The 72,089-nt window shown below is 34.6% G+C and overlaps 3 protein-coding genes across 4 annotated transcripts; 1 reads left to right on the top strand and 2 right to left on the bottom strand.

Annotated features, from left to right (window-relative positions):
* Positions 1-6,473: 6,473 nt before the first annotated feature.
* Positions 6,474-20,517, bottom strand: LOC131595775 (uncharacterized). 2 transcript variants are annotated; one of them, XM_058868243.1, is made up of 2 exons: positions 18,467-20,517; positions 6,474-11,921 (listed from the first exon to the last, which is right to left on the bottom strand). In XM_058868243.1, the coding sequence occupies exon 2, from the start codon at positions 8,433-8,435 to the stop codon at positions 6,477-6,479; it is 1,959 nt and encodes a 652-aa protein (XP_058724226.1). In that variant the 5' UTR covers positions 8,436-11,921; positions 18,467-20,517; the 3' UTR covers positions 6,474-6,476. The 2 variants fall into 2 exon arrangements, with proteins under 2 accessions (XP_058724226.1, XP_058724227.1); XM_058868244.1 differs by having other exon boundaries at positions 6,474-11,875.
* An 18,964-nt stretch (positions 20,518-39,481) lies between these two features.
* Positions 39,482-40,333, top strand: LOC131598263 (uncharacterized). The gene is made up of 2 exons (XM_058870879.1): positions 39,482-39,783; positions 40,030-40,333. The coding sequence occupies exons 1-2, from the start codon at positions 39,482-39,484 to the stop codon at positions 40,331-40,333; spliced, it is 606 nt and encodes a 201-aa protein (XP_058726862.1).
* A 10,663-nt stretch (positions 40,334-50,996) lies between these two features.
* LOC131598262 (uncharacterized) lies at positions 50,997-52,364 on the bottom strand. The gene has a single exon (XM_058870878.1). It carries the CDS (start codon positions 52,362-52,364, stop codon positions 50,997-50,999), a length of 1,368 nt encoding a protein of 455 aa, XP_058726861.1.
* Positions 52,365-72,089: the final 19,725 nt, after the last annotated feature.

Raw genomic sequence — 72,089 nt, 5'->3', positions numbered from 1 at the left:
TCGACTGATGCCGGGGAACCAACAAACTGTTTTCCTAAGAGGAAAACTGCCATTCGTCGACTCTGAGGGGAACTAAACATCCCAGACAAACTGTTTTCTTAGGAGGAAAACTGCCATTTGTCAACTCTGAAGAGGATGAAACATCCCAGAAACAGACAAACTGTTTGAAGAAACTGCCATTTGTCGATTCCTTGAGTATTTAACAGACAAACTGTCTTTCCTTGGGGGAAGACTTCCATTTGCCAATTGCTAGGGGAACAAACTGTCTTCTACTGAGAGAGACTGCCATTTGCTGACCCTACCGTGAAAGAAAGTGAGCAAACTGTCTTCTGCTGAAAGAGACTGCCATTTGCTGACTTTGTTGAGGAATCTTTAAGCGAAACGAACTGTCTTCATGAAGAAGGCTGCCATTCGTTATTTTTTCTCGAAAAAGTAAGTGAACTGTCTTTTGCTGAAAGAGACTTCCATTCACTGACTTCGCTGGGGATCATTTGTCGATCTGCTGGGAGATTCTGAATTATTTTCTTTGACGAAAAGTGGCATCTCTTGACCTTGCTGGGGAAATACCAAATTGTTTTCCAGGAGGAAAAACTAACACTTGTCAATTATGTAGGGGAATCCACACTTTTTGGAGAAGAGAACCGCTCATCGACCCTGTAGGGAATTCCAAAATGCGAAACAGACTATCTTATCTGAAGAAGACTGTCGAGCGTCACTCTGCGGGAGAATCTCGGCTGGGGAAACTCCAAAAGTGAACAAACTATCTCTTTGAGGGAGACTGCCATTTGTTGACTTGCTTGGGGAGCTCCTTGTATATGAACTGTCGTCTTGAAAGAAAAAGTTTCTCCAGAACTTGCAGGGGAAACTTGAGTTCATGCCTCAATGACTCGGGCATTCACATGATCAAAGCCTGACTCGACTATGCAGTTGTAATGTATGCATGAATATTATGACAAATATAAAATGTAAAGTGAATGTGAATAGAATTGTCGCGGATGAAAAATCCTATGATACGACTTGAATCTTGTCGATCAGAAGATGTCCTCTTCTTGTAGTTCGAACTCTGTTGGGAATATCTGGTTATCATTTGTCCGCTGTCCGAAATGAGTAATATGAATTGAAGTGAAGATCCGTCATCGGGAGATGTTCGCAAAGCGACCTCATGGGGAAATCTTGGTTCCTGGAGTCTCAACCGTTCTCGGAGCAATTGTTTGCGTTCTTCCTATTGTTTGTAAACCTTAGAAAGAAATTTCACCTTTCTTTTTGCAAGTAAATTCATTTTATTTTATGAAAATATTTGTTTCAAGAAAAATGACTGTTTAAATTTAAAATGCATTTCAAGAAACTGAAAAAGACTAGATTGCAAAGGAAAGCACAAGGCTCAAATTATTATTTATGGAATGGTAATCAGCCAAATGCTTGATTCCATGGAGTATTTACAAAGTTGGAAATTGGTAATTTTCGGGAAAAGGGCTACGATGAAACGTGACGACCGTTATCTTTCCCTTCTACTCCGAGTTGCGCTGTATTCGTGCTTCATAGAAGATGACCTACTGCTGATGAATACTCTGCTATGGATTTTTGAATGATCAAGTTTGTCCTGAACACAGTTACTTGCCATATATCCCTAAATTTTGCGTAAACTACCCCTTTCGGGTTTTAAGTCTACCGGGATTGATTAAAATTTTTTATGTCTCTAACTTTTGCCTGAATCGCCCTTTCGGGTTTTCGATTCACCGAGACGCTCTTTTTTGCCTAAGCCGCTCTTTGCGAGTTTTCCACTTAGCGAGCCGTTCTTTTGTTTATTTAGGCGAAGTATTTCTTGACTGCGTTGACGTTCACAGGACGGGTGAATTCTTCTCCATCCATAGTCGTGAGTATTAAGGCTCCTCCTGAGAAAGCTCTCTTGACCACGTAGGGGCCGTCATAATTGGGAGTCCATTTCCCTCTTGAATCTGAGAAAAGATTGAATCTTTTTGAGTACAAGGTCGCCTTCTTTGATTGTGCGAGGTCGAACCTTTTTGTCGAAAGCTTTCTTCATTCTTTGTTGATATAGCTGACCGTGGCATAAAGCTGTCATGCGCTTTTCTTCGATTAAGTTCAATTTATCGAATCTGCTTTGACACCACTCGGCTTCTGTTAATTTTGCCTCCATCAAGACTCTTATTGATGGGATTTCAACCTCTATTGGTAGGACTGCCTCCATGCCATATACAAGGGAGAAAGGAGTTGCTCCAGTCGAAGTACGTACTGATGTATGGTAACCATGAAGAGCATACGGGAGCATTTCATGCCAATCTTTGTAAGTGATGACCATCTTCTGAACAATTTTCTTGATGTTCTTGTTAGCTGCTTCTACAGCTCCATTCATCTTTGGTCTGTAAGGAGATGAGTTGTGATGTTCAATCTTGAATTCTTCACAAAGCTCCTTCATCATTTTGTTATTCAAATTTGACCCATTGTCAGTGATTATCTTGCTAGGAATGCCGTAGCGACAGATGATGTGATTCTTGATAAACCTGACGACAACTTGTCTTGTAACGTTTGCATATGAAGCTACTTCAACCCACTTGGTGAAATAGTCTATAGCTACCAAGATGAAGCGATGTCCGTTGGACGCTTTTGGCTCGATCATTCCAATCATGTCGATTCCCCACATGGAGAAAGGCCAAGGGGAAGAGAGTATGTTGAGAAGAGATGGTGGCACATGAATTCTATCGGCGTAGATCTGACATTTGTGACACCTCTTTGCGTACTGGTAGCAATCTGACTCCATCGTCAGCCAATAATATCCTGCTCTCAGTACTTTCCTTGTCATGGTGTGTCCATTGGTGTGAGTACCAAAGGAACCTTCATGTATTTCTCTCATGAGTATTTCTGCTTCTTTTCTGTCAACGCATCTGAGCAGAACCATGTCGAAGTTTCTCTTGTACAAAACATCTTCATTCAGGAAGAATCTACAAGCTAACCTTCTCAAAGTCTTTCTATCTTTCTTTGACGCCCCAAGAGGGTACTCTTGCTTTTGAAGAAAGTTCTTGATGTCGTGATACCACCGTTTGTCGTCGATGATTGCTTCTACTGTGAAAACATGAGCGGGCCTATCCAGGCGCATAACATCGATCTGAGGAATGTCATTCCAATGATTTATCTTAATCATGGAAGAGAGTGTGGCTAATGCATCAGCCAAGTTGTTTTCTTCACGAGGAATGTGATGAAAATCTACCCTGTCGAAGAATGGTAACAATCTTCTCGCGTAGTCTTTGTAAGGAATTAGCCCTGGTTGGCGTGTTTCCCATTCTCCTTTGATTTGATTGATGACCAAAGCAAAATCTCCATATACATCCAAGTGTTTGATTCTTAGATCCACGGCTTCTTCGAGACCCATGATGCAAGCTTCATATTCGGCCTCATTGTTTGTGCATTTGAAAGTTAATCTGGCAGTAAATGGAATATGGGTACCTTGAGGTGTAACAATGATTGCCCCAATTCCTCGTCCATAAGCATTGACAGCTCCGTCAAAGATTAAGCCCCACTGGGATCCTATCTCAGGTCCTTCGTCTGGTAGTGGCTCGTCGTAATCTTTCATCTTGAGGTACATGACGTCCTCGTCCGGAAAGTCGAAACTGGTTGATTCATGACCATTGAGTGGGTGGTGAGCCAGGTGCTCAGCTAGAATGCTTCCATTCACGGCTTTCTGTGCGTGATACTCAATGTCATATTCTGATAACAACATTTGCCAACGGGCAATTCTCCCGGTTAAAGCAGGCTTCTCAAAGATGTACTTGATTGGATCCATATGAGAGATCAAACAAGTAGTATGTCGAATCATGTACTGGTCGAGACGCTTGGCAGCCCAGGCCAAAGCACAACACGTCTTCTCGAGCATGGAGTAGAGGGATTCACAGTCAGTGAATTTCTTGCTCAGGTAGTAAATGGCATGCTCTTTTCTCTTTGTCTCGTCTTGCTGTCCAAGGACACAACCCATGGAATCTTCTAAGACGGTTAAATACATTATCAAAGGTCTTCCTTCCACTGGAGGAGACAAGATGGGTGGTTCGAGCAGATATTCCTTAATGCTGTCGAACGCTTTCTGACAATCGTCTGTCCAGACGCAACTTTGATTTTTCCGTAGAAGTTTGAAAATAGGAGCGCAAGTTGCAGTCATGAGATATATGAATCTTGAGATGTAATTCAGACGTCCAATAAATCCTCTAACTTGTTTCTCGGTTCTGGGTGAAGGCATTTCTTGAATTGCCCTGACTTTGTCTGGATCTACTTCAATTCCTCGTTTGCTGACAATGAAACCAAGGAGTTTTCCTGAGTAGACACCAAAGGTACACTTGTTGGGATTCAGGCGAAGCTGAAACTTCCGTAAGCGTTGAAATAACTTTGTCAGATTCTGTATGTGATCTTCTTCATTTTCTGATTTGGCAATCATGTCGTCCACATAGACTTCCACTTCTTTATGCATCATGTCGTGGAAAAGCGTAGTCATGGCCCTTTGATAAGTTGCCCCTGCGTTTTTTAGTCCAAAAGGTATAACACGATAGCAGAACGTGCCCCAGGGGGTGATGAAAGCTATTTTTTCCATGTCTTCAGGTGCCATTTTGATTTGGTTGTATCCTGAAAATCCGTCCATGAACGAGAAAACTTTGGATTTTGCTGTACTGTCTACCAACATATCAATATGTGGTAAAGGAAAATCATCCTTAGGGCTAGCTTTGTTCAAATCTCTGTAGTCGACGCACATGCGGACTTTTCCGTCTTTCTTAGGAACGGGAACAATGTTAGCTAACCATTGAGGGTATTCTGAAGTGACGAGGAAACCTGCGTTGATCTGCTTTTGAACTTCCTCTTTGATTTTCATGGCCATCTCCGGATGAGTTCTTCTTAATTTTTGCTTGACCGGAGGGCATTCTGCTTTTAATGGCAAGTGATGCTCCACTATACTGGTATCCAACCCTGGCATATCTTGATAAGACCAAGCGAAGACATCTGAGAATTCTTTGAGCAGTTGTATCAAACTCTCTCTGATCTCTGAACTGAGCGAAGCTCCAATCTTAACCTCTTTTCTGTTTCCATCGGAACCAAGGTTAATGATCTCTAGAGGCTCATTGTATGGCTGAATGGCCTCTTCCTTTTGTTGAAGTAACCGTGAAATTTTCTTTGATATTTCTTCGTCTTCTTCTTCCTCTGCCTCGAATACAGGAAATTCAAAGCTTGGAGAAGTCATACGGTCGCACGTTTCAACGGGGTATTTTATGATTAATCTGCATATGTGTGATAAGTTTTATTTAGACAACGAGGGAAGACTCGGTGTATGCAGTTAATGGAATATTTTGATGTTTTTTAAGGGTATTTTTTTTTAGGATTACCAATTTCCGAAAAAAGAAAAGGAAAAACTAAACGAAGGAACAGAATGACATTTTTATTTATTAACAGTCATTTCTTGAAACAAAGACCCTATAAAACAAAACTCTATTGCTTTGGGCGAAGCAAAGAGGGACATTTTTCTAAGAAATAGTAAAATGCAAAGCCCTATGAAACATCTCTTCACCCTGGGCTATGGTGAGAGGACAAAATAACGGTGAAAGTCCATACTTAGGAGTGCGAACAACAGTTGAAACTTCAACAGCTGTCCAGTAGTGGCGAACCCCATTGTGCACTAAGTAATCTGGAACCTTAGGCTTAAGCTGGCCTGTGGTAGGTTTTGATTTACCAACCACTGTCTTTACAACACTCAGACGATCTTCTTCTACTTCAGCAGACTGATCGGTGTGAGCATACCCATTTCCAAGTGGAGTATGTCAGTTTTTCTTTTGAGGAAACTTCCAATCTTCTGAATGGAGAGACTCGTTGTCGGAGACACTTTCGAGATCATCCTCTTCTGTATTTTGGTCTTGCTCTTCTCCCAAGATGGCATTGACTAGATATGTGAACTCTAGATCCGTAGCCTCGGAAGGTGAATTGGGGATAGAATCCTCAATGATGACTTCACCAGATGCTGATGATGAATAGCAAGGGTTATACATCTCTTTTGGCCGAGAGAGGTACTCAAAATCACTGTTCCATCCAGTTGGAACAATATCTTCAAGAGAAATTCTTGAACTTTCAGGAGCGGAGTATTTCACCATGTAGTCGAATTTTCCGCTTGGTTCTCCTAATGTATCCCAAGTCTCTTCGGGGATAGGAGGAACTTCTTCTGATGAACCATGACTTCTGGTGGTGAAGCTGTTAGTAACTTCATCACTGCTTGGTTGAGTCTTACTTTCAGATCCTTTAGTCGGATAACAACAAGGTGAATCAGACTCTGATAGGGAGATATATCCTGCTTTGTTAAGATAGGATAACCATTCCTCTTCATCGGTATTTTCCGTACCGATGGTATTAACTGTTTGTTGAACAGGTTGAAGAAAACCTCCACTGCAGAAAGTTTCTTGAATAGGGAGAACTACCTCAATCCCTGGAATAGCTTTTTATGATGTCGGAAAGAATCCAATTCCTGTTCTGTTCTTGTTGTTGGTAGGAATATTAATGTGCCCCCAACCACTGGTTGTGCCATCCTTTATAACTTGGATTGCATCTTTGTATGAAGAGATAGACGCTGCTTTCTCCTTTCCTTTGTCCAAGGAAAGTGCTTGGAATTTAGTTCCAACAACTTCTTTTGGTTCTATGTCAGAGAATGATGACAGGTTGCTGACGATCAGAGCTCGTTCTCCACATACGGTCACCAATTTGTCATTTCTTATGAACTTCAGTTTCTGATGAAGTGTTGAAGTAATTGCCCCAGCCTCATGAATCCATGGGCGACCTAGCAAACAACTGTATTGTGCTGGAATGTCCATAACTTGGAAAGTGATTTTGAACGTCTGAGGTCCAATAGTTATGGGAAGATCCACTTCTCCGAAAACTGACTTTCTTGATCCATCAAATGCTTTGACGATGACATGACTTTTTCTCAATGGGTAATCTTCGAAAGATAATCTTGATAATGTTGATTTCGGCATGACGTTGAGAGAGGATCCATTGTCTATTAGGACTCCTGTGAGTACATCACCCATGCAGCCAACTGAGATGTGAAGTGGAAGATTGTGGTCCACTCCTTCTTCAGGAAGATCTTCGTCACAGAAACTTAGGTTAGTTCCGGCGGAGATGTTGGCAACGATATTGTTGAATTGGCTTATAGTAACACTTGGTTCTACGAAAGCTTGTTCCAAAACTTTCTGTAGAGCTTCCCTATGAGCTTCAGAACTCAATAGCAGGGAAAGAACAGAAATCCTAGACGGAGTATGTAGTAATTGATCTACAATGTTGTATTCACTCCTCTGGATTAACTTCAAGATCTCATCATTTTCTTTTGCTTGAACAGCATTGGTCGGATGATTGTCTTGCCTATGTGGTACTTCCTCCGAAGGTTTCTCCACATTTTCTGTTGTTCTGTTGAAGACTCGTCCACTTCTGGTGACTCGACTAACATCAGCAATGTTGACAACAGACAGTAATGGTGTTTCCTTACCATTTTCAATGAATGTAGCGTTGTACTTGTATGGTATAGCCTTGTCAGACTCATACGGTACAGGACCTGGTAAGTAGATGACTAGTGGAGCAATTGCTGTCTTCCTGCTATCATACTTAACTTGCATTGGTTCAACTTGATTAATTTGAGGAGATACGGTAAAGACTTCATCATCTTCTTTATTGGCAAGAACAGTAATGGTATTGTCATCCATCAGCTTTTGAATGTCGTTGCGAACTCGCAAACATCCTCGTGAATTTCTTCGACATATTTCACATCTACTGTAAGCGTGGAAATCCGTTCCAAAGTAGGCAAGTCCATTTAAAGTTTTATGGAACCTGACTACCGATCCTTCGAGATCTTCAACTTTGTAGATTTTGTATTCTCCTGGACATCCTTGAACCATGTTGATGTCATGTTCAGTTCTGACTCGGATATGTTGAATCCATCCTAAGTCCATTTGTTCTTGTAATGCAGCTTGAACTACGGCACATCCTTGATTATTCTTTGGACAAATTTCACATGTGAAGTAGTTGTGAGGTGGTACATGATCGTACCCAGCTTGTTTAGCGTGCATCTTGACAAGATTTTCCCCTATCTGACGAATGTCGTAGATTTGAATGACGTTAGGGTGTTGATCTATCAGATTTACTGAAGCTTCTTTATGCTGCGGCAAAGGATTTGCTTGGACGTTTGGATTAGTATCTTTGAAGGATAGCATTCCGCTCTTCACTAATCGTTGGACGTCAACCTTGAAAGAGAAACAGTTCTCAATATTGTGACCTGGTGCCCCCTGATGATAGGGACAAGATTGATCAGCCTTATACCATGGTGAGGAACTGTTTGTAGGATTTGGAGGACTTCTTGTCTGAATGAGTCCTTTTGCCAGTAATGTTGGAAACAATTCTGCATACGGCATTGATATGGGGTCAAAGGCAGGATACCTTGGAGCCCGATTGTTGTAATTTGGAGGTCGAACCTGCTGCTGAGGTTGCTGCGACCTTTGCTGAATTTGTTGTTACGGGACCTGAGGTTGATAAGCTGGCGCTGAGTTAACAACCGGAGTTATTGCTGCAACTTGAGGTCGGAATTTCTTCTTGATTTTGTGCAAGACATTGCTGACATCTTGATCCTTTTTATTCTGGAAAGAACTTCCATACTTCCTTGGACCAATAGAAGATTCTGGTTCTTTGTTCAAGCGTCCTTCTCGAACTACTTCTTCTAAACGTACACCCATGTTTACCATCTCGGTAAAGTCACTTGGTGCACTTGCAACCATTCGTCCGTAGTAAAATGGACTCAAAGTTTTGAGATAGATTTTTGTCATTTCTTTCTCTTCAAGTGGTGGACAAATTTGAGCAGCAACTTCACGCCATCTCTGAGCGTATTCCTTGAAGCTTTCTCTATCCTTTTGAGTCATGGCCCGGAGTTGATCTCTGTCGGGAGCCATATCCAGATTGTACTTATACTGTTTGACGAAGGCCTCTCCGAGGTCTCGAAAAGTACGAATCTCTGAACTGTCCAAGTTCATGTACCATTTGAGTGCAGCACCAGTCAGACTGTCTTGAAAATAATGAATGAGCAATTGTTGATTATCAGTCTGAGTTGACATTCTTCGAGCGTACATCACAAGATGACTTTGTGGGCATGAATTCCCTTTGTACTTCTCGAAATCTGGTACTTTGAATTTGTGAGGAATCTTAACATTTGGAACCAGACAGAGGTCTGCAGCATTCTTTCCAAATAGATCTTGTCCTCGGAGAGTCTTGAGTTCCTTCTGCATTTGCAGAAACTGTTCTTGTGTAATACGGCGAACTGACTTTTATCGATCGAAATGTCGCGGTAAGCAAGAGTCGCCACCGACTTTTATTTTATCCAAACAATATTCGGAAAGGCAAAAAGAAACAGAAAAAAACCTTTTAAGAAATCCAAGTTCGGGGGGTAATTTATGCAAAGGGAAGGTGTAAGGCACCCTTTGCATCCATGGTTTTCCATGGGCTCTTAATTGCTTTGCTTGCTCGTTTGTTTAGAAAATGTAGATGAAAAAGATAGGGACTTTAGCTCGTAAATGAGCGTAGCCCTTTTGAAAAATTATGAGAAAGAATATAATGAAAGTTTGAGCATTGCAAGGCAATTAGGGGCAATTACCTTAAACTTAGATGATAGGTCTCTTTTTAGCCTTTCAGAATGAAAGGGTCTATCCTTGCCATAAGAGGGCAGGAAGCCTTTCGTTTGGAGATTGGAGGGTCATCGCGTTATCATTCGCCCTAAGACTGACCCATGCCATAGAGAGGCAGGTAGTCTAAGGAGAAGGATTCAGAATAGCCTTTCATAGGCAACCAGAAGATACCTCAGCCTTTTCCGTAGGCAACTTTCGAGGGTCGAGGTCATGTTAGTGTATCGAAGGCAGCATCATTAGGGACCATGACCTTTAATCGAGGCAACATGGCTGAGGTATCCTCGTATTCGAGGGACTGGCTATTCTGCAAAAAATACAAGGCAACAAGGCAACAGGAACAGGCAACAGGCAACAAGGCAACAGAGAGGTTACCCCAAAAGTGTGCGTGTGTGCACCAATCACGTGATTAGTTCAGAAATTTAATCTTATAATTAGTGATGCTAATTCAGTTCAAGGCTTGCACTCCCTAAGATTACTAACCACGCAGTATAATATAAACAGTAATAACGGGAAAGGGAAATTGAAGCCAGCGGAGGAAAGGGGAACTGAAACCAGCGGGATGAGAATATTATAGGTCTAACACAAGTAATAATTTAGATCAAGGGTTTTAGGGTTACCGACTATACGAAGCTTTGGCATTTGGCAAACCCTGAAAGGCGGGAAAAATAAGAAACAATAGTAGGGTGAGTGCATTATCGGTTCAAATGCAAACATGACTAACCCTAATCAAAATAAACGGATAAAATAAAATAAAATAAATAGCTAGACACTTAGCTTTGAATTTGATCTGATATGGTTGGCAGTCGGAGAATCTTGATTAATCCATGCATGCGTGCGCAAGCTATGAATGTACAAAACAGTTCGATGCTCACGATGGTAGTACCTCGCAAAAACAAGACAATGGTAGAAAGAGTATATGTGACAATTAAATTCTAAAATAAAATTAAATATTTTTTGTATTTTTATATGAGGAACAAAATTTAATAAATCTAATCTAAACTAATAAAATACTTTTGTGTTTTTATATTATTAAACTAATTAAATAAAATACATCTTTTTTAGATTTTTATTTTTAAATAATGATTCTATAAACTAAATTAAGCATATAAATCAAATAATAAATCAAATAAACAAAACATTACTTAAAAAATAAAATAATGACATTAAAGTTAGTATAAAATAAAAAAATAACAGTAAAGATAGAAAGTTACGTATACGTAACGTAGCAGTTGCATTTTCAGTCTGTAACAAACCAAACTTTGTATTGAATTGTCAATTTTAACTTACACCAATATAAGCATGACACGTGGCAGCCTTGGTTTTAAAAATAAAATAAAAATAATAATTAATAGTGCATATGTCAAAGATGAGGACGTAATAAGAATGCAAAATCATCCTTTCCTCATCTCAATCTTTCTCTGCATTGTTCTCAAAATCAAACAACAAACCAAGTTTATCTTGAAATAACAATCATCAATTCTACCATGAAGAGTACAACAAAGAGAATCTAACCTTTCTAGTGCCGGCGATTGGATTTGGTGGCGGTTGTAGAGGTGTTCCGATCGGAGTTGGTGTTTTTGACGTTCGATGCGGTGGTTGCGCGCAGCGAAGCGGCGGACTCGCGGTGGGGCTTCGATCGGAGGGGTGAATGCACCGTCAGACTTGTAGGCGGCTCCGAGTTGTTGTTTAAGTGCTCTATGCCGGCGGCGGAAGATAGGAGACGGCGATGATGTTGATATTGTAACGTCGGAGATCCGTGAGGCGTTGGATTCAAATCGGAAGTGGTCGGTGTACGCCTCTGAGTTGTTTTGTTGAAGCTGAAGCGCTGTGATTGGAGAGATCCCGCGGCGGTTCGTCGTTCGCGGTGGGGGTGTGCGGTGGTCTTGATCGAAAGCTAATTTCCCTTTGCTTTTTCTTTTTAGACTTTCAGCGAGTGGAACACCAAAACTATATCAGACTCTAACTTCACTTCCTGTCTGTTGAAAACAAAAGAATAAACATGGTTATTGTTGTATTGAAGATTGAAAGGACAAATTGTAATTTGATAGTGTAAAGAAAAATTTTATGTGAATTTTCTCTCAGTCTTTTTCTCTATGATTTTGCTGCTGGATTTTTCTCCGATTCCTTATGAATCTTGTTTCTTTCCGCTTGTTCTGGCCTTCTTCGACATCTACCATTTTCTGAAAAATAGGATGGTGGTGGAGAAATAAGGGTTAGTTGTCGTACCTGAAAAAGAGAAAGTCAATTGTTGGTCTATATATAAGACACAATTAGGTTAAATAAAATAAGTAAAAAATTAATTGGGATCCAAATAATTAATCAGAAAATAATTACTTGCTCCCCAAGTTGTAAAAAGTGTCAAAAATAGAACAAATAAAATTAAAAGTTTCCTTTTTGAATTTTTTGAATATTTCATAATTTTTGGTGATTTTTTTAACTAAAAAATGCCTAAAAGTGAAAATTGACCATTTTTAAAAATGCCCATTTAATTTGTGCGAAAATTAAAATAAAAATGATAAAAAATGATTTTTTGTGATTTTAAATATGAATGAAAGTAATATTAAAACTATAGTTAGAAACAAAGTAAAAAAGAAAAAATGTTAGAAGCGGAACTCGAACCCGGGACCTCTCGCTCTTGTACCATTTGCCCTTAAATTCTTACCACATGTGTCATGTCACCTAATTGAAATAAAATGACATTCATAATTATGTGAGGGCAAATTTTGGGGTATGACAGCTGCCCCTGTTCAATCTTCTTATATCTGAAGATGTAGACTGGCATGTGTGCCTATCGGAATCTGAAGGTAGAAGAGAATTGAACACTAGAATACCGAGAAATTTGCCCTAGCTGATGAAGGGGCTTTTGTCGGAGATGGACTTGAAGATACCATCCAGTAGTTATTGGAGTGTTGATTGTTACAAAACCGTCTGAGGTTTCCGCTTTTAGACTTTGAACGTTTATTATTTAAGGAACCGTCTAAGGTATCGACTTAAATTTGAAGTAGATCATTAAGGAATCGTCTAAGGTATCGACTTAAATCTGAAAGTAGATCATTAAGGAACCGTCAAAGGTATCGACTTAAATCTGAAAGTAGATCATTAAGGAACCGTCAAAGGTATCGACTTAAATCTGAAAGTAGATCATTAAGGAACCGTCAAATGTATCGACTTAAATCTGAAAGTAGATCATTAAGGAACCGTCAAAGGTATCGACTTAAATTTGAAGTAGATCATTAAGGAATCGTCTAAGGTATCGACTTAAATCTGAAAGTAGATCATTAAGGAACCGTCAAAGGTATCGACTTAAATCTGAAGGTAGATCATTAAGGAACCGTCAAAGGTATCGACTTAAATTTGAAGTAGATCATTAAGGAACCGTCAAAGGTATCGACTTAAATTTGAAGTAGATCATTAAGGAACCGTCAAAGGTATCGACTTAGATCCGAAGGTTTTGAAGTTGTTTATTTGACCGCAGCTGTAACCTGAAAAAAGCAAAGTTAGTTTTTTATGCCATGTCATGATGTAGGTAATGTGTTTGTGTGCTGGAATTCTCAAAATAAATGAGAATCTTGCATGTTATGTACGCGTCTGTCGCGATGCCTTATGTATTATGTATGAACATGTATGCGATTGTATGAATATGTTTGTGATTTATGACGTATGACTATGATTTATGCTATTTGACACATCTTGATTGAGAAGGTGGATCTCTATGTCATTGTAATTTTGATGTTTGATCCTATCTTGAGGATGCTCAGCTGGGGATTTTATGATTTCTGCTTGGGGACGATCAGTAACTTGATGTACCCTGATTGGGGATTAGAGATATTAATACACCATGTTGGAGAAGAGAAAAGTGTTGGAGAACCGGTAATGTTGAAGATGTAAACTCTGTTGGGGAGTCATGTCTTTGTCGGGACGAGTAAGTTTGAAGATATTTTCTTGAGGATTGCTCTGATGGGATATGATATTGTGAAGTTGGAATTGTGGGAAGGCATGGATGCCCTGAACATTGCCCCCAGTATTATAGTAACTACCATTCCTGGATTTGATTAGGACACGCCACTGAGTATTTGATAAAGATGTCAAGCTGGACTTGCATAGATTTGCCCCCGCTAGTAGAGACTTTGAAAAGATTCGCCCCGCGAGGACTTTATGAGACGTGCACTATGGGCGAAATGCCCCTAGTAATCATAGGCCAAAGACAATATCCCATGTTGGTTGGGAAGTAGCTTCAGATCTACTTGGATGCATGCCCCTGATTGTTTTTGACATCCTTGAGAGATTCTCAGAACCTTGACTTGATTGCCCCAGATTGATCGGGAAATAGTTTGAAATCCACTTGGGATATATGCCTTTGACACTTTGGCATTTGAGAGATTCTTCGAATCTTGACTTGATTTCCCCAGATTGATTGGGCAAAGCGTGCCATGCCCCTTGTATATGTAGGAGACATTGCTTCTCGGAGTAATCTTGTCTGTCGGGATAACTTTCAGTCATTAGTTGTACCCTGTGCAAGTTCTTTCTGCTACTAACATTTGAAATTATATAGCAGAATATGTTTAATAATGAATTCATGAGATGCAATGCATACGTCTGTCTTGAGTTTTTGAAATAAATTAAAACTGGAGATGTAAAATCATGATATTTATAAAAACGCGATGTTTGTAAAAAACAGGATATCAACTTAACATTTGTAATAAACCTTAAGGAGTCGGGATACCTTTCGGTGACAGTACGCTTTCGAACTAACCATGCTTCAATTAGGACTTTCAAGGGTTGTAACGTGGCTTGGTTCACGGTTTAAGAAACAAAGGATAAAGGCTCAAAATTTGATTGTACCCACCCCTCTTCGTGATGATCTTCAATCCTAAGCTCAGTTGATTCAACTTATGCATTCAGGTTCCCAGAGACTTTTGGATTTGCACCTTTGATAATGATGATGGTTCACAAGCAGAGAGAACTTTTGAGATGGCAGTCACTTCTTCCTTTTGGTAGTCACAACTTTGAGTTGTTCAAGAATTTATTGACTTCTTTTTTTTTCCATCTTTTTGATATCCCTAACTTTTGCCTGAACTGTCTATTTTGAGCTTACAGTCAGCGAGATGCCTTGATTTTTTGCCTAAGTCATCTTTTGATTTTTTGCTTAGCAGGCTTTTCTTTGTATATATGTTTTTTCATTTTTCTCTTTTGAAAGATATTGACTGCCTTGCTTAGTGATTGATAAAACATCATTGGCTTTTGATTGACATCTCCAACATTCCTTTGATGTGTACGTGATTGAAACCTTTGTTGAAAGGTGTACTGAATGATTCTCTTAAAATGGAATGCACAGCCAAATTAACTGAGAACTACCCTGCCCCAGGTTATGATCAAGGGTTTTAATTAGTACAAGAAAGAAACTTCTACTTCTTAGGCTCAAAGGGGTTGACGAGGGATTATCATCCTTATATCTCCACTGTTTAGGAATTGAAACAATGCCTGTACATCGTCAGCATAGTCTGTTCAAAAGCATACTGTATGAGGTTGCGGTATCGTTTTCGTCATCCTCCCTCAAAAGGCATACAACTTTAGCAAGAGTCGAGTATCACAAAACATATGCAAAGTAAAGACGCAATTTAAAATGAGTGATAGCGAAATAAATTATTCAAGACAAACATATGCAATGCACTAATGATGATTATTAAAACATATAATGTCTATCATGAGTCGAATGTTTAAGCAAACAGAAATGAGACTTGCAAACGGAAGTAGATCTAATGATCCAAAAGTTTGTCCGTCTAGACGTCAATCAGTCTTGTCATGACTAGGCATAGGAGCGGTGGTCACCACATGAGTTTTTAGGAGGGTTGAATTTGGCCTCCCCTTCATTGATCAGATCTTGAATCTTATTCTTTAATGTCCAACAATTGTTTGTGTAATGTCCAAGACTGTTGGAATGGTACGCGCACCTCGCATTGGGTTTATAGTCAGGAGTGTATGTGTTAGAATTCGTTGGCTCGATTGCCCTGAGCGTTTGGATCATATGAATGAATTGATTGTTGTGACTCAGTTGTCGTGATTCCATTATCGTGACTCAGTTGTCATGATTCCATTATCGTGACTCAGTTGTCGTGACTTTGTTATCGTGACTCAGTTGTCGTGACTTTGTTGTCGTGACTCAGTTATCGTGATTCCATTATCGTGACTCAGTTGTCGTGATTCCATTATCGTGACTCAGTTGTCGTGACTTTGTTGTCGTGACTCAGTTGTCGTGACTCCATTATCGTGACTCAGTTGTCGTGATTCCATTATCGTGACTCAGTTGTCGTGACTTTGTTGTCGTGACTCAGTTGTCGTGACTTCATTGTCGTGGTCTTTTCTGATTTGAGTGTCATGATTAAATCTTTAATGGCACGCTTCAACGGTCTACCACCCTTTACACCATAACCAGGATTGTTCGAATAATAAGTGCATCTCGCATTGTAATTGTACCCCAAGAATAGGAGTGCCTTTAATTCTTCTTGCCCCTTGGCCAAGTTAAAGATCATCTCTCGGAATTGGTTGTTCCGAGCCTGAAGTTTTTTTTTTTTGACTGATTTCTCGAGATCCATTTGTGCTAAAATAAACAGCGAGGAGGTGAGAAACCTGTTGTGAGAAACCTGTTATGCGATGTTATGAATGCAAATGCAATGCTTTCAAGGTTCTTTAGGAAATTTAGTTCACGACATATAGAAATTAAATTGGCCGCGTCTTTGTCTGAAGAATTCTGATTTTCGTCTTTGATCCTCCTTCTTTGGGAATTATGCTCACCATATCGAGTGGGTCATCGCCTATGATTTGGGATACTTCTGAATTTGAAGATACATGGCCAGAGGAAAGTAAATCCTCTTGCCCCTTGCTAGGTACTGAGTCTTTGAATTGGAAGGTGTGTGACCAGAGGAAAATAAATCCTCTTGCCCCTTGATTAGGAAATCAGTCATTGATAGGAGTCCCTGAAATTGTGCGCCCTAAATCCCTAAGATCCTTGAAAGGGTTAGTTAAATCATGTTATGCTTATGATGTCATGATGTCATGCGAATGCAGTTCATTAGGCATAGTGTGAGATAGTAAGGACAACAAATCTTTTCAACAAAACCTGCGAGGGAACGAAGGTTAGTAGCAAACACAAGCAAGTCACACAAGTCACACAAGCCACCCAATTTTTGGCTTAAGGCTTGCATGGAGTCTGATCAGGTGTCCTTCCCAAGGGTATTTCTATGGATAAGGAGATTTCAGCAACGGGTTCTACCAAGTGACTCAGAATTGTCAGCCCCCTCTAAAGCACCCTCGAACATGGTAAATGCATACCACGCAATGATACTTTAGGAAGAAACCTATCTGAGCTGTAGTATCGGGTAGCGACCATAACTTGGCATGCACCAAGAATAGCCCTCCCACTACGTTCCTAAAATCCAGGATGGGTTAAGGGTAACTAAAGGTCCTTGAGCTCCGACGCACCCAAAGATACATGCATAAACCTCTCTCATGCAAAAGAGGTACACAATAACCAGTGGAGGCCTAACTCAAGTGTGAACTTCATTTTGACCAACCCCAAGCATGCACAAGGGGGGTCTCCATGACTATGCCACTCCTAATCTTAAGTGTTCTTGAATCCGGGAATAGGATTCGTCCTTCAATTTTCCCAAAACAGCCCTGAAAAATAAAGCAAGCAAAGCAAACAATAGAAAACAATTAAGTGATTCCTAAACTTTTAAGGTAACCCCTCTTTTATCGAATTATGTCCCCAGCAGAGTCGCCAGTTCTGTAATACGGTGAACTGACTTTTATCGATCGAAATGTCGCGGTAAGCAAGAGTCGCCACCGACTTTTATTTTATCCAAACAATATTCGGAAAGGCAAAAAGAAACAGAAAAAAACCTTTTAAGAAATCCAAGTTCGGGGGGTAATTTATGCAAAGGAAAGGTGTAAGGCACCCTTTGCATCCATGGTTTTCCATGGGCTCTTAATTGCTTTGCTTGCTCGTTTGTTTAGAAAATGTAGATGAAAAAGATAGGGACTTTAGCTCGTAAATGAGCGTAGCCCTTTTGAAAAATTATGAGAAAGAATATAATGAAAGTTTGAGCATTGCAAGGCAATTAGGGGCAATTACCTTAAACTCAGATGATAGGTCTCTTTTTAGCCTTTCAGAATGAAAGGGTCTATCCTTGTCATAAGAGGGCAGGAAGCCTTTCGTTTGGAGATTGGAGGGTCATCGCATTATCATTCGCCCTAAGACTGACCCATGCCATAGAGAGGCAGGTAGTCTAAGGAGAAGGATTCAGAATAGCCTTTCATAGGCAACCAGAAGATACCTCAGCCTTTTCCGTAGGCAACTTTCGAGGGTCGAGGTCATGTTAGTGTATCGAAGGCAGCATCATTAGGGACCATGACCTTTAATCGAGGCAACATGGCTGAGGTATCCTCGTATTCGAGGGACTGGCTATTCTGCAAAAAATACAAGGCAACAAGGCAACAGGAACAGGCAACAGGCAACAGAGAGGTTACCCCAAAAGTGTGCGTGTGTGCACCAATCACGTGATTAGTTCAGAAATTTAATCTTATAATTAGTGATGCTAATTCAGTTCAAGGCTTGCACTCCCTAAGATTACTAACCACGCAGTATAATATAAACAGTAATAACGGGAAAGGGAAATTGAAGCCAGCGGAGGAAAGGGGAATTGAAACCAGCGGGATGAGAATATTATAGATCTAACACAAGTAATAATTTAGATCAAGGGTTTTAGGGTTACCGACTATACGAAGCTTTGGCATTTGGCAAACCCTGAAAGGCGGGAAAAATAAGAAACAATAGTAGGGTGAGTGCATTATCGGTTCAAATGCAAACATGACTAACCCTAATCAAAATAAACGGATAAAATAAAATAAAATAAATAGCTAGACACTTAGCTTTGAATTTGATCTGATATGGTTGGCAGTCGGAGAATCTTGATTAATCCATGCATGCGTGCGCAAGCTATGAATGTACAAAACAGTTTGATGCTCACGATGGTAGTACCTCGCAAAAACAAGACAATGGTAGAAAGAGTATATGTGACAATTAAATTCTAAAATAAAATTAAATATTTTTTGTATTTTTATATGAGGAACAAAATTTAATAAATCTAATCTAAACTAATAAAATACTTTTGTGTTTTTATATTATTAAACTAATTAAATAAAATACATCTTTTTTAGATTTTTATTTTTAAATAATGATTCTATAAACTAAATTAAGCATATAAATCAAATAATAAATCAAATAAACAAAACATTACTTAAAAAATAAAATAATGACATTAAAGTTAGTATAAAATAAAAAAATAACAGTAAAGATAGAAAGTTACGTATACGTAACGTAGCAGTTGCATTTTCAGTCTGTAACAAACCAAACTTTGTATTGAATTGTCAATTTTAACTTACACCAATATAAGCATGACACGTGGCAGCCTTGGTTTTAAAAATAAAATAAAAATAATAATTAATAGTGCATATGTCAAAGATGAGGACGTAATAAGAATGCAAAATCATCCTTTCCTCATCTCAATCTTTCTCTGCATTGTTCTCAAAATCAAACAACAAACCAAGTTTATCTTGAAATAACAATCATCAATTCTACCATGAAGAGTACAACAAAGAGAATCTAACCTTTCTAGTGCCGGCGATTGGATTTGGTGGCGGTTGTAGAGGTGTTCCGATCGGAGTTGGTGTTTTTGACGTTCGATGCGGTGGTTGCGCGCAGCGAAGCGGCGGACTCGCGGTGGGGCTTCGATCGGAGGGGTGAATGCACCGTCAGACTTGTAGGCGGCTCCGAGTTGTTGTTTAAGTGCTCTATGCCGGCGGCGGAAGATAGGAGACGGCGATGATGTTGATATTGTAACGTCGGAGATCCGTGAGGCGTTGGATTCAAATCGGAAGTGGTCGGTGTACGCCTCTGAGTTGTTTTGTTGAAGCTGAAGCGCTGTGATTGGAGAGATCCCGCGGCGGTTCGTCGTTCGCGGTGGGGGTGTGCGGTGGTCTTGATCGAAAGCTAATTTCCCTTTGCTTTTTCTTTTTAGACTTTCAGCGAGTGGAACACCAAAACTATATCAGACTCTAACTTCACTTCCTGTCTGTTGAAAACAAAAGAATAAACATGGTTATTGTTGTATTGAAGATTGAAAGGACAAATTGTAATTTGATAGTGTAAAGAAAAATTTTATGTGAATTTTCTCTCAGTCTTTTTCTCTATGATTTTGCTGCTGGATTTTTCTCCGATTCCTTATGAATCTTGTTTCTTTCCGCTTGTTCTGGCCTTCTTCGACATCTACCATTTTCTGAAAAATAGGATGGTGGTGGAGAAATAAGGGTTAGTTGTCGTACCTGAAAAAGAGAAAGTCAATTGTTGGTCTATATATAAGACACAATTAGGTTAAATAAAATAAGTAAAAAATTAATTGGGATCCAAATAATTAATCAGAAAATAATTACTTGCTCCCCAAGTTGTAAAAAGTGTCAAAAATAGAACAAATAAAATTAAAAGTTTCCTTTTTGAATTTTTTGAATATTTCATAATTTTTGGTGATTTTTTTAACTAAAAAATGCCTAAAAGTGAAAATTGACCATTTTTAAAAATGCCCATTTAATTTGTGCGAAAATTAAAATAAAAATGATAAAAAATGATTTTTTGTGATTTTAAATATGAATGAAAGTAATATTAAAACTATAGTTAGAAACAAAGTAAAAAAGAAAAAATGTTAGAAGCGGAACTCGAACCCGGGACCTCTCGCTCTTGTACCATTTGCCCTTAAATTCTTACCACATGTGTCATGTCACTTAATTGAAATAAAATGACATTCATAATTATGTGAGGGCAAATTTTGGGGTATGACATCTTGGAACTCGTCCAATCTTTCATACACGCCAGAATCCTCACTTGGAGCGTGATGATATACTTGTCCGCCCTGCGGGGGAAAAGTATGCATAATCGGTCGTGGAGAAGCCATGACAGCAGATCTTGGTATCTCAGCGTTCTGTTGTGCGAAACTCATTGCCGTTGCTCTTGGAACTTCAATTTCCAGAGGTTTGTAACCCTCCGGTGGACGCATATCCATGGTGACTTTTGGAGCTTCAGAAGCTGGAGGTATGTACCCTTCTGGAATAAAGTTATACGGCATGCCCCAAGGTCGATCAGGCGGCATGGTATACTGAGGAATAGGAGTAGAAACAATCTCGGAAACCACAGTCCTTTGCGGTTCTTCTGGCGTTGGTCGATTCTGCGCAACTACCAGGGCTTCTACCATACTATTGAGTCTTTCAACAGTACCTTTGAGAGTATTAATCTCTTCTCTGAGTTCTTCATTCTCTTGCTCAAAGTCTTCCATTCTTTTCTTGCGACTTGAACGAGTGTTGTATGGATGAGACAGCTTGAAAGTCTTGGTTCACCTCCTTCTCCTCCTCTCTTTCTGGAGAAAGGAAAGTGACTATTAGATCCGCGACAATTCTCGTGTCAGTGCGTACAACTAAAGCGATGTATGATATGCAATTAAGTTATATTTTTCAAGGAAACACCATAATTACGTTATGAAACATCAAACTTTTATTAATTAAGCGAAAACGCCATTTTTACACACTTTGAAAAGGGAAATACAGAGAAACTGAGAGAAAGGACTCTAAAATTTTGACGAAGAGCCGACTTCACGTTCTAACATTTTCTTTTGTTTCTTGAGCTGAGCGTTCTCTGACGTGAGCTGATCGATGATCCAGGAAGCAGGAGGGATATGATGAGAAAGTGATGATTGTGTCACTTGTCGGTCAAGTACTTCAAGTAACTCATCCTTCCTTCTTAGGATGTTCTGAATCTCAACATTTTCCGTGTTGACGATTCGATACTTGTTCCTCCAAGCATTCCTTTCTTGGCATACCTTGTTTAATGCCGCTTGTAGTTTTTCAACATCGGTGGAGAAAAGGTAAATTGGTGCCCTTAGGGGAATAGGTTCTTGATGTTGATATGGCATCCTGAGCTTGAATGCTCTGACGCGTACCCATTGAAGGTAAGGATCCAGGGAGATGCAAAGATGTTTCCCTAACAATCTTCTCCCTTTGCTGTGAACAAGACGCCAGGCTTGGACAATTTCCTTCTTCAGCATGTTGCCATGATCGTCGATGTTCTTGAAGAACAGACCCTCCAATTGGATGTTACTTGGAATGTTTTTCATAGGATAGCCGTATTGACGACGGGCTAAAGCTGGATTGTAACTGATTCCTCCCTTAGTTCCAATAAGGGGTATGTTGGGAAAACTTCCGCAACTGAAGATGATCTTGGTTTCGTCGTTGTCAGGACTACACCACTCAATGTCCGTATGAGTGAGAGACATGATTTTCTGTGACCAGTAAAGGCCATCCCTCATATTCCAGAAAGTGCTAGACTTCGGCAGGTGCGAAACGAACCATTCGTATAACAACGGTACGCAGCATGTGATTAATCCTCCTCGCTGCAGGTTTCTTGAATGCACAGAGTGATAAGCATCCGCAAGCAAGGTTGGAACTGGATTTCCAATTAAGAAGATCTTAATTGCGTTGATGTCGACGGAATCGTTAATGTTAGGGAACAAAAACAATCCGTAGATAAGCAAAGCCAAGATTTCCTCAAAAGCGCTCATATCTTGGATGCTGACGAAGTACCGAGCTTGATCAAACAGGAATTTGGAGGGCAATCCTTGAATTCCTCCTCTACTCACCATATGAGTTCTGATGTCGACTACGTTCAAAGGAGTAGTTGCAGCAATGATAATGTCGTCAGGATTCTTTTCCAAACCGGAGTACGGATCTTGCGCGTACACGGGTATTCCAATCAGACGAGAGTACTCCTCCAACGTAGGCATGAGCTGATAATCTGGAAAGGTGAAGCAGTGATACGTTGGATCGTAAAACTGTATCAAGGTGGGAAGGATTCCATCCACAATGTTGGTATTGAGCAAAGGCAGAAGTTTTCCATACTTCTCCTTGAAAGCCTGGGGGTTGACCACCAGTTTTCCGAGCTTTCCCAGTTCCTTGACCTGGGGAATTTTGAAGGTGTATTTCCTAACTCTCTTTCTTCCGTAATCCATGGTATAGATCCTTAAGTCCTTTCTCCGTTTCTCTCTTTCTATGAAGTTCAAAACGTTCGTTATTTAGTTTCCTTGAAAAACGACTCGAAAAAGACTCTTTTTGTTTTTAGTTGTTATTAATGAATGATGCATGAATGCATGAATGCACACACAAGAGTTTTAAACAAACATGGCGTTGAAGGGTATAGTGGTCATGAAGTCAAAACGCAAACCTCGCCCCAATGGTAAACTAAGGTTAAGGATTTTTGTACCTGTAGAACGGGTTCTACGGGTCTCAGAGTTTTTGCTCAACCTTAAAGATACGTTGATTGGTATCTACAAGAGAGTTTTCTCTGAGTGTAGTATCTGCGTGACAATTACTTACGTAATCACCGCTCTACGTCCTAAAGAAGGCTTTAAGTGGGGTTAATGTGTTTCTAGGTCCTCCTGGTACAAATCAGTCTCGGAATGCAGTGGCGCAGTTAATCACAACCAGCCAGGCAAATCCCAAGAGTAGACTTGGAAACCAAGATTAGAGGGTCTTCACCGGGAAGACATCCTCCATCCTATCTTATGTTGCACTCAAATCCGGGTATAGGATTTCTCACCACAAAGGGGAATCAAGCCCTTTCCCGATACAGAATAAACAAAATAAACAAATATATATGCAACAATCACATGATATGACACAGAGGTTAGGCAGGACCTCTCTTGTTTGAGGGGGAATTTGGCGTCCCTAATTCCTCATTGGGGCTGGACCAGCAACAGGTCAACCATTGGTTTGGATGAAAAACCAAGGTTTTTAACACTTATATCCCCAGCAGAGTCGCCATTTTATCTGTGGTGTCGTTTTCTTTACCTCCCCGTTTCACTTGGGAGGACGACACGCTAGACCCTTCGCGCGAAATTTGGAAGGAGAATGCGCCCGTGGTGGGATGAATTTTGTTTCAGTTCTTCCTACGATATCACACGAACTTTCTTATTGTCCTACGAGTAGGAAAGGGAAAAAAAGATCTCAACTAAACCCTAAGAGTTTGCTAAGTGTGGGGATTTCACCTAGACTAGAAATTCTGGAGTCCGGGGGGTCGGTTATACATAGGGAAGTGTTTAAACACCCTAAATATCTGTAGTACTCTACATGAACCTTCTTTGTGTCATTGTGATTGTGTTTGCTGCTAATGATTGGGAAAGTTTCTCCTTTGTGTTAGGAGAAGGAATTGAATTGATTAAGGAAAGACAGACAGATAGACAAACTGACTATTTTTGGTATTTTATTAGCTCGCTGAGATTCCTTGTGAACCTCATGCCTACATATCCCTAGTGGAAGTCAGATCTTAATGTAGTTCGGGGAACTAACTAGGGAAATTAATTATTTTTGGTGCCTTGCTTGAAGCTTAAGGTTGAAGCTTTGAATTAAATCTCTGTTTACAGTAAAGAGACATGAAATCATCTTTACAGAGAGGTATTTGTACTATTCTACCACAAACATTTAAAAGAGTGACAGAATAACTGAATTCATTCCATTCAAGAGGGGGACCTTACTTGTGTGTGTGCAAGTATACCAGTCAGATGCCTCTTAAATGAAAGAAAGATGCTCATCCAAATTAGGGAAAGTTACCACATGTCTGGGTTTTACTGCCAGCTCATGCCTTTCAAAATCCTAAATGGGAGACTTGATTGAAATTGAAATTGAAATTGAAATATTAAAATGTTTGTTTGTTTGAATGTGGTAGAGTAGTAAAAATATCTCTCTATAGAGATAAGCTATGTCTATCTACTGTATAAAAGATTTGACTTTAGCTGGCTTGCATGAGGCCCAAGCTTGAGGCTTTTTGATTGATTAATTAATATTTATTAACTCTGGGAGATGACTCCACTGGGGATTAATTACAGGGTATTTTTGTGTTCTGTACAAAGCCCAGAATTGAGGCTGACTCTATTTGGAGAGTGTTTGTTTGATGGATTTTTATTTGGTGTTCTGTACAAAGCCCAGAATTGAGGCTGACTCTAGCTAGGGAAAACATTATTTTCTGCCTTGTACAAAGCCCAAGGTTGTGGCTGACCCTTAGATAAACTGAGTATGGATGACTCTATGGGGAAAAGATACTTGGTGTTAGGAATCTTTGACACATGAAAATATGGTTTAATCTGCCTTGTACAAAGCCCAAGGTTGTGGCTACTGAATGATGAAGAACTCACTGGGGAGACTCTATTATCTGCCTTGTACAATGCCCAAGGTTGAGGCTGACTCTTGACAGGGGAGTTTTATTGTTTGGTGCCTTGTATGAAGCCCAAGGTTGAGGCTAACTGTTTTTGTTGGTTTTGACTCTACTGGAGAGTTTATTTATTAAAAGACTGTTTTTCTTTGGAAGCTAACCCTTTCCAGGGATTTTGACTCAGCTGGTGAATTTGTCTTTTGAAAAGAATGATTTTTGGAAGCTAACCCTTTCCAGGTATTTTGGTTAAAATGACAGATTGATTTTGGAGGCTAACCCTTTCCAGGGGTTTTGTCCTTTTAAACAGGTTTTTATTAATTGACTTTGGAGGCTAACCCTTTCCAGGGGTTTTGACTCTTTTGGGGAAATTATATCCTAAGAGAATGAATCTTTGGTTTTTTGAAGGACTGATTTTATCATGTTTTTTGGAGGCTGACCCTTTCCAGGGGTTTTTATTGAAATGAAAGATTGATTTTGGAGGCTAACCCTTTCCAGGGATTTTTATTGAAATGAATGGCAGAAAGATTATCTAGTGGAGACTTCTTGTTTAAAGCCCAAGATGAAGGCTGACACTTGCTGAGGATAAGCAAATATGGATCCTAGACTCTGCTAAGGAAGATTGATGAAGATAAGGGTGACAGAGACTGTCCATGTCTCTCATTCCAAAAGGTGTACTCAATGTAAAATTGAGACAATCTTAGCTTGTTTAAAGTTTGGTTTAAATTGGAAGAAACTCACCAGAGTAGGCTAAAAGGTGACTCAAGACCTGTTCCTATGTTTATAAGAAACCTGATGGGTCCTTGTATACAAGCTTAAGAGGAAGTTGGAAATGCTTTTAAGAAGTCTGTGGGTCCTTGTACAAAGCCCAAGAGGAGGCTAATCGAGGGTCCTTGTTATAGCACAAGAGAAAGCTATGTAGTTTTGAACTTATTTTGGCTCTAAGCAAATGGGTAAGAGGTTTCACCGGGAATAATTCCTCTTTGGGTGGATGTGTCCTATTTTTTGGATTCTAAGGTTTTTGCCAAGATGTTTCACCGGGAATAATTCATCTTGGGGGTTTGGACTACAGATCTCTAATTAGGAAAGAGCCTTCACCGGGAAGACATTCTCAATCCTAGGCCATATTCCTATAATATATATATATAGTTTAAATGTCCTAGGGTTTATACTCAAACGTAGTTCTAAACAAATATATGTACAGTTTATATTTGACAGTAATTTAAATAAAGACTGTAAATTTAAAGCTTGTAAAGCCTAACCTGGATGGAGTGGAGGCCTTTGAAGAAGTATGTACCAAGCCTCAACGGCAATTTTTTGTTGTTTTATTGATGACAATTAAATATTTATGATAAACAGTTAAGGGTTTTTGAAAACAGAAGAAGTGAAGATGGACAAAGGTCACATAGGTATCTGAAGAGTTTCACCGGGAATAATGCCCTTCAAATACCAGAAGAATGTTTTGAAAACAGAAAGAAGATTTTGAAAATACAGTTTTGAAAACAAGCTAAGAAGAGAAGGTGTTGGGACTTACACTCTATTAGAGGCCCAGTACTTTACAGTACTGGCTATAAAAGCAATTTGAAAATGATTTGAAATGATATAAGTTTTTGTTGTTTGAAAACCTTAATCATCCGTTTAATCGGAGACTGATAACAGTTTTGAAAATTGACAAAAGTCAACTTAATTAAGGTAAAGATAAAGATCTATGCCTAATTAAGACCTAAACAATTAGGGTTTTATCATAAAATTATTCACAAAATAATTAGGTTAAAACAAAATGAATATATATATTTAAAGTATTTAAGAAAACACTTAAAACATACTATTTTACACCTAATAAAAATATATGAAATAAATAATATTTTTATGATTTTTTTTATTATTCACAAAATAGATATATCAAATGACAAGTGTGTGAAAAATGAAGTGAAAATAAACTAATTTGATAGATGAATTATTTGTGTGAAGTTATGAGAAAAAGTGAAGGAAATTAATGGTAAAAAAATGATTTTGTCTCCTCCAAGGTTTGAACACACGCCCTTTAGGTCACACACCCAAAACCAACACCACTGAGCCAGCGCGCGTATGGTGATAGTAAACTGACTCCTTTGCAATTCATATGTTATTCAAGTGTATAGAAGCAAAAAAGAAAATAAAATCAAAAGGTCTGGGGCGAGGGGGATTCGAACCCCAGACCTTGGGCACGCGCAACCCACAAACACTCTTTACCACTGGGCTATAACGATTTAGTCGTTAATGAAACAGGTATCATTCAAAATAAAATAAACTCAACCCTGAATTTGAAATTTGCGCGCCACCACCATTGTCATCTTCAACCTCTAGCTTTGAATTTTTGAAAATCTGAACTCTCTCAACTCTCAACCATTTGCAAAGATGTAAACATGAAACTTGTTCTAAATTCACTCACGATTCTGAATATGTAACTAACATAAATTTATATTAACTACATCTAACTAATTTACTAAAAAACGTGAAGAACCCTAAAATTTGAAAATCAAATTAAATGACTATACTGAAAGATAAATGAATGATGATAGAGGGTTTTCAATCCTCTGATGATGCTGAGCAAGATAGAATCGAGCTTTATCACAAATAGTACTTGAATTAAAGAGATGGAGTTCAAGAACTTACCTCTGAAAATGGAGGTCGTGAGGATGATAGAGAGCACCTGGGCTTGTATGAATGATTCCAAAAGCTTCCTTGGGACTCAGTGATGCTAACTGAATGCTTGTTATAACTTCAATTCTCCTGAATTGCTCTATGGACCTCCCTCGATTTGAGCTTCAAGTAGACATGGAGAGTGTTGAATCTTGAGTTACAGATGAGCTGCAGCCATCTGGATAGCTTCACCACACCCTAAGGAACGTGTTTGAACACTTTGGTTTGCTTGACACCTTCTGAATTACTCCATAGACCTCCAACTGCAACAGCTCCAAGTAGGAAGTGAAGATGATGATTCTCCATGTTCAGAAGTGATCCAGGTGTTTGGATCACCTCAAATGATCCCCTTTGAGATGTTAGAATGCTTACTTTCCAAAGATAAGCTCTGGTTTGAATAAATCGATTCTTCTTGCCAAAGAACTTTGAAAAACCATAAGCATGAGAAGAGAAAGAGAAAGCAAGGATTATAGTTGCTTTGGTGTGTTTCTGAATGAGGAAGAGCTCTCTATTTATAGGCAAACCATTCATTATAGATTGAGAGAGTGAGCTTGCTTAGTGGAGTGAATTTGGTTTCTTAGCCATGAAGAAATTTCAAAGAATATCCAAGTGTGATCATTGCATTTTCGAGCCAGCTCCCCATCCATTGATTCTATCTGATCTTAGGGAACATTTCAGATGCAAAGTGAGCTCTAATTGGTTGGTGAGAAGATTCCTTGGGTGATTCATCAATTTGCCATAAATTCACAAATGTAATCATTACATAATCACATGTTCTTGTTTTAGGAATCTTCCTCAATTATCATGGCATGGTGAAAATGAATGCATGGCATGTTTTCAGATGTGTTATGGGTCGTGTAGCATCCATATTTGAGGTCATGTGCTCAAAATTGCAAAGTTCAAAAATGTACATGACCTATAATTTCACTTCATGAGGCCAACTTTGAACAAGCATAACTCTTAGCTCAAAATGCATTTGGAGAAGGTTGAACACAATTTGGAAAGCCCTAAACATCTACTTCAAATCATTAGTTTGGAGTTTCTTCAGAATCCTTTGGCAAATTTGTGAAAAATGAGGCCAAAGTTGGAAGAAAACTATGTTAAAACACTTAGAAAATTTTCTAAGTGTTTATGACCTAAAACTCCAAAATTTCCAAAACTCTTAAATGATTGATCTTTTGAAAAAAGTTCCATTGTAAGATGTTGTTTTATTTTGCAAGATCTACAACTTTCATTTTGGAAGTTTTTTGAGTTGTGTAGGTGAAATTTTGAGTTCTCACCATGCCTTCAAAAAACCCTAATTCCCGACTTTTCGCTCCTTGATGAATTTCTTTGAATTTCTTTGGTCAAATGACTTTAATATCCATATATTGATGATATTGATCTTTGAAAGTCATGGTTTGACCAAAAATCTTAAAAGTCAAAGGTGATCCCATACAGTTGACTTTTTCCAAGTAAAGTGAAAATTTGGACTTTTGTGTAGAAACAAGATCTCCTCCTCAAATGAGTGATGTAAATGGATTATATGGAGGTAATAGAGGTTCTTGAATCATGTCTTGAGTTTTGGATCCATGCCCTGATTAAAAGTCAACTATCCTGGGGAATTAGGTCAAAAACCCTAATTGTCGAGCAGATGACAATGATGGCTGTAGACTTTGAATTGAGGTGTGATGTCCAGTGGATATTGTAACATGAGCTATTTTAAGATGATTGATGTCTTTGAATGATCTCCTGGGGATTTTTAGGGTTTCCCAAAGGTGATCCCTGATTTTAGTCCTTGATAGGCTCAAAACCCTAGTCTGGTGACCTGAGTAAACCTGTACTCAGATGACTGGGTGTCTAATCAATCATAGGTGGAAAAAAATGATGACCTTGAGTCTTATGATTGTATTAGAGACTAATCCTTCTATTGATTGATCCTTTGCCTGAGTTTTCTTGTCTTTGAACATCCTCGATTAAATGTCAGATGAAGAAATGACTGCTCTGGGTATTTGTTTTGACCTGATGACTGTCCTGAAGATATGTCATCTCAGGGGGGTCAAAAATTAGGGTATGACAATTCTAGCTCTCTATTAACAGTGATCATCACATTCTCATGTAGAGGATATCTTTGAGAAATTTGATGTTGTCTAGTAGATCTTCTCAACTCAGGTTCAACCGGTGGCTCTAAGGAAACCTATTCCACTTTCTCATCATGATAAGGTTATTTTCCATTGGTTACATTATCATTATCTACTTGTATATCCCTCCAAGAGAAAAACTTCCACTAGGAGGTTTAGGAACAACATTAGTGTAACTTGGACCATCAAATTTTGGCTTCTCTATTTCATCAAAATATTCATTTGTTTGGTCTTTAAGAAATATCACATCAGAAATTTTAATAATTTTCTTGTCAACTGGATCCCACAATCTATAACCAAACTCTTCATGGCCATAACCTACAAACACACATTGTTTATATCTTTTATCAAGATTGGATCTTTCATGTCTTGGAATCTGAACAAAATCCCTGTAGTCAAACACTCTCAAGTAGTCATAAGAGACATCTTTCACTGTCCATACTTCATTTGGCACATCACCATCAAGTGGAATAGAAGTAGAAAGATGCATAAAATCCACTGCAGTTGTGAATGCTTCACCCTAAAAGGCTTTTGGTAACTTTGCATGAGAGAGTATACACTTGATTCTTTCATGAATCGTACAATCCATTCAATATGCAATTCCATTATGTTGAGGCGTCTTTGGAACAATCTTCTCAAGCTTAATTCCATGCTCTTTGTAATACTCTTCAAATTTACCTCTATATTCACCACCATTATTAGCTCTAACACATTTTATCTTCCTTACTTTTTCTTTTTCAGCACTTGCATGAAAGTGCTCGAAAACACCGAGTAACTAGTCTTTATATTTGTAAAAAAAACTCACACTGTTATGGAGTGATCATCAATAAAAGTAACAAAATGCGATGCACCACCTAAATATTTAACCATTCATCATACAAACATCAATGTGAACTAAATCTAGAATATTTGGCCTCCTATGAGGACCATTACTATTAAAGGAAACTCTATGTTGCTTGCCAGAAAAACAATTAGTGCATGTTTTTTAGAGGAGTACCTTTCACTTGAAGACAAATTTTCTTTATAAGAATATTGAGACCTTTCTCACTCAAGTGATAAAGGCATGTATACCATAAATCAGTACATGTATATTCAATTGCATTCACTTCCTATCTGCATAGCTTAACAGGCACCCTGTAAAGAGTTGTGGGACTTTGCTCCTTGATCATCTCTAGTGATCCTTTTGTGATCTTACACATGCCACCACTACCATAGTAAGTGTGATAACCTTCAATATCTAAGACTTTGACCAAAATCAAATTGAGACATATATCAGAAACATGTCTCACATTTTTTAATTTAAGCTTGCATCAAACACCAATTTAAACCTAAACATCTCCCATACCAACAATTTATTAAAATCTTTCATTTCCCATATCGTTCCAAAATCACCAACAGTATAAGATGAGAAGAACTCACTTCCAAGAGTAACATGACACGAGGCACCTGAATCAATAATCCAAGTTGAATCTTGACTTGCAAGGTTTATGGAATTATCATCATAAACAATATAAACATCACTATCACGTGCAACTACTGCCTTGTCTTTATCATTTTCTTCTCTTACCTTCATCTTTTCCCTTGAATATTCTCTTTTGAGAAACTTGCAATTCATTTTTATGTGTCCCACCCGACCACAATTGTAGCATATACTTTCTTTTATAGTTCCTGACTTTCCAAGACTCTCAGATTTTTCATGCTTATGAAAATTTCTGGTTTTGCTTCTTCCTCTTGACTCAGTAACTAGAGTTTCAGGAGTAACAATCACACCACACTCTTTTCTTATAACTTCTTCGATAAGAATGCTATCTTTAACTGTTGACATTACTAGTTTCCCATTCAGAGTTGAATTATTGAGTGTCCGAACAAGAACTTCGTAGTTATTAGGCAAAGAACTAAGTAGTAATAAGGCTTGCAACTCATCATCTAACTTAATATCAGTAGCTGTCAACTGATTCACAATATTTTGAAAGACACTCATATGTTCTACCATTGAGTCACCATCATTGTATTTCATATTAACCAGCTTCTTGATTAAACATGCTTTGTTATACACGTTATTGCGCTTATGCAACTCTTTTAATTTATTCCATATTTTCTGCGCATCAGTTTCAACTTCAATATATGGATATACACTCAAGTCCAACCATTGTCTAATTATAGCAACTATCTTTTGATTCATCTTATTCTATTCGACACCAGACTTATCGATTGGTTCACTTTTTTCTCCCTCAATAGAATTATACAAATCTTTGATGTATAACATATCTTTCATGAGAGTCTTCCAGAGTGTATAATTAGTAGAGTTGAGCCTAATCATATTGGGCTCTTTATTTTTCTCCATTTAAAATGCACAAAATAAGTGAGAGAGATACGAGTTTAGTGATGGCTTTTGTAAAGATCCTCGAATTGATACGAGTTTTACGCTCGAATTTGGCAACAAAAAAAAAAAAGAGATTTGATTTGCGAGAGCAATAAATAAATTCTAGTAAATTGAGTAAAATTTAATGAACGTGATAGTAAAAGAGTTGTAATGTAAACTCAAGAGGACTAGGATGAAAGTATAATGATCTCTTCCAACTTAACTATAGTCATGGGTTCCAATCTAACTTTGGACATACAGCTGTTTTAAATCTTTTTAGAAACTGTTTATTTTTTATTGTGATATTTTTCATCCTAAAGGTTTTATCTCAGCAGTTGCGCATAGAGAATAACCGATTTTAAAAAAAAAGTTGTAACTTGAAAGACTAAATATAAATAATTTGAAATTGTAAATAACTTGAAAATATAAGGTGTAGATAAAATAAAAGATTTAGTAAACAATATTTTGAAAGATAAATAGGTTGATTCATTATTATCGGTCATATCTTGTGTGTTTTTTTTTTTTTTTTTTAAGATTTTAGGTCCTGAAATTATTGTGCGTAATAATATCATTTTCAATTAAAATAGAGATGATTAGTGTTCCTTAAAATAATACTCCCTCCATTCATAGATATAAGCAAATTTTAACTTCTTAAATTTATTGAATAAATGATGTATTTTTTTTTTTTGACAAAATAAATAAATAATGTATTTAGACTATATATAAGTTAAATACATTAATTATTTAACGAAAAAAATACATAATTAAAAAAAAACTTACATTATGTGCCGGAAAAAAAACTTACATTAATTCGTATTTTAAAGAAAGTGGAAGTCCTAATAAATATATGAGCTCTAGTTTTTTGTTATAAAATATATCACTTAAAAACACTTTAAATTTATATTAAACTTTTTTTTTAATCTTATTTTCTTGTCTTAAAGAGATGTAGTTAACATTTGGATCAGTACTAAACTCTCACTAGAATTGATAGGATGATAGGTTAAATTTAATAAATAGTTCAATTTTAACATTTGGTTCATTTTTCTTAATAGTTTGATTTTTTTAACAAATAGTTCAATTTAATAAGAATGTCTTCTAACAATTTAGTATGCTTCAACATTTTAAATCGTTATATTAAATTAATAATTTTAATTCTATTTAATTTTGATTAAATTAAAACAGTTAAATTTAATTTAGTAATATTTTAGTATTATTTGATTCGGTTTAATTTTTTAACTAGAACGGTATAATAAAGTTACGCGGTATTTCCCGTATCATATTGGTCTAAATCTAATACATAATTTCATCAAATCTAGAAGACAATGGTCGTATGAAAGTTGTTTATAAGTAAATGTTGACTATAATTATTAGGGGATTTATTATTGCTCTATGCTCTACAAGCTCTCATTGCTTGACTTGACCAAAAAAAAGCAAATTTTCTAAGGAGGACCATCCCTACCCAATAGAACAACAAATTACAAACTCCTTTCATTTCCAATCTAACCGACATGGACTAGACCTATAATACACCTACAGATAGCAATTTTCACTTAGTGGGTATAACATCTCTTTTGAATAAGTGTTTCTCTAATGCTTTGTTTGGATGAGAGAAGAAAATTGAAGGAAAGAAAGTAAGAGGAAAGAAGTTTGAAGGAATGAAAGTGAATAGAAAATAAGAGAAAAATAAGATGATTGTTTAATTGTTTGGTAAGAGTGAAAGTGAATAGAAAGAAAGAAAGAGATGTAAATTGAAAATGACAAAAATATCCTTATATAGAGATGATATTATTTATTAACTATTTTAATTAAATTGCTTAAAAAGAAAAAAAAAATTTAAAGATACCATATTTTACACTTATCAAATTAGTATATTATTTAAAACAAAAAATTGAAATAAACAACTAATATCTTCTAAAATTAAAATAATATTTAAATTAAAATAAATATAAATGTTACCTACAAAACAAGGATAGACACGACATTTTATCTAATAATTTGCAGGCTTCCTTACTTTCTCTCCAAAGTTGAGAGGAAAGCTTTTTAACCATGGGATCCACTTAAACCACACTTTCTTTCCTTTCATGTGTGACAACCAAATGAAGGAAGCTCCACAATTCAAGAAACTTTTTCTTGTGTGAGCTTCCCTCCCTCCACTTTCTCTTGAAACAAACTATGTGTAAGGGCTAGTTGCCCTTTGATAAAAATGAAACTAGGTTTTAATTACTCTCCAATTTCATTTTCAATTCATTTACTTGTAATCTCATATTCGTACAAAACATGTGACGTATGAAGATTAGGGATGGGACTGACTACCTTTCACTTTCATATCTTTGTAATTTTGAGTCTACATCTCTCTTGATTATTCTTTCTCTCTCATTTAATTATTTTTACAATTATTTATTTAATTTCTAATGTACACTAAAGGCACCAAAAGGTACTAATAGTAAAGATAGCTGATCCAGAACCATCAAGGTTATAAGAAATACTTGCATGAAAACAAACTTAAATTTATATTTTTTTTGCAAATAACTTAAATTTATATTCTTAAAAACATTCAATAGAAGAAGAGAAATTTTCAAATTTATTTAAAATTTAATTTCCTTTTTAATTTGATTCATGAGGGTGATTATGATATAGAGTAGAAGAGAGAGAAATTTATTTATTTATTAATTAATAAAAAATTATTATTAGTTGTTTATAAAGCCACATGATATATTCGTTTTCATGCAAGTATTTTTTTAAGATTATAAGTGACAACTATGCGGTAAAGTCGTAAAGATGAATATATTTTTACAAAGATAAAAAATACAAACTATAGGCTAAAAAGTTAAAAGAAGAAAATTTGTTTATTTTTAATGTATCATAAATAATGTTGAACTCAGATAATTTTGATTAGGCCATAGAAAAGGATGACCAATAACTTAGTCGACCTAAGAAGCATCACATTTGAGCATTAAACTTCTGGACGGGCATGACCTAATGGATCATGGGCCCCCCGTTCCAACTCACCATGCCAATAAGGTACCCGTCTGATCCATTTATGTATTCATTCAAAGATAATTTAATGGTTATATGTCAAACCACGTGTCCCTAAAACGGTCGATATTTGCAAATTATTCAAAGAAGAAACTATTTGTTGTCAGAACTAATCATTAACAGTCAATAGAATATACATGCTTAGTAAGGTTAGGAAGCCAGATAGTCATACAAACATGTATAATATTAAAAGACCTACAAATTGATTTTAGGAATACCGGGACCTATTGAGAAGATCCTAGTGGCGGTAATCCTGATAGTTGAGAGGCAAATAATGAAGACCTGATGGTTTGTGTGGTTCTTCCTCAACCAATACTCCTAATGCCTTGAATACTTTTTAGACGGGGAGAAGAGATTATTTGCTTGTATACAGTATATTAGAGACCATATCCCATTTATAGAGTGATGACCAATTAGGATTATCATTATTCTGAAATAAGTCATCCTGAAATCCACTTATATTTGAGCCTATATCCAATTATTTAATTAAATAATTTCTAAATAAAATCTAATCATCCTTTAAACTTTATTTGATCACTTAATTATTTAAAGCACTTAATTGATAAAATAGCTAATATAAGCTAAACGTGTCATATAAGGCAATCAAATCAATCAAATCTCAGCATTGATGATAAAAGCTCAAAATCCTGAAAAACTTTGACAAACTAGTCGATTTGAGCCATTAACCAATCAATTGTCACACTCAGTCTAGAAATATTTTGATTTGATTTTCAATCAGCATAATCTACATTCACTGCTAAAAAATTCATTTTTAGTGACCAAAAAATTTTGGTCACTATAATGAACGAAAAAATTTGGTCACTATAATGACCGAATTAGCCACTCAAATATTGATATTCATGAGTCAACTTTAAGAGGTCACTAAATTGATCACTAAAATAAATTAGTCACCGATTTAACGACTAAAATTTTGTGGCCGCATATTTGGTCACGGAAAAACGTTTTTATAAAAAAATGAGAGACCAAAATTTTGATTACTAATATTTTTTTGTTTATTTTATATTTTATAATCCTCTTTATTATGTTACTATTTCTCTTTCAATGTTTTTTATGATTTTAATTCTCTTTTAATTTTTAAGTAAAAGTTTCACCTTTTTATTGTTTTAACAAATAAAATATATATTTATATAAAGAAATGTCATTTTATATTTATATTTTACATAAAAGTTAATTTTATTTTCATTATACAATTTTATGTGTGTATAATAAAATTGCATAGTAAAATCAAATTTATATAGTGATTTTTTAAATTTTATTTAGAAATTTTTATTTCTTTGTTATATGTATATATAACAAAATATATAATATAACAAAAGATATTAAGTGTTTTAGTGGTAAGGATTTATTAAAGTCTGTGGAGGTCATGAGTTGGATTTCTAAGTTTGACAATTTTTTATTTTATTTTACGAAAAAAAATACAAAAATCGGTCATTAAATTCAGTCACAAAATTTGTCGTAAAAGCTTAGCGGCTAGCACTTTTTCAACCGAAAAGTGATGGTCGCTATATCGGTCGCAAAATGTTTTATTGACCGATTTTTAAGTTTGTTTTGCCTCTAATTCGGTCATTAAAAGTAAATTTTCTAGTAGCGATTGATTGCTTTCAAGAAATATACGATCAAATCTTTAGAAGGCACAATATAAATAGGTATTCACCCTTCACTTCTTTGCATTGTATATTTCCTTCAAAATCTTGTAAGTGTTAGATTATTCTCTCAAAATCATCAAGGCTCCCCAAAAGTGTAACTTTTCAACCATCCCCTTCTCTGATTTCTTCACCACGAAGCAACAAGAGGTGAGATTTTTCCAAGAGTTTGTCGACCGAAGTCTTCCAAGGATTCACACCCTAGACCCAAAATCCTTTAGAGATTGCGGTTTTGTAAAAACCTTTGGAGAACTTTACCTAAACATCTTCCTCTACCGCCCTTCAAGAAAAACTTATACATCATTAGTCAAGACGTTCTTCTCAAACTTAAACCTTACTTATGGTATAGTTCATTATGAAGTAAAAAGGAATAGGATATCTCTAGTCGTAGAAGACTTTGGAGAGATTTTGAATCTCCCTTGTGAAGATAACATCCTCGAGTCTAGAGATAAAATATACAATTTCAATCTTAAGGTTGTTGCATCCTGCATTAGGGTTTTCTCGTAGAATATACGATTAATCACACACACAAAAATAATTTTAAACTAATTTTTTTTAAGAAATTATTTTCAAAAATGTCTTGAAGTCATGCCAAATGAGTTGGGAAATGTGAAAATAGCTTTAGGAAAAGTTGTGTATGTGCCAATCAATTGGCACCTTATCTCAATCTATTGGGAGAGTTAAAAAATGTGCCCTATGCAATTAGGAAAACATCTTAATGATGGTTAATGACTAGATATATTTCCTTACCACATTTAACTCAGTAATTAATTAGTTTTAGAGCAACCAACCGATTGACAAGTAATAAAATACTCTAAAAATTATTTCTTTTTTGTGTCAGCCTCTAGCTTGTAAATAGAGGTCCCTTGCCACATATTTATCATCCAGAAACGTGATAATTTCATAGCTCACTCATCTCTTTCATTAAAATATTTCTTTTACTTTCTCTCACTAAAGTTTAGCCGCAGCGCTTTCAAGAATGCCATGTTACAAGTTAAACAATTGTATTTTTGGAAGGATAGATTTTCAAGTTTACCAAGGGAGTTTATTTTTTTTTACCTTGGTTGAACAATTCATACATTTATGGATTGGTTTATTTTGGGTTTAAAGTTAAGCCCATAAAAAGCTTGGTTTATGGGGGTTTTGTTATTAAGTCATCTGGTTCGGTTTGAAGGCTCAGCCCACGTAAAAGTATTCATTAGGTAAAGCTCAACCCAATATTAAGAGCTTGGTAAGGTTCGAGATAAGCCTATGTTAACATATCATATGTTCTTGGTTAGACCGGTATAAAACCAAGGTTCAGTTTGCAAGCAAAGTCCATTGTTAAAAGCTCCCCAAGTTCAAGATTAGCCCGTGTAAAATCTTGGTTTAAGCTTGAAGACTAACCGCTCCAAGTTTCTGTTTGGAAGGAAGACTAACGTTTCAATCCATTTTTTGGAAGGAAGACTAAGTCTTCTATTCGTCGTTTAGAAGGAAGACTTACTGCTTCTCATGGTGTTCATCATTTGGTTAGAAGTTAGCCATAAACATCATTTTCCTTTTAAAAGGGGTTTGAGAGTTTTACCTATTAAAATCTCTTAAGTTTATTAGATACTCTCAAGATCAAATCTTGGGGACATGACTAAGTCATTTTTTACTGGACCTGTGTAATTCTTGATGTTTCTTTCTTTTCCCTTAACTATATAATTTCCGTAATTTATTTTCCGTGCATAAATTTTGATCCAAAAAAAAGTTTTTAACCTACATTTTTCTGAAAAACACAATTCACCCCTTTCTTGTGTGTGAACTCACATGTCCAACATCATTTTCTACTGACTTGTCAGCATCGTGCACATCTTTCTTCCATCAATCTACCTGATACAGAAGGTTCAAGTGACTAATCTCTCATCCTAGTTTCTTCTCCTACTTCAGATTCGCCCACCATGATAGATGTTGCACTTCGTATAGGTACACGTTCCTCTTAGAATCCTTATCCCTTTTATAAATTTCTTAGTTATCACCGCTTGTCACCTTCAAATAATGAACTTGTCTCTCCTATTTCTTAAATCCCTATTCTTAAGTCTTTGCATGAAGCTTTTTCTCATTCAGGGTGGCAACAAACTATAATTTATGATATGGAAGCTTTAGAATTTAACCATACATGGACACTTGTACCACCTTCTCTAGGAAAACTATTGTTGGATGTCGTTTAGTTTACACGATTAAAGTTGGTTCAGGAAGAAGCATTAATTGTTTGAAAGCTCGCTTGGTGGATAAAGTTTATACTTGAATTTTTGGTCTTGATTATAGTGACACCTTATCACCTTTGGCCAAAATGGATTTTGTTCATCCTTTTCTCTATATAGATGCCATACTTCATTGGCCGTTGTATCATTTAGACATAAAGAATTCATTTCTTCATGGAAATTCGGAGGAAGAAGTTTATTTAGAGCAACCATATGGTTTTGTTGCTAAGGGGGAGTCGTGGATATGTATAAAATCTTCACAAAGCCTTGTATGGTCTCAAATAATCTCCTCGAGCATGGTTCAGGAGATTTAGTAGTGTGGTTCAACAATATGAAATGATTCAAAATGAACCTGAACACTCTGTATTTTATAAATACTCCTATAACAAATGCATTTATATGGTTGTGTATGTCGATGATATAGTCATTACAAGTGAAGATTATGATGTAATTGCGGGACTTAAGCAACATCTACTCTATCACTTTCAAGTCAAAGATAAAAAGAATTATGGTATTTTATTGGAATTGAGGTGGCTCATTATAAGGCAAGAGTTGTTATTTCCCAAACACAAATATGTTTTGGATATCTTAGAAGAAACTGGTATACTAGATTGTAAGCCAATTGACACCCATATGGATTCAAATATCAAATTCCTAAGAGATCGTGGATGGTCTTTTTCAGATCCTGGAACATATAAGAGGTTAGTTGGTAAGCTAAGTTATTTGACCATGATAAGGCCAAATATCGCATATGTTGTTAGTATAGTGAGCCAATTTTTGAACTTTCCTTGTGATAGTCATTGATATGTTGTGGTTGAAATCTTGAGGTACATTAAAGGAGCTCCTGGAAAATGTATCATTTACAAAGGCAAAGGTAATTCATATATCGTTGCATATACAAACACTTATTGTGATGGATATCTCTCTAATAGGTGATTCATATATAGGTACTGTATTCTTATTGGTGGAAATTTAACTTCAAAGAAAAGTAAGAAGCAAAATGCCATAGTTAAATATAATGTTGAAGTTGAATATCAAGCTATGACACATGCTACCCAAGAGCTCATATGGCTCAATCATCTTCTCCAAGAGTTGAACTTTTGTAAAATAGGCATTATGAGTGTCATTTATGATAATCAAGCAACATTACATATTGCCTCTAAATCAATCTTTTATGAACGAACTAAGCATATTGAGGTTGTTTGTCATTTTATTTGTGAGAAGCTTGTGTCAGGTGAGATTATTACTTAATTTTTTGGTTCTAATGATCAATTAGTTGAATTGTTCATAAAACCCCTTTGGGGACCAAGGTTAGCTTACATATATGACAAGCTCGATGCCTACAATCTTTATGCTCTAGCTTGAAGGGGAGCGTTAGAATATGATATAATTTGATTGAGATATGATATAATTATTGTATAATTATTAGATTGATATTTATTTATTAGAATATATATGATATCACTGTGTATTGATTTATCCCACTTAAGTAAGAGATTCTCATTGTATTATTTTTAACATAAATAAGACTAACCTGAGAGCTAATTTCACTATGTAATTAAATATCAATGTATTATTCTCAAGTGTTTCAAAGTGACGAGAATCAAACCTAGCGATGCTAATATTGGTAAAAATCATCTTGCAATTTTTTTATCAAATATATGGTGTGCATATATGAAACTGGAAAAAAACAACATAAAATTCAAAGCGATAAGTAAATTAATAACTTAAGACAAATATGTATTTTTGAATGATTATGTTACATATATGTTTAGAACGTTATAAAAAATTATTTGAAAAAAAGTATTCAAAATTTAATTTCGAAGTAAATTAATAACTTAAGACAAATATGTATTTTTGAATGATTATGTTACATATATGTTTAGAACGTTATAAAAAATTATTTGAAAAAAAGTATTCAAAATTTAATTTCGAAATCGATATTTTTATTATTTTTATCATTATCTTTTAGAATTTAAAAAATTCATATTTAATTTTTCTCAATTTAAAAAATCTAAAATTTGATAAATTAATATTTTACAATATTTTAAACATGTATGCAAAAAGTTATTTAAAAATTTAAAAGTTAAAGAGTTATTAAACAATTTTTAAAAATTTTAAAAATAATAGAAATTAAAACTGTATGCATAAAAATTTTGTAGGGATCAAAATATATTATTTTTTTAATAGAGATTAAAAATAAAATTTAAAATATTTATACAGACCACAAACATATTTAACACTAAAATTAATAATAAAAATCTACAGTGTAATATGTGTCAAAATAGATTAATATTAATGTTGTATTAAATTTTAAAATAATTATTAAATAATTTTTAATTTATAAATACCACAATTAAAAATGAATGAGTACTAACTAGTAGATGTGATAAATATTCTAAGGGAAAAGCTAACATGTGCCTCAAGGGCACAAGTTAATGATATATTTATAGAAATTTTTTCTTAGAACTTATGCATTCAATGTATCGAAACTTTAAATATGACTTTATTGCATTTAATTATATTTAAATTTTTCTAATTATAATATGCTTAACATGTGCCCTTAGGACACACTAGTAACAAACCCGTGCGTTCGCACGGGTTCTGGTATGGGACGCGCATTTGTTTCAGATATATTTTTTTAATAAAAAAATGTCTGGTTACCTGTAAAAAAAATAATAATTGAATGTATAATTAATAAAAAAAAATATTTTGATCAGTAACTACATGTCCCGTTAATAATCAATATTTTGATCAATAATTTCATATTCCCGTGTACAAATATTAGTTTGATCAATAACTTCATGTCCCCGTGTACCTTAAAATATATTTTGATCAGTAACTTCATGTCCCGTCAATAATCAATATTTTGATCAGTAACTTCATGTCCCGTTAATAATTAATATTTTGATCAATAACTTCATGTTCATATGTACAAAAGGTTTAGACTCAGTGTTTTAAAAACCAGACCGGACTGGCCAGTCGGACCGGTCGAATCGGGAACCGGCCAGGTAACCAGTCTGGTTCAATAGTTGGATCGGGAATGTCTTTGAACCGGTGTGAACCGGTCCAAACCGGTGTAAATCGCTAAAACCGGGAAAACCGGCGGTTTTTGTGAACCGGCGGTTTAAATGCATTTCTTTATTTTTTTATTTTTTTATTTTAAAAAATTAAAACAATGTCTTTTACTATTTTAATGAAAAATTAAAATAAAAAATAAAAAAATAAAATAAAAAAATTGTTTCAGATGCGGTTGATTTTGTTACCGATAATTTTGATATTGAAGGAGATCCCAACATTGAAACAATTTTTTTTATTGAAATTAAATTTAATAGACAATGGAATTATTTTGTTATAAATTATTCAATTAGATTATATTGCGATTAACCTTTCGTTTGCAATTATATTTTATAATTATGTTCTATTTGATTGTGTGTGATACCTATGTGTAAAATTTGAATTTAAACTATAAACTTGTGAATTTATTTACAGTATGATATTTTCAAAAAATTTAAGTGCTAGTTATATTTTGTAGAGACTAAATCATCCGGTTCGATAGATTTTATACCTATATAATTTTGTTAAAACGATCGGTCTATTCAACCGAGTTATCTGATTTAACCCGGTTTAGTCATGCGGTTCGACCAATGACTCGGTGGTTCGACCAATAAACCAGTGACCCAGTACCCTCACCGATTTGATGTCCGGTCCGGTTTTTAAAACACTGGGTTTAGTAAAACATAATCTTATTTTTGCATCATATTTTATACACTAAAACTAACTTAAAAAATATTATTAATTACATTTTAGAAGCATAAATTTTCTTGTATATTATTTTCTTTTTAAAATTCAAAACTGTAAAAAACTTTTTAGAACCATAAATTGGACTACAAGGAGAGAAACAACATTGAGTACAAGTTGGAGACCTTTTCTGCAGTTTATAGGAAATTGTCTGGCAAAGATGTTCTGTTTGAATATCCAATTATCAAATAATAATAATCAATTTTGTTTAATATTTATTTTTAATTAATAATAAAATTAATAAGAATTCTAATTGAGATATTATTAATCTTAAAAAAAACTTTATTAAATTTAATTCTATACAATTAATATAAAGATAATATTATTTTTTTAAACACTATTTTTCAGTTCTTTTATAAACTCTAATACAATAATAACAATTAGTAAAAACTGTTATTATCAAAACAAAATTTAGTAGTCCCCATACTCTCATCCATCAAATAAAAAGATAAATAGACATATCAATAGTTTCATATTTTTAATACTATTCATACTTTAATCTTATTTAATATCAATTTATTGAAAAGAACATAGTATTAATGATGCTTATACGTAATTGGATGCTATCAGATATTTTTCTTGACAGTTGAATATAATAATTAAAACAATGAACAATTTCAAATGAAAACCCAAAAATACATGATAAAATAATCCCATCTACATCATTTATTTAAAAAAAACAAAACAAAAATGTATATTATGTATAAACAATTGCAAGAGAGGTTTTGCTCAATGACGTAGCCTTATATTCCTATATTTCTATACATTAAAATTGTATCCACCACACTGCAGAAGAGGCAATCTGTGATATCTGTTTCTATCTCTTTTGGTAGTTTATTTTCCGTATACAGTAGGCAAAGAGGGATGCATAGATAATTGGGTAAGCAATGAGTGCCACAGCCACAATACTTAATATGTCATTTCTGAATCCATAGTAATTCTTTAGAAAAGAACCAACTTATTTTTTGTCCCCAAATATAAGAATTTCCTTGTCCATTTCTCCATACTGTGAAGTTAACAGGCCATTCAAGGACCAAGCTGTAGGGCAGATCTAGTAGCACCAAACCCACCATTTAGGAATTTTATGCACATTACGAAATTCAAACCTAGGTTAGTCAAACTTGATTTTTAACAATATTAACAAAATCTTCACCATATTAGAACTGAACACAAATATTATTTAGGATGCAGCTATGATTCTGTTCTATCCAAACAAAATCAAGCCACAACTTCAGGTCTTAAATATTAAGCTATAAAGACTAAATTATGAAAAGAAATTATGGACATCAAGGAGAGGCTTACAGGTCCTGGCATGAGGAATTCATAAAAGAGATTGAATACGGTGTAGACTGCAGTTGACAGTACTGAAGTTAAATCCAGATTTAAGCTTAATTACATTACCAGCATTCCAAGATACACAAAGTATAGAAATATGCAAAATGTGGTGTAGAAATACCAAAACAACTTCTAAACTGACCAATGGATTAAAAAAAGAAATTGATTATAACATTACTGGTTTTACTATAAAATAAATTCCACTTTAATTTGCTTTTAGCAGCATCATACCTGTGCAAATGAATAAGCCATGGAAGAATACATTCCTGCAAAATAAGCGGACCTGATTCATAGTCATCACTTCTTTTCCTTTCCATTCAAAGAGCACAAATCAACTCTCTCAAACCAAAACAAAAATGACATATTTTACCTCCTTAAACATTACAAAGACAAAAACCTGAAAACAAAAGTGCAAAAAAGATTATGTCATTATCATTTTACTAAAACTGTTGTAAAGAAAAGAGAGTAGATATGCACATACAAAGTTGTAGAATTTGCTTAGTTCATCTAAAGCTGGTTAACATGAACACCAAGTAAAACATACACCATTACCCCCCGTCCCCCAAAGTATAGTGAAACTGAATCCTGCAAATTAATAATGTTGTTAAATTGCGGATATAGTTGTGCTAAGTGTTGTAGAATTTAGTACAAATGTTGTCAAATAGCGGCGCACTCGTGTAGCGGAATTTGAAAAGACGACTAAGTTAATTGATATCTCTGTAGCACCAACACCATTAAAAAGAGTGTGTTTGTGACGGTATCTGTGTGTATGAAACACAAATCGACACTTGTGATTACCTTTAGTTTATTAATTTATCATATTATTAAATGTGTGGACGTGTCGGTGTCGTATTTCTGGTGTTTGTGCTAATAGATAGATATATCTCAAAAACCAAAGTAAAAACATGTTTCTTTCTTCTTCATTAAGCTATAAAAAATCAAGAGAAGGCAATGATCATGCAACCAAAGATATACTATCTATAAAATTTCACTTTTTCCATTCAATGCACAACAACAGCTACTTCTAAACTTCACAAAAGAGCTAAAAGAACAAAATTGGATGTGTTTGTTTGCTGCAAATAAAGAGAAACAATGTTTGGTTTATTACATAGTAACTTGAATGGTCTAGATGAATTAAGCCAAACTACTACATGTTTCTAATAGAAATTTCACTACCTCAGTGTGCCCTTGTGTTGCAGCTGTATGTAAGGGTGTTGTGTTGGATGGATCACAGTCATTGCCAGTTCAAAATGAGCCTCCATTAAGATCTTCACTATATCTACAGCGAAGTAAACAAAATTTGTTGTAAGCAAACACTTTGTGAGTCTTGATTATTTGTAGTAGAATATTATGCCATCGATATAAATGTATTGTATAGATAGAGAACGACACCTTCAACAGACCTCAAAACCAAAAAGAAAAAAAATCTATTCATCAGTTCAAGGACTAATCCAATTTATAAAACATTAATCATAACTCATTGTCATCAAATTTTCATTGAAGCAACTATGGGGCTCAGTTCCTAATAACATTCTGTCTAAAACATCCATTCCTAGACAAGCAACTTTATTAATACTATGATGATAGACTATGTTCAATTCAACACTCAGAAATCATGGTAATTGAATTACCTTCAGGGATCTTTTGAAATGGGATTGGCGCTGTTTCACCATATCAATTCTTTGTTGTCATCATAGTTGTTGTTCTACCAACTTCTTCATTCTATTCATTTTTGCTACATGTATAATTCAACTATTAATGCGACAAAATGTTAGCATAACTAATCACATAACTTCTGTAAGAAAGTAAAGGAAAGAATGCAATTACACATTTGATTCACTAACAATCTCGTTCATTCCAAAAATCAGTCTAAACATTCAAAGCATCTGCAACATCCATCCATACAAACAGTTTGGATAGGTTCGGGAATATTGATTCCTTTTAGTTCATAGATACCCGCACACAGATAAAGCATTTTTTCACACATATTTTCTTTAAAAAATAGTAATCTGATCCAAAACAATTATGACCAATTTCTTTGACTGAAATTCAGAAGAAAAAACTTGCAAAGGAAGCGTTTAAAAATTTTCCTGACTAAAATTGCAGCTGTAGGTCGTTTCTCAGGAACAAAGTCAAGGATAGAAACCAAAAAGTCACTCATGTCATCTTTCTCACTAAAATCATACTTCTCCGTGAGCACTTTAGTTAAAGGCCAGAATCGCAACTGACTAATATGTCTCAAATCACCATATCTATTGAAGAAATCCCGGGAATAGCGTCCCCTAGTGCGATCTGAAAATTGTTATCCACAGACTCAAGTTAACTGTGAACTAATGTTAGTTTCATAACATGTAAAGTAATACATTAATAGTTAAGCTGAAACTGAAAAATGGGAAGGATATATGTGAACCAACAACCTTGTACTCTGACCATATTGTCTGCTTTGCATTATCGCCATAGGTAAATCCATACATAATTTTTGGGAAGGTAATCAACCAAAATTCAGCAATACTTGAATCTTTCAATGCATGATATATCAACATGGAACATTATGCATCAAGTTACTGAGATGGCTGATTTTATCATCTATGACAGTAGAGGTAAGATAAAAGCTGTTATAGGTAAGTAACTCAGCATGACCATGAAGTTGTCCGTACTGCAATCAGATTGTAAGCAATTATTTGTAAAGCCCCATTATTCTCATAACGTTACTACAAGTGATTCCATACCTGCGATGCATTTGGATGAAAATATGCTTGAGTTGGCATTTGGGATACATGTGGATTATACACGATAGGCTGTTGTCCAGTAAAACTGGGTCCATCCTGAGGGTCATATGCAAAAAGAGAGTGTGTGTGAGCAGTACCAAGGCAGAAAGGGAATTATTTGGATCATAATAATAGGCCAAATTGTGCTATAATAATACCTGGACCAACTGCAACAACAACAACAACAGCACGACCAAACATTAGTACAAAAATAAACAAATTTCAAAACAATAACCTGCTTACGTCCTTGCTTGATGTTTCTAAAATACCGGTAAATTGCATTGTGTTTGATTGCATTACACGATTAAAGACCTCGGGACCCTAAATAAATAGAGAGATTGCATAAGCACTAAGTAGAAAGAAAAAGTATACGTTGAGGTTACAAAAGATAAATCACAATACCTTTTGTTTGCTATTTGTGTGTTCCTCTGTAATGAAGAAGGACTTCTTACATCCGAAAATAAAAAATCTCCAAGATCCTCTACCTGATTCACATTTTTTCACTGCAGTAAATCAACAACAACATCACTGTTACGGTTCAGTACCAAGGGATTACGATTCACACAAGATCAGAATGAAACATTAGTAAAGCCCAATACAGAATTTCCTCAGGTCTGTTAACAGTAACAGAAAACCCTAAATTTGTCCATATAAAAAGATTCAATGCACAGTTCCCAAATAGGAGACTACTGTTCACCATCCGTAAAACCCAGCCGCAGAATACATAGCAAAAACCCTAAAATCTCATCATCAGCATCCTCATCTATACAAATTTTTCAAAAACAATGAGAAGAAAGAAAAAGAACGCAGTTCATATTCAGTAAATCTGATACAACACTAACGTTCATGAAACCCTATTTCATCATCATCTTCTTCATTTTTTACACAAATCCTTCAGAAAATATTGAGAGAAGAAGAGAGATTATAGAACTCAAAATACGAAAAACAAACAAAGATCTCACCGATTTGCTGTGACTTTCAGCGTCACCAACATCATCATCATTTTTCACGATCGTAATCCTCAGCAACAACCATTAACTGTTCAGAATCAACATCACAATATAATCAGCAAACGTGTAGAAGGAGAAGAAATAAGAAGATTTAGGGTTACGGATTTGAGAAAAATATGAGAAATCAGAGAAAGAGATATTCAAAAGCAAGAGAGAGAAAAAGAGAGAGAAAATGAAATGGATTATGTGAAAGAGAGAGAGAAAGATAATAAAATTTAGTATATTAGAAAGCAAAGCAAGTAAGCTGTCCACGTGGAAGAACATGGAAGCAGGGGGGCAAATCGGTATTTTCCAGAGCAGTTAACTTTCTTATATTGTAGATGTTAGCATGACCCATATTCTAAAATCAATGAGAGACAAATGAGCAATGTCTGGGTCCCATCTCCGAACTAACTTCTTGAGTTTCTTTTGGTATATATAGGGGCCACGTCTAGGTGCTCAATGCCATTCGTGTGTCCTTGACATCATGAAATTGAGTGAATAACCATGTGTAAAATTTTGGCATGATGCTATATATAAATAAGAATCATTTTGTCAATAAATAATGATGTCGAGTTATAATGCCAATGTGTCCAATTTTATACAAATTTATTTATAGTTTATTAAAACATGGATTAGAATCATTAATTATTTAATAAAATTTTATTTATAATAATGATAAGAGGGTATAACTTTGTCTTATTTTTTTCTCACTAAAAGTCAGAATTATTATTACTAAGGTATCATCTCCAATATGGATTGGACTTGGGTAATGAACCTAACTAAATAATGGGCCAGTCCATTAATTTCTCTACTGGTGTTGACAAATATTATATGTCTAAATGAATTTCTTTTGTTGCTAACGAGATTATAAATTCTAGCACACTTATTCCTCTATTTTTCTTTGTTGTCAATCTTCTCATTCATCTTCACCACCTACTTATTAGAATCTAAGTCAAAGATGATCTCATTGAAGCATTACTCATCGGCAAGTTCACAATTCGTCTTAACACAATGGTTTCAGCTAGGAGCAGGTTGTCATCAGCCTCTGTGATTTCTATGCATGCCATTAAAATGTACATTCTTTATTGTGAAAATGATGCCAAATCCCCAAAATCCTAGTTTATCTAAACTCGCGTCCATGTTACATTTGATCCAACCATTTGATGGAGGTTGCCATATCTTTTTTCCACTCTCTTCGAGGTTATGATTTTTGTGCTTCTTTGTTTCCATTTTGTGTTGATTTTCGATCTCTGCCTTTTCATAACTAGGGATACTTTTGCTCCGATGAATAGGTTTGTAGTCGATAATGCTTTGCATGTTGCTTTGGTTGAGGTTAGGGTTGTTGATCTAGTTCTCGGGGTTGTGTTCCATGTCATCCTTGTGGGGTTTTTTCCCCTTGTTCAGAGTATTGATGTTCTTTTGATTGGTTTTGGAGGTGTGTTGTCCTTTATCTTCATCAATGGTGGTGTTTTGAGAATCATGGGAGTGATAATTCTTTATGTTACTTTGATTATTAATTTTAGTTTTGCCTTTGTTTTTACTTATTTTATTTTTTTCTTCAGGTTAGTTTGGATCCCTTCTTTGAGTTTCATTTTTCGTTTATGCTTACTCTCATATAATCATTGGACTTTTCTAATCAATTAGAACATATAACAAATCGAATAGAATTGCATAAACTTAAGGCCCAAGCTAGTTTGAATTCACCTTGATTCTGTGCAACAACTAGATATCCCAACTTTCCATTTTGACGACTTACAATTGTATATTTGCATAATCTAATTGATTAGCAACTTGGTCTTATCGATTAGCCAACAATAAAATGGGCTAAATGTAAATTCCTTTTTGAGCCAACCTCTTGCCTATAAATAGAGGTCTCATTTCTCGTTTCAAAGCATCCAGAATCATATTTTAACACTTTCATATCTCTCTAAAGTTTTACTTAACTTTATCTCACTAAATATTTTAGTCAAATGCCTTTGTGAGAAAATTTCTTTTGGGAGTGAGAATATATCTGTAATTCTAGAAAGGGTAAAATTATAAAATTCGCCAAGAGAATCTTTTGTATACACCTTGGTTGAATATTGTCTATTAAGAAATTTATATGGGTTATAAGCTCATCCTATAGAAGCTTATATTTCGGGATTGTTCTAGGCTTGGTTGAAGATTAACCAGTATTAAAATATTCATAGATTCTTGGTTAGTTTTATTAAACCTAAGATATGTTGAAGCTCAACTCGGTATTAAATGCTTCACAGGTTTGAGATCATCCCAACTAAAATATCACAGGTTTCTAGTTAGCCCGACTAAAACCAATGTATTGAGTTCATATTTTTTTTTGAACTTGAAGAATATCCGCTCCAAGGTCCATGTTCGTGGAAAAAAAGACCAATCGCTTTAATCCACCATTGGGAAGGAAGATTGTCTGCTTCATTCTCAATAATATATTGATGAAAAGATGCAAATGCCCACATCCATCATCTTGTATTATTTGGTTGAAGATCAACCAATATTTCCTTGTATAAGAGGATTCGTGAGTCTTTCCAACTAAATGCTCTCAACTATTATTGAAAACTCTCAAGATCAATTATTGAGGATATGAGTAGGTCTTTTTTATTTGACCGGGTCTCTGTAATTCTTGAAAATTGGGAATACTCTAGAAAAGATATATGGAGTTTCTCCAAGTATCAAACAAGAGAACATGAACACACTGGGAGAAGTAGATACATATATTAGTAAGAATGTTTTTCTAATTTTAGAAATATAGGAAGTTTTATTAGAAATTGCTTTACTAGAAAATATTTAAAAAATTAACAATTGAAAACTCAATCCAACTCTTAAATGAGTATATGAGAGTCTTCGTGAATTTCACAAAAAATCAAGAAAGAAGGAAATCACAAAGAAGATGAGAGGGCTAATTCAACTAATTTTTTTTTGGAGTCAAAGTATTATATTCTCATTATCCAAAAACAGTTCATACAAACCGATCGCGAGGATCCAGGTAATACAAAGTGTACTCAACTAAGCATATTGTGAAATATGTAAACTTAGTTTTCTATGTAAGCTACTACGCATCTTTACATTGTGTATAATCTCTTCATAGCTTCTACTAATTTGGTCTTTGTGATTAAAAATCTTGTCATTTCTATTTCGCCAAATGGAATAAACCGTCTCAGCGAAAGCAACTTTGAGTAATTGATTTTTTATTCCTTTCTTTCTGGATGTTGCCACTTCATCATTCCATTTCATGGGCCTTCTATCTATTCCCATCCACAGCAATACCTTCCTCCACACTAGCTTGGTTTCCTTGCACATAAAGAAAAGATGTTCCAAGCTTTCCTCAGCATCACAGAAGCAACAGTTTCGTTCAATAGTCATGCCAAATTTGTGCAGTCTGTCTCGTGTTGGGAGTCTCCCCCTTAGAGCCATCCATAAGGTGAAGATAGCTCGAGGTCGTGCATAATTCGTAAATAGTATTTTCCTCCAACAAACCTGAATCCTATCCCCACGCAGTTCCTTGTACATTGTCCCGGTGACATACTTTCCACTATGTATCGCCGTAGCCCAATGTTCCGTTTGGCTCATTGTGTCTCTTAAGTCCATGATTTTCTTCACCACCCATGAACATGTAGCTGCAACCTGCCAGGTATTCAAGTCTTGCCCTTTAATGTAGTACGTATCCAGCCACTTTATCCATAGTTTATCCGCTTTTGCTTGTATGTTCCACAAAAGTTTCCCCATTGTTGCCTTGTTCCACGTCGCAAGTGCTGTGATATTAAGTCCGCCAGCATTCTTTGGTTCACAAACTTGTTCCCACGCTATTGGAGCTTTTTTACTTATCACTTCTGTTCCACTCCATAGGAAGCTACGGCATATCGCTTCAATCTGTTTCATTACTCCTTGAGGTAGTGGAAATACTTGCATCCAATAGGCCGTTACAGCAAATAGCACGCTTTGTATAAGCTGCCACCTCCCTGCATAGCTCAATAGACGCGACGTCCAATGTTTGATCTTTGCCACTATTTTATCTACCAACGGCCGACACTGTGGAATGGTAAGTTTCTTACTTGAGAGTGGGACTCCCAAATATTTGAATGGAAGCTCCCCTTCTGAGAATCCAGTGCTGGCCAGAATAGCTTTCCTTTCTCGATGCTCTACTCCACCAAAATAAACTCTGCATTTCCCAGGATGAGCTTTCAAACCTGTTGCACAAGAAAATTTCTGAAATTTGTTCATTAGTGTTTCCACTGATTGCAAGTCACCTCTTGCAAAAAGCATCAAGTCATCAGCAAAGCTGATATGTGTAATGTCCAGCTTATCGCATCGTGGATGGAACTTAAAACCTGGGCTGGTTTTCAATCTCCCTAAACAACGGTGCAGGTACTCCATGATCAGCACAAAAATCAACGGGGAGATTGGGTCTCCTTAGCGAAGTCCTCGTTTTGCCTTAAGTAAACCGGTGACTTGGCCATTAATAGCATACCTGTACGACACAGAACAAATAAAAATCATGATCCAGTTAATAAATTTTCCAGGAAAATTCATTTCTCGCATAATGGATTCCACCGCAGACTAAAGATGAAGGAATCCAAACTAAAGAATCATAATCCTAATCTTGCTCCTATGATACAACTCTGATTCAATCCTTCGAAAGAACATACTCAATAGTTAAATGATCTTCGGAAAATTCAACATCATATGAAAGATCCTCTTGTTCAAAGATTGACAAAGAAGACAAAGAAGATTCTTCAACATTTGAACAAAGAATAGAAGGAGAGACATCAAACTCTGGGAGAAACATGAAATAATTGTATTATAACGAAATAGATAGAATATGCTCAAAGGAATCCAACGAGGGATATACATTTTTAAGATTAGAAATTGAAGGTCTCAAAGAATAGAATTTTCACTATGTAAATACACTCAGTGTAAGAAAACTGAACACTTGAAATCACCTTAGATCTTCTGTGACTAAAGCACTTGTGCCCAAGAAAATGATATGGGCACCAAAGGTGAAACCTTAAGTGTCTTACAGGTATGGTTTGCAGTTTGAAGCTTTAATGATTATTTAAGAAATATTTATAAAGCATTAGTATACTCTAGAAGTATATAAATATAAATGGACGTCTCTAATCCCGAAGACGAACAATGATGGAAAATGTCAACCGTTGTAATCAAAGCAAAATATTTGAGAATATCTCAAATTGATAATCTGAAATGATCAGTTGAATGATTAAGTTTTTAATGGACTTATCCATTTTGTGGATTTACTAACTCTCACATTCAACGATACATAAAGAAGGATATACTGTAAGGTATTATTCCCTTTTGGGAAATAATTGTCAAAGTTTCTTAACAAGGAGATAAAAATTATTTTGAGGTTGAAAATAATCAGGGAATCTAATTAAACCCTTAAAATAATTATTTTAGTTTTTACTCATCAAACTCAATTTTTTGTAACCCATATAGATGAGTTGTTTTAGTGTTTTTTAGCAAAAGGGTACTGAAAAGTAATAGTTATGGGTGCTGAAAAGTAAAAAAGATAACATAAACCCTAAACAATGCATAAAGAAAGCTAAGCCATAAAATCCTAATTTACTAGCACATTATGCTAACAGGTTAGAAAAGCTTGAAACACGTTTTTCTATATCTAGCTTGCCTTGCGTTTCAAGTAAATTAAATCTTAGCATTTATGAAGATTTCACTAAATCATGAAGAAATCACAAATATAAAAGATTAGAGCCACTAGCTAATCGATTAGGACAACCAAAAAATAAATTTTTTTATTTGATTTTCAATCACCATAATCTCACTTAATACTTGCTTGAAATACACGCTCTAATCCTCATAAGGCACATTTTAAATCTCATATTTTCTCTATTTATTTTCTTTTCTTGTTTGTGAAATTACTCTTTCAAAATCATCATGAATCCAAGAAGATTAAGCTTCACCTTCATCCATCTCACTAATGATATTACCACCAAATAACAAGAAATAAGATACTTTCAACACTTTGCCAACCAAAACCTTATGAGATCCCATACCCTAGCCCTAGCAGATTTCAAAGGATGCAAATTCTTTGAAACCTATGAAGAACTTAACCTTTCTTCTTTTCTCTGTATGACTTCAAAAAGAATTTATACATCCCTTGTAAATATGTTCTTCTCAAACCTTCATCTTATCGATGATATACTTCAAAGTGAAGTAAGAAGGCATATGATACATCTCTTGGTAGAAGGATTTGGAAAGATGATAAGTCTTCCTTATGATGGCAGAATCATTGATCTTGGACACAAAGCAAACAAATAAAACTACATCACTGTTGTATCACCCATCATGAAAGAACCCTCATCGCACATGCCTTATCCATTCACTTTTGGATACATCCATCCTGAAAGCTCAATGATTCACTATGTTATGAATCATATCCTGTTTCACCGAAAAGGTAACTTTGGTCTCCAAACCCAAGTAGTTGTGTAAACTGTATGACTAATAGAAAACAAGGTCAAGATAAACTGGGAACAACAAGTAATTAACTACATGTAGAAAGCAAAGAAAAAGGATCACACCTACCATATGGAAACCTAGTCACAAAGATTCTTGAAGAAACATGGTTCAATTTTGAATATGAAGAGTTCATGAAAGAAACAACCATGATAGGAATCTTTGTCCTATCATCAATGCAGTACGAGCTAAAAGATGGGAAAATCACTGAAATGATACTATCTAATGAGAAGAAAAGAGCCAATTATCAAGAGGTACCTATAGAGATATATAGCTCAGAAAACTCCTGTTATATTAACAACCAAAAACTTCCTAAAAATCATAAGTTGAAAAATAGTTGTTATCAATGACAAGATCGACTTCATAGTCTTCCACTTCATCTTTAACCAATCCAAACTACCTCATGAACCTATTCTTTTATGATGATCTTGATGAAAGTAGTCTCATTTAAGTGGTTTTGTTGTATCTTGTAATTTCTTTTAGTATCTTCATATGTTTCGATTAAGTAAATATGCCTTATGTATTTTGAACCTTTTAGTAATAACATGAGTGTGATGTTTCCTTTTCTTAAATCTCTTCATTACCCTTGTTTTGCATATGTATTTTTCGAAATGCATCTTTACCCGTTTTTTTTTATTTTGACAAAAGGGGAGAGCTATACTCTCTAAGAGATAATATATCTTCTATCCAACTCAGGGGGAGTTTAATCACTCCAAATATATCTATATTATTTCTTTTTCCATCTTCCATGACAGATGCGTTGTCATCATCAAAAGAGATATAATTCTTAAACAAAAATCTCCTATCCCTTCCCTTTCAAACAAAATCTTAGTAAATTTTTGTAAATATTAATAATGAATTCTTAAAATGGTAAAAAAAGTCAGAAAACTAAAAATCAAATTTTATTAAATTTTTTAAGACTAAACATATATTAAATCTTTAATAGTTTAATATTATAAACAACTAAAATATTTAAAGCATTTTTTAATAATGCCTAAACTTCTTAATTTAACATTGCACATATTGGGATAGCTGTCAATCTAACAGTAAATCTTTAGCACTTTTAGTAAAGAAATAAACTTTATAATAATAGTTGTTCAAAAAAAAAAACTATAATAATAAAATATAGAGAATAAATATAATATTTAATTACAATTCATTAAATATTATAAAGTTCACCATTGCATCGGGTCCATATTAGACACCCCTTGCAAATGGAATTGTAAGAACATTTTCTTTTAATTGGATAAAATTTAAAATTATATATATATATATATATATATATATATATATATATATATATATATATATATATATATATATATATATATATATATATGAGGAGGGTTATATTTACTCCAGGAGTAAGTTATTATAACTTACTCCAAATCTAGACCATTGATTCTTCTCAATCTAATGGTTAAAAATAATAAGTAATATAATAAGTAATAGTTTTCTCTCTCCACATTTAATTACTTATTATTTTTAACCACTAGATTGAAAAGAATCAATGGTCTAGATTTGGAGTAAGTTATAATAACTTACTCCTGGAGTAAATATAACCCTCCTCTATATATATATATATATATATATATATATATATATATATATATATATATATATATGAGGAGAGATATATTTACTCAAAGAGTAAGTGTTCAACACTTACTCCAATTCTTCACCATTGAGTATCATAAAACTGTTAGATTAATGAAAATCAATGGTTAAGATTTGGAGTAAGTGTTCAACACTTACACTTCTCAAAGCTATTTTCAGTTACCAGCAGGTGATCGACATATAAGAAGATGGTTATTATGTCTTGTGCTACAACCTGAACATAGACACCATACTCAAATTTTCATTTGATAAATCCTAATTCGATTAAGTATGAGTCAATCTTCTTGTTCCATGCCCTAGGTGACTACTTGAGGCCATAGAGCGCTTTGTGCAACTTATAAACTCTACTCGCTTCCTTCTGAATCACAAACCCTAGAGGTTGTGTGACATAGATCTCTTTGTCTACAGAACCATTCTGAAATGCTGATTTCACATCTAAATGAAATATCGACCAGTCTCGACTACATGCCAATGCTACCACTAGTCAAACGTTCTTCAATCTTGCTATTGGAGAAAATATTTCAGAGTAGTCGAGTCATGCTCTTTGAAGAAACCATCGAGCTACTAATATTGCTTTATGTCTTTCTATCGACCCATTAGCATTGTGTTTCAACTTGAACACCCACTTTACTTCGATAGTCTTTATGTATGTTGGCAATTCGACTAACTCCCATGTGTTGTTTCTTCCGATTGCTTGTAACTCTTCGACCATAGCTAACTTCCACTATTGAATCTTTAAAGCCTTGCTATAGTTGATTGGTTCAGCACCTGCAAGTAAAGCAAAATGAGCTAATTTTCTATCTGGTGTGACTTCATCATAACCAACCACCTCAAAATCTTAAAGTCTAGTGGGACAAAATCTAGTTCGTTGAGGTCTTTGACTTTTTTTAGCCAAAAATTCTCCGACTTCGATTGTATCAGGAATGTTAGTAACTACTTCAACTTTGACTTCACCTGGGTTCTCAGTAATTCCTTCCACTTCACTAGTTTCTTCGTCGAACTCGGAGCTCATTAATGGCTTGTTAATTGAATTACTCGAATTCCAACCCCAGGCATAATTTTCATCAATCACAATATCTCGACTTAACACATTCTTCGCGTTAACTGGATTAAACAATGTGTATGCAATAGTCTTATGATATCCTAACTGAATCATAGGTTCACTCTTGTCATAAAGCTTCCTTCTTTTTGCATCAGGAACATGCTTATAACACATTGAGCCAAACACCTTCGGGTGACTCACTGACGGTTGTTTTCCACTCCACACTTCTTTAGGAACCTTATTCTTCAACTTCTTGGTAGGGCACCTGTTCAGAATATAAACTGCAGTCGAAATAGCTTCACCTCATAAGGACTTTAGCAGATTCTTCTACTTCAGCGTGCATCTCTCCATATCCAATATGGTTATATTCATTTGTTATATGTTGCACCCCAATTTTTGACCTCTGAGATCCCATCATTTTCTAAGTATCATGATCATTATCATTATCATTTATCATCATGCATATTTTTATTTACTAACAAAAAATAAAAAGAAAAAAAGTTTGTTGCTTGTGTGTTAAAAAGACAGGAGAATGATCAAGAGAAAGCTGAAGAATTCAGGGTTTTGAGGCCCACAAGAGGTTCAACATTCTCTCAAGATTCAAAGGTTCCTTCAATCAATATTCAAGTCCAAGGATGGCTCAGTTTAAGGCAGACAACTCTCAAGATCGCCAGAAGCGCCAAATTAGGGTTTTTGTTTTTTTCAGGAGAACGAGTTTTTGAGACCTCAAATGGATTTCATGGATCTCCATATGTCTCAAAATACCACCAGACAAATTTTCAAACTTCGATTCGCTCAGACGCACAGTCAACAGCTCAAACAGTCAACAGACGACCAGTTTGACCAAAAAGTCAACAGACAGTCAAAAATGCAATTTTTTGTCAACATCCATATTTTGTCAAAAGATTCATCATGTGATCAATGGTTGATCATAATTCATCAAGAAAAGTTCAGAAATCGACAAAACTCAAAATTGCAAAATTAGAGTTTTTTACCTAAAAGTCAACTAAACTTTGACCGACCATAACTCTCTCATAATTTATCAGAAAAATTCCAACCAAAGCTCATCCTCAAGGAAATTCAATTCTCTACAACTTTGATGTTGGGACCAAGGTCAAGAAATGCTTCCGCCTAAGAGATATAAGCCAAAACATTACGGGTCATTTTGAAAGTCAACAAAAAGCAGTTTTTTGTCAAAGCCCATATCATCAAAATAACTTCTCCAAATGCAAAAACGCTTCCAAAGTGGCTTGTAGAGGACATCTTGGGCTTTCCAAAAAGTTAAAGAACACTTTCATAGGATCAAAATTGAGGGAGATATGCCTTGATGAAGTTGACCTTTTTTGGAAAAATGCATGAAACAAGTAATGACCAAAATTTGATTCTTTTTCAAAAAGGCCAATTCTTTTGTGATTCAATCTTGATTCCCATATGTCTAAGGGGAATCCACGACCCATCCATGATCCATAACATTTTTATTTCATTTTAATTAAATTTTATTCATTTAAAGTTTAATTAAAGTGAGATAATTCAAGGATAATTCAATGATAATTCAAGGATAATGCAAGGAAGCTTCATGTGATACAAGCAATGATATATTCAAAGCATCAAAGATAAGATTGCAAGATTGGAAAGAATAATAATTGAGTGATTAAACCATGGTTAAGTTTTTTATCTTAGCATAAAAGAATATTCCATTCTTTTTCCACAAAATCAATCATTATTTTTTCCACTTGCTTGGCCTCCTAGATCAAACTCTTTGTCTATAAATAAAGCTTCATTTTCTTCATTCAAGAGGGGGAAAAAAAGGGAGAAAAAAGAGGAGGAGGAACAAGAGAAGAATAACAACACACTCCAAAAGCATAGCATAAGTTTTATATTTTCCAAAAGTTTCAAGAAACTTGTAAAAATCAAGGCTCATTCAAATAGCCACTTTCAATCAATTTCAATCACTCTATTCCACTCTTGGGACATCATAGAGTAAGTACAATGTAATTTTTAATATGTAGTAGTGTTAGGAGTTCATGAATTAAAAACTCCATATTTATGCATATTTTCAATTTCTCAAAAAAAAAAATGTTTTAATTTTAGTTTTAAGTTGATAAAATGTTTATTTATTTTTTAACATAAAAGTATTTTATTTCTTTTCATAATTAATTTATATTGCTTAATTAATTAGTAATTATGTAAATATTGCTTTTTAATTATTTTTAACCAATCAAAAAACTCCAAAAATATTTTCCTTTTAGATTTAGTTTTATATTTTTTTTATAATCTAATTTTTGACATATAAAATAATATTTTTCTTGTTAAGTTTAATTATTTGTATAATTATTTGTTTAATTAGCTTGTTAATTAACTTAAAATCAATTCCAAAAAAAATCACAAAAAGAATGAATTAAGTTTAATTTGTTTTATATTTATTTTTGTATATTATTTGATATTGTTTCTTATCTTTTTCCTTTGTCCCGAATCAGAATAAAAGATCAAATATGGCAGAGATTGTATGCAGTTGTTTTAAGACTTTTGGAAATTTATCGTGTAGTCGCTATGATTCTATCAAGCTTCTGATAAATTTTCATTAATTTTAAATCCGAGATCATCATTCACTCACCATCGATCTTCACTAACATCGTGAATATACTTGACTAGCTTCAAGATGATTCACGTGCTAACATACTAACAATTGACTTTAATTTCCGCATTTTATTATATTGTTCTTTATATTTCTTGGTTTATGCTTTATTTTATTTTTTATTATTTATGTTTCTGTTATTTTTTCTTTGTCCATTTGGACATATTATTTATATTTTTGTTATTTTTTCTTTGTCCACTTGGACATATTATTTATATTTCTGTTATTTTTTTTCTTTGTCCATTTGGACATATTATTTATATTTCTGCCATTTTTTCTTTGTCCATTTGGACATATTATTTATGTTTCTGTCATTTTTTCTTTGTCCATTTGGACATATTATTTATATTTCTGTTATTTTTTCTTTGTCCATTTGAACATATTATTTATGTTTCTGTTATTTTTTTCTTTGTCCATTTGGACATATTATTTATGTTTCTGTTATTTTTTCTTTGTCCATTTGGACATATTATTTATATTTCTGCTATTTTTTCTTTGTCCATTTGGACTTATTATTTATATTTCTGCTATTATTTCTTTGTCCATTTGGACATATTATTTATATTTCTGCTATTTTTTCTTTGTCCATTTGGACATATTATTTATATTTCTGCTATTTTTCCTTTGTCCATTTGGACATATTATTTATATTTCTGCTATTTTTTCTTTGTCCATTTGGACATATTATTTATATTTCTGCTATTTTTTTCTTTGTCCATTTGGACATATTATTTATATTTCTGCTATTTTTTCTTTGTCCATTTGGACATATTATTTATATTTCTGCTATTTTTTCTTTGTCCATTTGGACATATTATTTATATTTCTGCTATTTTTTCTTTGTCCATTTGGACATATTATTTATGTTTCCGCTATTTTCTCTTTGTACATTTGGACATATTATTTATGTTTCCGCTATTTTTTCTTTGTCCATTTGGACATATTATTTATGTTTCTGTTATTTTTTCTTTGTCCATTTGGACATATTATTTATGTTTATGCTATTTTTTCTTTGTCCATTTGGACATATTATTTATGTTTCTGTTATTTTCTCTTTGTCCATTTGGACGTATTATTTATGTTTATGCTATTTTTTTCTTTGTCCAATTGGACATATTATTTATGTTTCTGCTATTTTCTATTTGTCTATTTTGCTAACGTACAGGAAAGATCTTATAAATTGAGAGTAAGTAACTCCTAATTGCTTGCTCAAACACTTCCATTTTCAAACAACGTATTTTCAAAACTTCTCATCTATTTTCAAAACTTTCATCTGGTATTTGAAGGGCATTATTCCCGGTGAAACTCTTCAGAGACCTATGTGACCTATTGTCCATCTTCACTTCTTCTATTTTCAAATCAACAAAGCATTTAAAAAAGTGAGCTAAGCAATTAAGAGCCCATGGATAACCATGGATACAAAGGGTGCTTAAAACCTTCCCTTTGTATAACCAACCCCCCGAACCCAAAATCTGTCAAAAGGTCTTTTTTCTGTTCTTTTATGCCTTTCCTAATATAGCTGGATAAAATAAAAGTCGGTGGCGACTCTTGCAAAAAATATATATAAAAAAAAAATCAAATAAAAAAAAAGAAAGAGCAAGGAGTCAGTTCGCCTCAAAAAACCGAGTTACAGAACTGGCGACTCTGCTGGGGAATTGAAAAATCTTTTTAAAAGAGGGGTTACCTTAGAGTTTTAGATCACTTTAGTATTTGCTTATACTTGTTTATTTTGTACATATTTGTTATTTCATGATATATGTGTGGTTCCGTCACTTGAGATACATTATGGACAAATCCTAACCCGGATTAAGTACACATAAGAATTAGGTGGAGGGTATAGTCATGTACAGGTGTACGTGAGAATCCTTCCGCTCAGTGGAGGTTCCTTGTTGGTAGTATATGTTTAGCAAGTTCAGTTGCGAAGACATTATTGCTTTCATTGAACTGTAGAAGCTGAGTTGGCTGTAGAACCCATAACCCATCCTGGCCTTATTAGGTTGTGGCGCAGAAACTATTCAGGTGAAGACTTGGATTAGTTGTCATGCGGAGAGCCACACTCAGACGAGTTTTTCTTGAGAATATTATTGGCTCACAAGTTCAGTTGTGCAAGCCGGTAATATCCGAAAGAAGAATGTGGACTCTGACGTATCAGTAGAACATGTTATGCAGGTGATTAACCCTAGTACTATCCCATATTTGGTTCTTTGACCTCATGCTCGTGACGTTGAATTTTGGAACCTACCTTATGTGCACCATGTTTGTGTTACCATTTCTATATATGTGGCATTCATGCATTCATACATTCATAAAAATCTTTTCCTTTGATTTTCAATGAACTTAGAGGTCTTTTTTGTAAACATCGTAAGTTTCATCAAACTCAATGGATCTTGGGTGTTGATGGGGTGAAAACTCTAATCCACCAAAATGGATGATTGATTTTGATGATAACTTGAACAATGCTTTAATCCAATGCTTGAATGTTTGCAAATTAATATCTTAAGTTCTTTGAAACTCAAATAATATAAACAACAAATGCATCATTTGCATACATACATCCAGCTTATCCATGAAACTTATCCTTGTATATCTCCATCTTCGAAGTTGTCTGTCTACCATCAAGCTGATTCCTCCTCTTCGGAATCCTCTTCCAAAAGGTTTTAGGTCTGATTTTCATTGCCCTTTCCATCAAGGGGCAGCAGACCATGATTTAGAAAGATGTTTCCCTACTGTTTGCATTTCCTCAGTTGTATTGTTTGCTTTTAAACTTTGTTCATTCCTGAATGTTAATTTTAATGAAATGAGCATCGTATGTTTGAATTCATTTTCATCTACTATGTCTATGTTTATGCTTCTTTTACAAAAAAAAAAAATAAATAAAAATTAAAAATTAAAAATTAAAAAATTAAAAAAAAAAATCTATTTTGCTTTCTCTATCAAACTTGTGTTTTATGCAAAGATTGGAGGGAGGATGATGACAACGAAGTACCCAAGTTGTCGAACTGTATGCTTTCAAATAAAACTTTGCTGACGATGTACAGGCATTGTTTCAATTCCCAAACACTGGAGAAATAAGGAAGTTAATCCCTTGTCAACCCCTTTGAGCCTAGAAGTTGGTGTTTTTTTTTCTATACGAAATAACCCATATTTTAACCCGGGGCAGGGTAGTTCCCAGTTAATTTGTTTGTGCATTCTATTTTAAGAGAATCATTCAATACACCTTTCAACAAGTGTTTTAATCACAAGCTTTCCTCTGCATACATCAAAGAAGTGCTGGAGATGTCAATCAAAAGCTGATAATGGTTCATTATAATCATTAAGCAGGATAGTCACTATCTTTCAAAAAAAGTATCAAAAAAGAAAATCAAAGAAAAGCCTGCTAAGTCAAAATCAAAAAATGACTTAGGCAAAAATTAAGGCATCCCGCTGACTGTAAGTTCAAAATAAACAGTTCAGGCAAAAGTTAGGGATATCAAAAGAAGGAAAAAAGAAGAGATAAGTCAATAAATTTTTGAACCACAAAATTTTGTGACTATCAAAAGGAAGAAGTGACTGCCATCACTAAGTTTTCTTGGCTTGTGAACTATCATCATCACAACAGATAAAATTGCAGAAGTCTCTTAGAACCTGAATGCATATTTTGAATTAACTGGGTTTAGGAATGAAGATCATCACGAAGATGGGGTGGGTTACAAAAAATTTGAGCCTTATACCTTTTATTTTTTAAACCGTGAACCTGACCACGTTACAACCTTCAAAAGCCCTAATTGAAGCAAGGTTTATTTTGAAAGCATACTACAACAAGGTTGCGTAAGCTGACTCCCAAGAGATTTACCAATCATTTATGTTGATACCATATCTTTTCTTTATCTTTTACTTTGGTTGTCTTAACCTTTGTGTTTTGACAAGTGATTCCATTTTCTTTACAAAGTGACTTTGATTTCAAAAATATGTTTTGAGCATTGCATTAAAATTACCATTCTTGAATGAACACTTTATTTGAAAGTAAGTACTTATCTTTTGGGAAGTTCAAACAGTCGAGAAACTTGATCAGTGATCCTATCAGGGGCACGTTCCTTCAAGATCCTGTTGTTCAGGTGTTTAATCAAGATTTGTTGATCAGAATATCCTCTTCAAGATGTATACTATGGCAAGTCTTCCCAACATTCATTTCAAGAGTTGAATCCGTGATCAGTTCATCCCCAACATAGTTCAACTGAAGCCATGATCAGTTAACTTGCAACAATTACTCAATCAGGGGCAATCTTCTTCAGCAATACTCAAGCCTAGTTTATCAGTTATTCTCAAAGGATCATTTGTTTGATACAGTTATCAGTGTGACAAGAAGTTTGTTCATGCATCTTCTTTCCAAGCGGATTTTTTTTTTTAGAGTTCCTGTGTTGAGGAATCAAAGCTCCAATCTTGCCTCACAAAAGAGTCATTCTCAGTTGTCATAAATAACTACATTGCATTGAGCATTCATCATGCATAGAAAAAATTCAACATCATGCATAAAAACAAAATCATGCTCATTTACATTCTTCTAAGGTCCTGTTGTTGTCAACATCTTACCTTGAGATCAAAGTCCAACTTACTTGGCACCTACCCAAACAAATTTATCCTTTTGATTCGTTTTGTCTGTATCTATCTGATATTCTTCATGATATGTCTTGTTTGTTCTGACAATTTTTCAGAACTTTGTCACCTTTTATTCAAAGCTTCTATGGATGTCCCAATTCCCAATAAAGTGTTATTACCTCATTCAATGTCACTCTTGAATGTCTCTGAGTTCAATCATGTTTTATCTTGATTGTCGTTTGATGCTGCTGCATTCATGGTTTATCTTAAAATGCTTTTGATATTTTCTTCTTAAAGTTCAAATCATGTTTTACCATGATTGACCTTGGTGTTCTCTAATCATGTTTTACCTTGATTGTCACTTGGTATTCTTTAATCATGTTTTACCTTGATTGTCATTTGGTATTTTTCAATCATGTTTTACCTTGATTGTCATTTAATGATTATCCAATCATGTTTTACCTTGATTATCCTTAATGACATCCAATCATGTTTTACCTTGATGGACCTGTGATCATGTTTTACCTTGATTGTCCGTTGATGATTACCCAATCATGTTTTACCTTGATTGTCATTCGATGTTGCCCAATCATGTTTTACCTTGATTGTCATTTGATGTTGTCCAATCATGTTTTACCTTGATATTCATTTTATGTAGCCACATTCATGTATGCCGCAGATATTCTCTTCTCAAAGTTCAATCATGTTTTATCTTGAAAGCTTTTGTCAACTGTTTCTTTTTTGTGTGAAGTCTGATTCTATTCCTAGATGACGCATACCTTTTCCCCAACGGAGTCTGTTTACTTCTCCCCATTGGTGTCCTGTTTCCCTCTCGTGGAAATCATGTGAATTCATAATCATAAGCATTACATTGCATCTCAGGTTCAAAAATTGTGTTTTTTTATATATTTAAGTCTCTTCCATCACGTTAAAACGAAGATTTACAATCATCGTGTCTCCGGATAGAAGAAACTTAAATAGGGGCATCTGTTGCACCCCAATTTTTGACCTCTGAGATCCCATCATTTTCTAAGTATCATGATCATTATCATTATCATTTATCATCATGCATATTTTTATTTACTAACAAAAAATAAAAAGAAAAAAAGTTTGTTGCTTGTGTGTTAAAAAGACAGGAGAATGATCAAGAGAAAGCTGAAGAATTCAGGGTTTTGAGGCCCACAAGAGGTTCAACATTCTCTCAAGATTCAAAGGTTCCTTCAATCAATATTCAAGTCCAAGGATGGCTCAGTTTAAGGCAGACAACTCTCAAGATCGCCAGAAGCGCCAAATTAGGGTTTTTGTTTTTTTCAGGAGAACGAGTTTTTGAGACCTCAAATGGATTTCATGGATCTCCATATGTCTCAAAATACCACCAGACAAATTTTCAAACTTCGATTCGCTCAGACGCACAGTCAACAGCTCAAACAGTCAACAGACGACCAGTTTGACCAAAAAGTCAACAGACAGTCAAAAATGCAATTTTTTGTCAACATCCATATTTTGTCAAAAGATTCATCATGTGATCAATGGTTGATCATAATTCATCAAGAAAAGTTCAGAAATCGACAAAACTCAAAATTGCAAAATTAGAGTTTTTTACCTAAAAGTCAACTAAACTTTGACCGACCATAACTCTCTCATAATTTATCAGAAAAATTCCAACCAAAGCTCATCCTCAAGGAAATTCAATTCTCTACAACTTTGATGTTGGGACCAAGGTCAAGAAATGCTTCCGCCTAAGAGATATAAGCCAAAACATTACGGGTCATTTTGAAAGTCAACAAAAAGCAGTTTTTTGTCAAAGCCCATATCATCAAAATAACTTCTCCAAATGCAAAAACGCTTCCAAAGTGGCTTGTAGAGGACATCTTGGGCTTTCCAAAAAGTTAAAGAACACTTTCATAGGATCAAAATTGAGGGAGATATGCCTTGATGAAGTTGACCTTTTTTGGAAAAATGCATGAAACAAGTAATGACCAAAATTTGATTCTTTTTCAAAAAGGCCAATTCTTTTGTGATTCAATCTTGATTCCCATATGTCTAAGGGGAATCCACGACCCATCCATGATCCATAACATTTTTATTTCATTTTAATTAAATTTTATTCATTTAAAGTTTAATTAAAGTGAGATAATTCAAGGATAATTCAATGATAATTCAAGGATAATGCAAGGAAGCTTCATGTGATACAAGCAATGATATATTCAAAGCATCAAAGATAAGATTGCAAGATTGGAAAGAATAATAATTGAGTGATTAAACCATGGTTAAGTTTTTTATCTTAGCATAAAAGAATATTCCATTCTTTTTCCACAAAATCAATCATTATTTTTTCCACTTGCTTGGCCTCCTAGATCAAACTCTTTGTCTATAAATAAAGCTTCATTTTCTTCATTCAAGAGGGGGAAAAAAAGGGAGAAAAAAGAGGAGGAGGAACAAGAGAAGAATAACAACACACTCCAAAAGCATAGCATAAGTTTTATATTTTCCAAAAGTTTCAAGAAACTTGTAAAAATCAAGGCTCATTCAAATAGCCACTTTCAATCAATTTCAATCACTCTATTCCACTCTTGGGACATCATAGAGTAAGTACAATGTAATTTTTAATATGTAGTAGTGTTAGGAGTTCATGAATTAAAAACTCCATATTTATGCATATTTTCAATTTCTCAAAAAAAAAAATGTTTTAATTTTAGTTTTAAGTTGATAAAATGTTTATTTATTTTTTAACATAAAAGTATTTTATTTCTTTTCATAATTAATTTATATTGCTTAATTAATTAGTAATTATGTAAATATTGCTTTTTAATTATTTTTAACCAATCAAAAAACTCCAAAAATATTTTCCTTTTAGATTTAGTTTTATATTTTTTTTATAATCTAATTTTTGACATATAAAATAATATTTTTCTTGTTAAGTTTAATTATTTGTATAATTATTTGTTTAATTAGCTTGTTAATTAACTTAAAATCAATTCCAAAAAAAATCACAAAAAGAATGAATTAAGTTTAATTTGTTTTATATTTATTTTTGTATATTATTTGATATTGTTTCTTATCTTTTTCCTTTGTCCCGAATCAGAATAAAAGATCAAATATGGCAGAGATTGTATGCAGTTGTTTTAAGACTTTTGGAAATTTATCGTGTAGTCGCTATGATTCTATCAAGCTTCTGATAAATTTTCATTAATTTTAAATCCGAGATCATCATTCACTCACCATCGATCTTCACTAACATCGTGAATATACTTGACTAGCTTCAAGATGATTCACGTGCTAACATACTAACAATTGACTTTAATTTCCGCATTTTATTATATTGTTCTTTATATTTCTTGGTTTATGCTTTATTTTATTTTTTATTATTTATGTTTCTGTTATTTTTTCTTTGTCCATTTGGACATATTATTTATATTTTTGTTATTTTTTCTTTGTCCACTTGGACATATTATTTATATTTCTGTTATTTTTTTTCTTTGTCCATTTGGACATATTATTTATATTTCTGCCATTTTTTCTTTGTCCATTTGGACATATTATTTATGTTTCTGTCATTTTTTCTTTGTCCATTTGGACATATTATTTATATTTCTGTTATTTTTTCTTTGTCCATTTGGACATATTATTTATGTTTCTGTTATTTTTTTCTTTGTCCATTTGGACATATTATTTATGTTTCTGTTATTTTTTCTTTGTCCATTTGGACATATTATTTATATTTCTGCTATTTTTTCTTTGTCCATTTGGACTTATTATTTATATTTCTGCTATTTTTTCTTTGTCCATTTGGACTTATTATTTATATTTCTGCTATTATTTCTTTGTCCATTTGGACATATTATTTATATTTCTGCTATTTTTTCTTTGTCCATTTGGACATATTATTTATATTTCTGCTATTTTTCCTTTGTCCATTTGGACATATTATTTATATTTCTGCTATTTTTTCTTTGTCCATTTGGACATATTATTTATATTTCTGCTATTTTTTTCTTTGTCCATTTGGACATATTATTTATATTTCTGCTATTTTTCCTTTGTCCATTTGGACATATTATTTATATTTCTGCTATTTTTCCTTTGTCCATTTGGACATATTATTTATATTTCTGCTATTTTTTCTTTGTCCATTTGGACATATTATTTATATTTCTGCTATTTTTTTCTTTGTCCATTTGGACATATTATTTATATTTCTGCTATTTTTTCTTTGTCCATTTGGACATATTATTTATATTTCTGCTATTTTTTCTTTGTCCATTTGGACATATTATTTATATTTCTGCTATTTTTTCTTTGTCCATTTGGACATATTATTTATATTTCTGCTATTTTTTCTTTGTCCATTTGGACATATTATTTATGTTTCCGCTATTTTCTCTTTGTACATTTGGACATATTATTTATGTTTCCGCTATTTTTTCTTTGTCCATTTGGACATATTATTTATGTTTCTGTTATTTTTTCTTTGTCCATTTGGACATATTATTTATGTTTATGCTATTTTTTCTTTGTCCATTTGGACATATTATTTATGTTTCTGTTATTTTCTCTTTGTCCATTTGGACGTATTATTTATGTTTATGCTATTTTTTTCTTTGTCCAATTGGACATATTATTTATGTTTCTGCTATTTTCTATTTGTCTATTTTGCTAACGTACAGGAAAGATCTTATAAATTGAGAGTAAGTAACTCCTAATTGCTTGCTCAAACACTTCCATTTTCAAACAACGTATTTTCAAAACTTCTCATCTATTTTCAAAACTTTCATCTGGTATTTGAAGGGCATTATTCCCGGTGAAACTCTTCAGAGACCTATGTGACCTATTGTCCATCTTCACTTCTTCTATTTTCAAATCAACAAAGCATTTAAAAAAGTGAGCTAAGCAATTAAGAGCCCATGGATAACCATGGATACAAAGGGTGCTTAAAACCTTCCCTTTGTATAACCAACCCCCCGAACCCAAAATCTGTCAAAAGGTCTTTTTTCTGTTCTTTTATGCCTTTCCTAATATAGCTGGATAAAATAAAAGTCGGTGGCGACTCTTGCAAAAAATATATATAAAAAAAAATCAAATAAAAAAAAAGAAAGAGCAAGGAGTCAGTTCGCCTCAAAAAACCGAGTTACATTATGCAACTCCATTATGTTGAGGTGTATAAGGAGAAATTACCTCATGATCGATACCATGTTCTGCGCATAAATCTTTAAACATATTGGATGTGTATTCGCCGCCCCATCTGTTTGCAAAACTTTCATTTTCTTTTCACTCTGGTTTTCGACAAGTATCTTGAATCTCTTAAAGATTTCAAATACTTCGTCCTTTCTCTTGATCACATAGATCCTAAGTTTTTGACTAAACTCATCGACAAACGAAACAAAATATTTGTTTCCACCAATGGTTTGTTCTTCGAATGGACCACATACATCTGAGTGTACCACTTCGAGTATGCCGGATGATCTCATTGGCATAGTCGAAGCGAAAGAATTTATGAATTGCTTTTCGACTAAACAACCTTCACATAATTTGTCAGGCATCTCAAGACTTGGAATACGAGCAAGCATATCTTGAATAATCAGTTGATTGAGCCACCAAAAATTCAAATGTCCAAGCCTCAAATGCCACAATCAACTATCCTTGTGGTCGACAACAGTTTTTAGACATTGTACTTTAGTCGAACTGATCAAGGTCTTAAATGTCCTGTTCTTTGACAGGGGATATTTCAAGACCAAATTGTTCTGGGTGTCGAACAATTTTAAAATCCCATGTTTCATGACAAATGAGAAACCTTTTTCGACTAGTTGTCCAAAATTTAGCAAGTTGCACTTCATTCCAAGTACATATTGTCATACCCCAAAATTTGCCCTTCATGTTCCATTCACAATGATTCAAGGTTCAAGATTCAATGCCAAAGCTTTGCTCAAACAATCCCCAAGATCCACAGTCAGCTGATTCAAACCTGAAGGTCAACTGCAATCAAAGCATGATCCAAACTATGATCATTGGTCAAACATCAAGTATAGAGGTGCATAACCATCATTTGATCAAAGATGGATCATGAGCCCTGATCGGAAAATAGCAAGTGTACTATTTTTACCGATGTAGTAATAATAGGATTTATCCCAAATATCAATCTCGTGGACTGCGTAGGAAATATAAGTTATTTTAATGATTCAATTGAACAAAAGATCATGGGGGTTTTGTTGTTTGACTAGAAATAATGATAAATGACAACAAATCAATAAGAGACGTAAATGTGACTTTAAAACAATATGAGAGAATATGCTAGGGTGAGTGTATGAATTGCCTTGCAATGACCCTTAATCCTTAGTTATAAAATATCAATGTACATGAACTATTACCGAATCTCAAGAGTTATCTTCCCTAATTCCTCAGAGGAAAACCTTTTGATACTTTCTTGTATCCTAATTCCTTAGCAATTCAAGAAGTAATCAAGCGCAATATAATTTATCAAGATTATTATGGTTACTACGAAGCATCCTCATTCCTAAGCAATAGCAATCGTAATATAATTTTGCAAACAGCGATAAGGTGGTTTGTCCGACCTAAACCTTAACCGTAAATCAAAAATCTATTTGTCAGATAGATAGAGCAATAAGCACTTTGCACAATCAAATAATTTCACACACATAAATATTCTCTAACATAAAGGAAATTAGGTTCAATGACAATAGCAATTCAGGGACACCCCCTAGCATTGGGGGGTTTAGCCGCTCATAATATTCAAAGAAAATACAATAGGAAGATTAGACATTACAAGAAAATAGGATTGCTTTGATCTTCAATCGCAATTGCTCTTGAAGATCTCTGTTCTCCAAAACCCTTGAGAGCTCTCCTCTTTCTTCTGCAATTCTTTCGTACGTCAAAAAGTCCCCTTCTCTTTGCCCTAAGGTTGTTCTTATAACTCGCTTCCATTCAGGTTGAAACTGAAGTACCAAAAATACCCTTACTGGTCCCCTTCAGGTGAGAAAAATAATGAAAATAAAATCAGCACGCTTCAACAACACGGGCCGTGTTGCTGCACACGGGCGCCCGTGTTGTTTCTCTGCTCCTGGGCCAAAAACACACGTTCCCTGCATCTTTTCACACGGACCGTGTGCCTGCACACGGGTGCCCGTGTGAAACCTCTGTCTTTGCATCCAACTTGCTTTTCTAGCCACTTTTTGACACGGACCGTGTGCATGCACACGGGTGCCCGTGTGGCCCTCAGCTTTGGCTTTTTCGGCTTCTTTTTCCATTCGTGCGCGCCATAAGTCTCTATCTCTCCCGTGTATCAACCTGGCCAAAAATAAACTAACAACCAGCGCATAAAACGACACTTTTATAATACTCAAAACACATTAAAATGCAACAAAGCCATACGACCGAAAAACAAGAAACTTACTTTAAAAACATATGCCAATGCCACTTAGTATTACCAAGATTACGAATTTCGGTCGGAAAAAGGTGCGGAAACTTACTAGAAATGGTGACCGATCACAACCCCACACTTATCTCATTGCTTGTCCTCAAGTGATGTATCGAGGCAAAACAGAGGTCACCTGACGAGATTCTTTTCTCCACAACACAATCAGGTTTTTCGCAAGATTCATTCACTTAGCAATCGAGTTTCTGGTTTCCTTCTTCAAACTATCAACTGCATTATCACTTTCGAGCACGTTTTCACCTGCAAGCTTTTCACACTCTCACAAAATCTCTCCGGGTTAAAGTGTCTACA

Source organism: Vicia villosa, linkage group LG4 (genome assembly GCF_029867415.1).
Source record: "Vicia villosa cultivar HV-30 ecotype Madison, WI linkage group LG4, Vvil1.0, whole genome shotgun sequence".
Taxonomy (NCBI): domain Eukaryota; kingdom Viridiplantae; phylum Streptophyta; class Magnoliopsida; order Fabales; family Fabaceae; genus Vicia; species Vicia villosa.
This window is presented reverse-complemented; position numbering and strand designations above follow the sequence as displayed.

Excerpts from the sequence above, each read along its gene's own strand:
- LOC131598263 (XM_058870879.1), top strand. The coding sequence starts at position 39,482 with ATGGTTGTGTATGTCGATGATATAGTCATTACAAGTGAAGATTATGAT. Across the intron at positions 39,784-40,029 it reads GATCCTGGAACATATAAGAG|GTACTGTATTCTTATTGGTG; the intron begins GTTAGTTGGTAA and ends ATTCATATATAG.
- LOC131598262 (XM_058870878.1), bottom strand. The coding sequence starts at position 52,364 with ATGGAGTACCTGCACCGTTGTTTAGGGAGATTGAAAACCAGCCCAGGT.
- LOC131595775 (XM_058868243.1), bottom strand. The coding sequence starts at position 8,435 with ATGCCGTATGCAGAATTGTTTCCAACATTACTGGCAAAAGGACTCATT.